At 39.6% G+C, this 72,089-nt stretch overlaps 1 protein-coding gene across 3 annotated transcripts; it reads left to right on the top strand.

Moving 5' to 3' along the window:
- Positions 1-19,434: 19,434 nt before the first annotated feature.
- On the top strand, positions 19,435-54,263 carry MYSM1 (Myb like, SWIRM and MPN domains 1). Of its 3 annotated transcripts, none has more exons than XM_019449109.2 (20): positions 19,435-19,532; positions 23,873-23,948; positions 25,684-25,754; positions 27,567-27,644; positions 27,737-27,760; positions 28,864-28,942; positions 32,094-32,192; positions 33,980-34,752; positions 38,799-38,929; positions 40,034-40,137; positions 41,571-41,648; positions 43,350-43,435; positions 46,411-46,465; positions 46,809-46,859; positions 47,552-47,626; positions 48,255-48,443; positions 49,385-49,517; positions 51,172-51,277; positions 51,456-51,513; positions 52,565-54,263. In XM_019449109.2, the coding sequence occupies exons 1-20, from the start codon at positions 19,450-19,452 to the stop codon at positions 52,730-52,732; spliced, it is 2,517 nt and encodes an 838-aa protein (XP_019304654.1). In that variant the 5' UTR covers positions 19,435-19,449; the 3' UTR covers positions 52,733-54,263. The 3 variants fall into 3 exon arrangements, with proteins under 3 accessions (XP_019304654.1, XP_019304656.1, XP_053750717.1); XM_019449111.2 differs by having other exon boundaries at positions 51,459-51,513; XM_053894742.1 differs by lacking the exon at positions 41,571-41,648.
- Positions 54,264-72,089: the final 17,826 nt, after the last annotated feature.

Below are 72,089 nucleotides of genomic sequence, written 5' to 3' on the forward strand. Positions count from 1 at the left end.
CGCCAGATTTCAGTCCTTAGGCAAGCCTCCTAATATCCCTAGGCTTTGGTTTCCTCACTATAAATTGTGAGTGATAATTTCCATTGCGAGACCTCAGTGGAGTGTATTAACATACCTAGCATATAGTAGATACCCAGTAAACAATGTCTACAATTATGTATCTCAAAGTTCTACCTTTCACGGAATATACTTTCTTCTTTGGTACCATGTACACAGAGTGTCCTCACCTACTTAGTGGGCAAAATAAAACCAAATTCACAGGATTTTTAGGGCTAACTTAGATAGGACACATAAAATTATAAGCTCATCACAATTCCCATTTGCATTATCCTAAAATGCAACATGCTTCCATTAGACTTCTAATCGCTCCCAAAGTGTTTATTATGTGTCTATATTGTTCATACAGCTACACATTCTTTGAGTTTCTCGTGTGTATCTTGAAAAAGGATGGTTGAGTGATATGTGTTGAGAATTTACCATGAGCCAGGCCCACAAAGGGTGTTTTTGATCCACTGTCTTGTTGGTTCTTCCCCTAGCCTCTGTAAGGAGGATGTTGGATCCCAACACAAGGTGGGCGTACTGATGCTATGAAGGTCAAAGTCCTCAGACCAGTGTGATGCCATGTTCTCTGCATCACTCTGTAGCTTAAGTGAGGCAAAAGCAGGCATTCAATAAATGTGGAAGAATTCTCCGGGTGATGAGGCACCTGTGCCAATGCTGAATGCTCACTAAGGCTCAGCATTTGAGAGCAAGCACTCTAGAGCCAAAATGCCTTGTTTCTTTCACTTTTCCAGCTGTCTGACTTTTGATAGGTTCTTAACCACTCCATGCCTCAGTTTAAATCAATTGCAAAGTAGAAATCATAATTGCATCTACCTCACATTATTGTTTGTTTTAAGAACAAAATATAATAGTGTATGTTGATTATTTCATACAGTGCCTGGCATACAGTAAGTGCTCAATAAATGTCTCCCTTAAATATTCAGTCTCAGAGCCTCTGAATGGCACCACTGGAGACACTCAGGAAGCTGCCCCTTGAGCTGTGGCAGGCCCTGGCCTCAGGAGCCTGCAGAAACGTGGATGCTGTTGCCAATGGGAAGTGAAGCCCATCTCCAGCTATAATGGCTTCACAGCTGACAAAGGGACACTGTTCATTTCCTTCAAAAGTTGTTTTGCTCTCTTTCCAAGGCTTTAGGGCAACTGCTGCTTCAATAGGAAGCTCTCTCAAGTAGTGAGTCAACAGACACTCATCCTAGGAGGTGATTCACACACCAGAGTGTGTGGTCCACAAATGGTGTGGGGGTGGTACCTCTTGGGGAGAGACTGACGTGCCCCTAAATGAGTTGTTTGTGATCGCAGGCTGCTCACCAAGCAGACATGGGAACAGATGCGCTAATTAAGTACTTGTCATGTCCCTCCGCACTCCTTCAGGAGGGGTGCAAATGGTCCTCGAAAAGATGCTGAACTTGGAGATAAGAAGTGTCATTGCCCCCCATCCCCCAGGCCTCTTCAAAATGAGGGCCAGTTAAGAGTCAGACAGAATGAGGAAGTGGAGGCTTGCATGGTTTCAAGACTTGCACTGTTTGTGTGGAGATAAAATGAGAGAATTCCTGAAAAGCTGGAGCTGAGGGCAATTTCAACGGGGTGACAGTCTTGTCCCTAAATTTTTACTCAATGATAAAAATTTTATCAAGATAAAAAAGTAATTAACCTATTATTTATCCATTTCTTCCAACGGACTGCGCATGTTCTAGAGGTACTATAAATCTTATTCTGTATCCATTACAGCCAAGAGGGTTGCATGGACAGTGCCAAAATGCTTGGATCTGAAGCAGAGCACTGGGAAATTCCTAAATCTCTCAGTGCCTCAGCTTCCTAACCTATAATATGGGTACTCTGAATAATACCTACCTGATAGGGTTGTGAACATTAATTGATCTAATACAGTGCTACTCAAAATGGGATCCACCCACCAGAGCTCATCCACAAACTTTCTTGTCCTCTGTCAGTTACGTACAAAAAGTAATAGTAACTGGGGTGCCTGGATGGCTCAGTCCGTTAAGCGTCTGACGCTTGTTTTCTGCTCAGGGCATGATTTCACGGTTCATGGGATCGATACCCACATCAGGCTCTGCACTTGGGATTCTCTGTCTCCCTCTCTCTCTGCCCCTCCCCTGTGTGTGCTCTCTTTCTCTCTCTCTCTCTCCCTCTCTCTTTCAAAATAAACATTTAAAAAAGTAAGAGTTGGGTCGCCTGGGTGGCTCAGTCAGTTAACCATCCAACTTTGGCTCGGGTCATGATCTCATGGTCTGTGGGTTCGAGTCCCACGTGGGGCTCTGTGCTGACAGCTCGGAGCCTGGAGCCTGCTTCAGATTCTGTGTCTCCCTCTCTCTCTCTGCCCCTCCCCCGCTCACGCTCTGTCTCTGTCTCTCTCTCTCCTCAAAAAGAAATAAACATTAAAAAAAAAAAAAAGTAAGAGTAACCTTTTGGGAACCTTTATCCCAACTGCCCATTACAGCAACCGTTTTATTATATTTTACAAAAGTATCAGTTTGAAGTAGATAAAACATTTTTTTAAAAAATACTGGCCCTTCATCACAGTTTGAGAACAACTAATGGTGTACATCTTAAAATGTAGATGTGTCGCAGTATCTACTTTTTAATTTTTTTATGTTTATTTATTTTTGAGAGAGAGAGACAGAGCATGAGCAGGGGAGGGACAGAGAGAGGGAGACAGGCATTTAAGGTACCCTCAGTTTTCTCTTCCATAAAGTGAGAGATTCAAAACAAATGTACGTATGATAGTGTAGTGTAGCAGAAGGAACAGAAATTTTGGAAATAGGCGTAACTGTGTTTGGTCTTTCACTCCGCTGCCTACTGCTTGAGAGTCACTTTCTGGGCCTCAGCTTCCTCACTAGCAAAACGGGGATAGTACCACTGAACTTTGTTGGGTCTTTGTGAGAATGAGCAGTGATACTTGCAGTGTGCCCTTGACATAGAGTATTTCAATAATTGTTAGCTTCCATCTCCCTGCCCTCCTGTTGCCAGGAAGGAACTTCTGAGAAGTAAAAATTAAAGATGGTCACAAATGTTTTGCTATTCTCCTCACTGAGAGGTTTGGAATCTAGATTCCCCTCCCCTTGAATCTGAGCTGGGCTTAGTTACTTGCTTGACCACAGCATGTAGCAGAAGTCATGTTCTAGGACCTACAAAGCTAGGTCATAGGAAACCTTGCAGTTTTCACCTGGGCTTCTTGGAAATCTTGCAGTGGAGGAAGCCATCTGCCATGTAAGTTTCTGATTTCTCTGTTCTCCATGCTTCGAGGAGCCCAAGCTAGAGAAGGCAGTGGAGGAGAGATGCCCAGCTAGTTCCCAGCTGGCCCATGTGCCAGACATGAATGAAGAAGTCTTCTGATGAGTCCAATGCCAGCCATTATCTCTGACAATAGCCACGTGAAAGACTCTAAGCAAGAACCACCCAGTTAAGGCCGTCAACAGGCAGAACTATAAGAAAAAATACTGTATTGCTGTTTTAGCCACTGCATTATGGGATGGTTTGCTAAGCAGCAGTAGATAGCCAAAAACATTCTGCTGGAGTACAACTCCTGGTCTTTCCGCCCATTCCTAACTTATGAGTGGTTGCTGGTTTGCCAATAATTTAAACTGCATTAGTCCACAATCTTGTACTGGCCAGGAGTAAAGTGTTTAAGGTTGCTCTTCTCACATGGCCTGCCCTTGTTTCCCATTCTGTGATCTATGAGCATTCTCTTCCGTCTCCTCTGTGATTTGAGTGCCCGTTCTGGGGTGGGTGGGGAGGAGGCTGCTTGCCTCACTGATCTTGCCTGTCTATGACTGGGTAGGTAAGTGAGTGGAAGCCAATTTGGCTTCATGCTGAGGTTACTTTCTCCACTCTCGATCTGGTATTTTGACCTCCTTCTCTTTGACTCAACTGTGTTAGAACCACTAGTGGGGAGCATTGGGACTGGCACTTCAGAGAGACCCCCAATGTCCCTTATAGCTCTGACATTCTGTAGGGCAAATAGTTAGGTATGGAGCAGCTTCCTACTTTCCCTGTACCCTTGCTGATATGGAACTCTTGCCTACATTGCTAATAATGTGTTTAACTTCCTCAAACTTCCAAACAAGCTAAAGCAATTATAATCACGGTTAGTAAGTTTCTGGTTTTCTCTTGACACTTTTGATGGTTTGCTTATATTAGTTCCCACAAAGATCATGACAAAAACTTTCTACCAAAGCCAAGCTGATAAACAGAGCCCTGGAGACTGCCATCACATCCTGTACATGACTCAAATATGACTTCTAATTTCCTCAGCCCCTGGGAAGATGACAGTGTGCATCCACTTTATTAAATTCTGTTGGGCCTTCAATATTTATTTATCTATTTTTAGTGATTGTCGTATTGCTTCCAATCATTCTTGTTGCTCAGGACACAGAAGGAGAATGGAAATTCTGTTAAGGTTGCAAATATGGTGGTTTTCTGCCTTCTCTCCACGACAATAGTAAGTCATATTCGTCCATCCATCCATCCAGTCATTCATTCAGCATGTCTTTATTGGGAGGCTTCTCTGAACCGAGTCAGGTGCTGAGCCCTGGACATATAACTGTAAGTGAGATCCTTGTAAGCCCTTTCCTCAAAGGGAGTACATCTAGTGATGGAGCACCTGAGCAGAGAGTGGCAATGCTGTGTAATGCGTGTTCCAACAAGGAAATACATATACACATACACATTCTTCTGAGGGAGGAAAGCAGAGGCACTGAGGACACCATCCTCTGATAGCCATCTTCTCTGAGTATTCAAGTTTAAGCACAAAATTTGAACATTTTTTGTGACTCAGCTCACGGGCAAATTTCACCGTTGCATTTTGCATCCTTCATGCACCTTAAGATTTACAAAATCTTAAGCAACACAATTGCTGGAGGTGGAAAATCAGTCTCTAATAAAATGCATTAACATCGTGATTGCAATATACATTAGCTTAGTTAAGCCGCACCACAGCCCTGTGAAGCAGCCTACTATATAGAAGCCTCTATAGGTTAAGTTACTTGCCTAAGATCACACAGCCAGGGAATGGCAGAAACAAGGTATGAAAACAGGTCTGTATGAGTCCAATTCCATCCTCTCTCTATCGTACTGCACAACAGGAAAATGTCTACAGAAAGAGCAACTCCATATTATTTTAAATAATAACATAATTTAAAAATAATAAAACCCTTATTGGGGAAACAACAATAAAAGACAAATAGGAAGAATGGTAATGGTCTAATAATGTTAAGATACAAAAAAAAAAATGCAAATGTTATGGGCTTAATGTTTGTGTCCCCCCCCCCAAAAAGTCTTAGATTGAAGTCCTAGTCCCCAATATGATGGATGGTATTTGAGGTGGAGCCTTTAGAGGGTTATTAGTTTTATATGAAGTCAGGAGGGTGGGACCTGTATGATGGGATTAGTGCCTTTATGAAAAGAGGAAGAGAGAGAGATGATCCATCTCTTTATCTCCAGGAATATGAACCAAGGAAAAGCCATATGAGGACACATGGATAAGGTGGCCTTCTGCAAGCCAGGAAGTGTCTCTCCCAGTCACCAAATCTGCCAGCACCTTGATCTTGGACTTCCCAGCTTCTAAAACTGTGAGGAATAAATGTCTGTTGTTCAGGCCACTCAATCTATGGTATTTTGTTATAACAGCCCAAGAAGACCATGACAGCAGAATACAAAATTCAGTACAAGCATAACAACGTAACACAAAGTGTACAAAACAGAGCAAAACAAAACAAAATAGAAAAAAAGCCTTAAAATGTTAACTCTGTTCTAAGTGATAAAAAATACTTTTTTCAAACTCTTCTATATTTTCTAAAATGTTTATAAAACAGCTCATATGAGCTCCAACTGCTCAAAGGCTAATGTTTATTGAGCATTTAACTCCATGCCAGGATCCATAATTTCAGTTGGTCCTCACAACAATCATATGGGGCAAGAACTACAGATTCCTCTATTTTACATGAGGAAAAAGTGAGGCCAAGAGAAGTTAAGTCATTTGTTAAAGATCACACATCTGGGAAATGACAGAGTAGGTATTCAAACTTCACTCTGTATGGCTCTACAACTAACCTGCTTATTCCAAAAACAATAAACTCTATGCTCTTCCTTGGCTTCATCCTAAATTTAGACTCCAAAACTGTTATGTTACTACAAAATTTTAACCTTCATTTGTATATTTATATTTTGACACTGGGAAGACAATAAGCCTGCAGAGGTGGCTCAAAAGTACAGACTACCCTGAGGGAGTAAATTCCTTAGTGTGAGGACATGAATTAATTCTTAAAGACCACTTAGTAATTTGTTTAATCTCAGGGGGCCTCCTTCATCCTTTCCAGCTTTTCCTTTCTGTTACCCTTCTCATTGGCTGACCTACTGAATCACAGGACCCTAAGGTTGGAAGGACCACAGAGACCATCTAGTCAGATTCCCCAGGTGATGCTGGAGGCCTTCTTTAACCTTCCCAGCAAGGGTCCTCTAACTATACCTTGAATACAGGTCTGTATGAGTCCATCTTGAATATATCTTGAAGACACCTCCAGGGCAATTGCCGCCCTTAACACCATGATCCTAGCATCACCCAGCTCTTAACTGGGACCATGTTCTGGCTTTCAGGGAATTTATAACAACCACATTATCTGCAGAGACAAATGAAGCAAATACAGTGCTGTCCTTGCTTTTCCCTCATGGAAAAGGAATTTTAATGTGCTGCAGTAAATTGCTTGTCCAGCATATTCAAGACATTAGTGCCTGACTATGGAAGAAATCGTTGTCTATACTCAGCCAAGAGGCATCTTGCATCAGGCCAGGCTGCCTCTGACCAAGGCTTCTTCTTCAGGCTGCTCCTGCTCCAGTCTTCCACATCTCAGTAAACGACACCTACATCCTAGCATCGCTCAAGCCAAAAACCTAGGAGTTATTCTTGTTGCCTCCTTCTTCCTCACCCCCACAGACAATCTGTCACCAAATCCTGTTGATTATACCTCTAAAATATAACTCAATTTCATCTACTTCTCTCATCAACTCATGTCCAAACAACTAACATTTCCCATCTGGACCCCTGGGCTCCCCCACTTTGGCAATACTCCCCCCCCCTCCAAAACACACACACACACACACACACACACACACACACACACACACACACACACCATAATCCATTAACTGTCCAATACCCAAAGTGATCTTTTAGAAAAATATGCTAGGTCATATCACTTTTCTCCTTAAAATCCAAAAATGGCTTTCCATTGCCCTCATAATACCATTAAAAACACTTCCTGATACTTCCAAAGCCCCTATAATGGCCTCAGCCACCTCTTGGCTTCATCTCAACAGACAGCTTTCAATTCCTGCCTGCCTCAGGGCTCTCACCTCCTACCATCCTGGAATGTTTCCCCTGCACTGCCCATCTCCTTCCCTGACCTTTGTTTGGCTGGTTCCTATTCATTCTTCAAATGTCAGCTTAAATGTCACTTCCTCAGAGAGGTCTTCCATGATTTCCCAATCTATATTAGCTCCCTGTGGAGGTCAGGGCTCTTGCCTTGCAAATAACAAAAACTTAACTCTAAATGATTTAATTAAATAAACAGTTTTTCTTGGATAAATTAACATTTGACCCATGGAGCTGAGAAGTCTAGAAATGATCTTGCTTCAGACACAGTAGATCCAACATTCAAATGATGTCATCAGAACTGTGTTTGACTCCATCTTTTCATTCAATCTTATATTTAAAGAATATTTATTGAGTATCTAGTAGATACCAGGCACAATTCTAGGTGTTAGGATGTATCAGTTAAGAAAATTACCTTCATGGAGCTGTTATGCTAACAAAAAAAGATGCACAAAGAATAGTAAAGATAGTAAACGAGGAGAGTATACTGCATATTAGAAAATGTAGAACAAGATAAAGTAGATTGGTAGTGCAGAGAGAGGGAACGGGGCTTGCAATTTTAAATAGGGTAGTCATAGTAGACTTCTATGATAAGGCGACATTCGAGCAAAGATTTGGAGGTGAGGAAGCAAGTCCTGTAAGTATCTGAGCTGGTAGGCTTTCCAGGCTGAGGGAATGGCCAGTGAAAATGCCCACACAAGAGTGTGTCTGCCATCCTCAGGACCACCACCAGCAAGGGAGCAAAAGTGACAAAAAAAGGAATAGGTGAGGGAAGAGAACAGGAGGTCATAGGTAGCAGGAGTCCCATCCGAGAGAGCCTCATGAGCCATTGGAAGGTTTTTGAGTAGAAGAGTTAAAAATCTGACTTCTGAATGAATCATTCTGTGTTGAGTGAAGATTTCAGGGGAAGGCAAGAGTAGAAGCAGGGGTACCAGTTAGGCCCCTATCACAGTCTTCCAAAGGAGAGTAATGGGGACTTTGGACCATAGTGAAAGCAGTGAAATGGTGAGAAGGGGCTGGACACTGGACACATTTGACAGATTGGATGTGGGGTGTGCCAGAAACCCAGGATAAAGGTTTCATTTTCCAGCCTCTCTGAAGGTAGGTGGAGTCACCAAATTCTAAGTTTTGGCTCATGGGACATAAGCAGAAGGAGGTGGGCAACTTCTCAAAGGGAAGAGGCATGCCCTCCACTTTGCCTCTTACCTCTGCCTTGCTGGCTGACTTTCAGCTGTAACACGGGTAGCTGTCTTGTATGTCGCCATCTTGGATCCCTCCAGGGGAGCCACAGAGTGACCCAGGGAGGAGCTGTCACAGCAGCCCTGATCTGCCAATGCCTGGCGATGAGAAAGGAAGACATCTCCATGTATATGAGCCCTTTTACTTTAAATCTCTGCACAAGAGGGAAAATGCCTATCATATGTAAGACAATGGCCATGTGAGCTTCATCTCACATGTGCCAACAGGACTTTATAGTGAATGTGAAAGTCTAGGGTCAACCCAAGGGAAATGTTTTGATGGCAGAAATTTTAGAAGTTTTAGAAGTTACTAAAAGGAAGCTTTACTTCCCATAATGAACTATTTCATTCACAAAATATTTTTTTAATTGAATTATAGTTGACATACAATGATATATATTAATTTTAGGTTCACAACATAGTGGTTTGACAATTCTATACATTCACAAAATACTTTTAACTACATTATTTCCTTTAATTCTTGAAGCAACACTGTGAGCAGAGTGTTATTCTCCACTCTATTGTGATCACCCGGTGGATAGGGACTGTATTTTAATCATCTTTATAACCACATCCCCTGTACCTTCAGTCCAGGGTCTAGCATCCAAATGTGTTTACTAGATACCTGATTAATAAGTGGGTTTGCAAATGCTTGGATGCGTGAAAAATATGGTTCCCCCATTTTCAAGATATTCAAAAAAATACCAAGATGGTAAGTGACTTGCTCCGGGTCACACAGTTTGTAAGAGATCAAGTCGGAAAGCTAGGCTCTCTGAGTTGACACTTTGCTTTGGATTTTACCCAAAGAAGAGAGCAGGCAGGAGAAACATGGGGAAAGGGGGAGCAAGAGCTGAGGGAAGATAAAGGAAGAGAGAAGACGGGGAATAAGCAGGGACCTTACCCGTTGACTGGGTCATATTGCCTGAAGGGAAGAAAACAAATGCAGTAGGGATTTCCTCACTTGGAGTCCCGGGGTAGAGCATGACGACATGGTAAAGGCACATCAAAAGCCAGCCTCTCTCGGGAGGGAAGCACGCCTCAGAGCCCGCTTGGCGCTCTCAGCTGTCTGAACTCCAGAGCTGCTCTGAGTCACTTTCCCGCTGGCAGATTCCCGACACAGATACTCTCTCTGGGTAATGGATCCTTCTGTAAGAAAGATCATTTAAGAAAACCAGACCAGTAAAGCACAAGCTGCTTGTGTTTGCCGGGAACAGAAACAAGTGTGTCTTTTCCTTTAAATCGTTCTCATGTGACTTTAAACCTTCCTGCTTGCACAACCTGAAAGGGAATTATGAGACCCAGATTTTTTTTTTTTTTTAATCATTCTGCAGCTTTAAAGTTTGGCTGCCTTATTCATTTAGTGGGGAGAATGTGGGCAGGGTTGCATGATATAAAGTAAGCAACAAGGCCATGATATTCATCTCAGGCCACAACTGACAGCACGGAGCCATGATGACCAGAAATCACAGAGCTCTCCTCCCTTGGCAGGTGGCAAAGGCCGGTAGCTGGTGGTCTTAGCCACACCTTGCAGGCAGGCTAGTGCCCATTTGAAGGAGGAGCTATTTTGAGCACAGACCTATAGCAGGCGTTAGTGTCAAAACCAACCCAGTGGGTATGGAGCGCAGCAATAACCTAGACGGACTGTAGCCCGAGGCAGCCATGTTTGTTAAGTACCTACCACACACCAGACCCTGGGCTGGGCTGTTCCATTTCCATTATCTTTAGGTCATTTTGTTTCATATCATTTCATCCTTCCAACAGCCCTCTGAGGTAGGGATGCTGACCCACCATTACAGATGGTGAAACTGGGTCTCAGGAACAAGTACCTTTCAAATGCACCCTGCTAATAAATGCAAAGCCAGAATTCCCTCCTGTTCACTTTGCACTCCACCGTTCGTTGTCAACCCCAGCAAGCATCACCTTTGCCATTCTGAGGATCCACCTAAACTCCTATGGGAGCAGACGAAGGAGAAATAAAGATGAAATCTCTGCAGCCTGGGAAGCATAGTGTGGGTGTGTGCCTGTCTGGACTCCCCTGGGAAGCAGTTCAGGGACTCTGTGCTGCCTTCCCAAGACCCCGCAGCCAGAATGGGAAGATGTAGACCACAGGGGAAAGGGAGGAAGGCAGCCCCTGCTCTGCGGCTAATGAGGTGTAACCACTGCACCCCAGGCACCGAGCCCTCCAAGGTCTCTGGAACCTCACGGCAGGTCCACTAAAGCTGCAAATCCGAGTGGCCATAGTATATTTTCAAAGGCTTAGCCAGCTCAGTAAGATGAATGCCCTAGAATCTTCACTAATTCCGTGAGGTCTGTTTCCAAGACATGGGGCTTAGAGTCCAAGAATCTTACTGAATATCATCTGGGCTGCTTAACAGAGGAAAATCACAGCAAGTTCAAGGTGTCGGTGACTGTGATGGAAATGGGCTCCAGTGAGCATGAAATTAAATCAAATAAAAGCGTGGAAAACCTTGAAAAACCCCTTCCTGTCTTAAATGAAAACCACAGAAAATGTATGTGAATAATTCCTTGATGTCCAGTTTTTTTCTATCCAAGTAAATCCTTTCAAAGGGTTGGAAGAGTTAGGGATAGCATGTGGCCGTGCAAATACACCCTCACATGTAAATAATTAACACAATATCTCTACTTTCAAAATTATTTTTACTACCACATTTACCTAAACCATTTTTTTTAAAAGAAGTCCTTGGTTTTCTTATGAATGTGATGGAATATAATCCATGGCATTGAAACAAACATACATAAAACACATTGTGGATAATCACACATGTTAAATCTTGAGTCAGTATGAACAAAAAGATGGTAATATGATATTTTTTTGATGCTGAATCGTAGTGGGTCTATTTCATGATACTTTGCAGGTTTCTGAGGTGGATGATGGAATTTCTTTTTAAAGATTTTATTTTTAAGTAATCTCTACCCCCAATACAGAGATTGAACTCACAACCCCAAGATCAAGAGTCACACGTTCCACTGACTGAGCCAGACAAGCGCCCTGGATGATGAAATTTTAATCCCATGAACTCTCCTATGCCAAGGAGGGTAAGGATACATAGAAATCTGTTCTGTTTCATCCAACAAACATTTGCTGAACACATATCAACCATACACGTATCAGGAACTGTATCAAGTATTAGAAAGAATCAAGGTTGAACAAGTCAAATCACTGTTCACCACCCTGGGATTCACAATCGGGGGTGGGGGTGGAATAAAATTGCAGGCATCAATTTTAAGTGATACATTTTCTCAAATCTCTGGAATCAGGATGCAATTACAATCCACAATATGTCAAAATATAATTGACACCACTTATTCTTTCTCAATGGCGCATAAAATAAGGGAATAGCTACTATCCATGATAATGAAGTTTAGATTCGATGAAATATGATAATTATTGCACAAGACAGAACATAGTGCTGAAACAAAGAGGTCCAAAATTTCCTTTCAAGCCGAAATGTACCATCCCGTCCCTGGAAGAGTAGCTGTGGTTGAAGAACTTATGTCCAAGTGGGTAATTAAGGGTAAATAAGATAGACGTACTTATAAATTGTTTTGTTCATAATAACAAAACAATAAAAATGCACTGCTATTTTATGTAACTTTAATTAATAATAATGGGTATTACATAATTCATTTCTATTTACTTCACTTCCTTGAAAATTTTCAGGATCCCCTCTCCTTTGGTCACAATAAAATGGCTGTAAATTTGTTTTATGTACCTGCTGATAATATGCACATTGAGAGCAGTGTTAGTTTCCAGAATTTGGTCTTTCACCCAAATATTCAATTTTGTCTTGAGTGCATGGCTCACAGTTATTACTCAGTCCATGGGCCACTGATTTCCTAGAGATGAATACTATTAATGCTTTTTTTTAATAGCATTTTATTTTATTTTTTAAGTAGGCTCCATGCCCAATGTGGGGCTCAAACTCACGACCCTGATCAAGAGTTGCACACTCTACTGGCTGAACCAGCCAGTCACCCCTAGAACCACGTGAATGCTTATGGGACAAACAACAAACACAACGTTGGGGTACCATTTTTTCAATATTTTCAGTCTAGTGTATCCGACAGGTATCTCTCAACGAACAAATCTTGCCACTGGCTTTCTTCTGCTCATGTCCTCTATACACCCCATGCTTTGGCCACAGCAGCTTGCTGCAACTCCCTCACCCTGTCTTCTTGTACCATCCGTGCCTCCTTGTCTTCTCTTCTGCATTTTGTTTTCTTTTGCCTGGAGTGCACTTTCATTCTCTCTACACTTGGAAAGCTCTTGCTCAACTTTCAAAGCCCAGGTCTAACAACAGTGTCTTATCTTGGGCTTCCTGAGGAAAAAAGCCCTGAGATCAGGGCTTCAGACACTCGTGTATTTGGGAAGTAGTCCCAAGGATTATGAAGAAGGACTGGAAAGAGCGTAATAGTAAAGGAGGGAAAGTCATGGCAAGGGTAAGTTATTGCTCTGTTCCACTCTGTGGCCAACTGGGGCTCCATCCCACAGGGATTTGCTCCCCATTGGTGATCTGTTGTCTCCTTGTCTCATGGGGTGTTAATACCCTTGCTTTCCTAGACTGTGCATGTGTGCACTTTCTGGTGCAGAGAGTGAGAGACGCACGGTGCTCTCAGGTTATATCTGTATGACACTGGTTGCCATGGCTAATATCTATCTTCAATCTCACTGGTTGCTACAATGACTTCTTGATTTGCTCGGAATGAAAAGTAACGTCCTTACAATGACACCTAAAGCTCTATAGCATGTGGTCCTGTTACCTGTCTGGCCTCCTCTCCTCCTACTCTCCCTTCGTTCATTTTCTCCACCCGGCTGGCCTCCACCAGGCACATTCCTGCCCAGAATCTTTGTGCTGGCCATTGCTTCCACCTGAACACTTTCTCCTGACATCAGTTTGGCACCTCCCTCAGCTTGGCAAGACTCTGCTCAAATGCTACCTTCCCAACAGCTCTACACTGAAACTCCTATTTAAAACCTGCGCCACTCCACCACTCTGAGCACTTGGGATCCATATCCTGCTCTACTTTTTTTTTCTTGTTCCATAGCACTCAATCATCTCTAACAAATATATAATTAATTTATTATGTCTATTGTGTATTTTCTTTCCCCCTCTGCTAATATATAAGTTCTATCAGGGTAGGAACTTAGGCTTTTTTATTTATTGGAGTATCCCAAGCATGCAGAATAGTGTCTGGCACATAGTAGGTGTTCAATAAACATTTACTGAATTGAACGAAATATCTTGAAGTTTTGACATAACAAGATGCTTCATAATATAGAGGACATGTCGTTCATCCAAACATTGATAGAGCACCTACTATGTGATAGGTGTGGATAGCATGGACATGATCCCTGTCCTCAAGGAGGTCCCAGGCTAGTGTGGACACAGGCAGGCCCACAGACAATTACTGGCCAGAGTTATGAGCACTCTGACACAAGCATACACTTGTGGCTATAGGGTCACAGAGGAGGGGGTTTATGTGGATAGTCAGGAAGATATAACAAAGGACACAACACTGAAGCTGGCTTTTCATATAGAAAGGGAGCTACCTAGGGGCGCCTGGGTGACTGAGTCAGATAAGTGTCCAACTTCGGCTCAGGTCATGATCTCATGGCTGGTAAGTTCAAGCTGCTGTGCTGACAGCTCAGAGCCTGGAGCCTGCTTCAGATTCTGTGTGTGTGTCTCTCTCTGCCCCTAACCCACTTGCGCTCTGTTTGTGTGTGTGTGTGTGTGTGTGTGTGTGTGTGTGTGTGTGTGAATAATAAATAAACCTTAAAGATTCTCTTATGATTTGTTTCCCTCTCTTAAAAAAAGAATGAAAGTGAGCTACCTAGACAATAAGGACATTGGACTGGATTTTATGTACACACACTCAATCATGTGTGAGCTATAGAACTGAGAGGTTTACACTTCATCTTAAACAGCCCTTCAGAATAAACACAGAATGAACTTTTTCTTTCAACTTGGTTATTTGCCTTCTTCCTAGCCTCAATTCCCTCCAAAAGTATAGGCAGTGCACAAAATAAATAGGCAGGCAATAGAACTTCATACATTTTCATATATCTCTTTCAGTAATGAGAAAGGACTTTGGGAATCTATTTAAGTTTATAATTTTTCCTATCTCTGTTGGGATGTGTACTTTTTGTCAGGATCATAATGCAACTGTTATATATGTGTGTGTGTGCATATATATATGTATATTTATTTATATAGTTCTCATTTAAAATATCCATTGATTACATGTTTATAAAGTAAGTTTTCTGTATTCAATTAAAAGAAAAATCTCTGACTTTATTCTTTGTAGTTGGTTTACTCATTCAACAAAAAATTGTTAAGTGATTATTATGTGCCAGGCATTGTGCTATGTGCGAGGGATGCAAAGAGGAACAGAAACATGGGGCACCTGGGTGGCTCAGCTGGTTGAGCATCTGATTCATGATTTCAGCTCAGGTCATGATTCCAGGGTCATGGGATTGAGCCCTGCATCAGGCTCCCTGCTGAGCTCGGAGCCTGCTCAGGATTCTCTCTCTTTCTCTCTCTGCCCTTCTCCCACTTGCATGTGCACATGCTCTGTCTTTAAAAAAGAAAAAAGAAACATGTTCCCTGCCCTTAAGAAGACTTTAGTCTAGTGCCATACTCAGACCTGTGAAAAATAAGAACACTGAAATGTTACATGTAGTGCAAAAGAAAGATTTAGGGCAACAGTCACAAGCTGCAGGTCAGATGCAGCCCACATAAGTGTTTGTTTGGCTCAATAGTGTTTTGGTTTTTTTTTTAATTTGAATTGTTTTTCACAAATTAATCTTGATTTCTGGCTTGTCTTAAAAGAAAAATCAGAAGATCTGGTAACTCTGTTGCCAAAATGGCAACAGTCGACTAAAGCTGAGTCAGAACCGGCTCTTTCAGAGGGAAAGAGAGAGGGGGGGGGTGAGAGAGCGGCAGAGCGCCCCAGAATGTGGACGGGCTGGGAGTGGGGGAAGGGTTGCCGATTCCAGGCAGAGGGAATATTTTGTTTATGGCCCGTCCTTAACTAAGCAGCCAACCATACACAACCCCATGCAAACTTCCACAATTCCAACCCCGTTTTGTCCACAACAATGTTCCTAAATGTCCATGAAATGAATAAGAATGTGATGAAAGAATTTTACCTCTGGAGGAGATTATTTCATAGGTCGTTTTATAAATGAAGAAGCAACAGTCTAGAGAGGTTGAGTAATTTGCCCGATGTAGGGCTGACATGAGCCTGTAGCTGTTAACAGATTGTACTAAGGGCCTGAGGAAACAGAGGGGACTTGAAACACAGAGCAGTATAGTGGGCATCTGTTGTTTTACTTACCCAGCCTCCATTCTTCCTCTCTCTGGAAACAGTACCCTTATTTTGCTTGGGGAGCCACCGCTCCTCCTTATTCCACGTGATGCTGGTGGAATTGAGTCCACCTGGCTTCTTGGATGGCACGTGACCCAAGCCTGGCCAGCTATACCCAACCTCCCGGAGCTGTTAAGAAAGAGGCATAATCCTTTCAGTGGGGGTTGCTGAGAAGAAAAAATGCAATTCTAAATGGTGCTATTAGAACCTAACCTAAGATAGCACGATGTCAGGAAAAAACGATAAGCTACCGTTCCTTGGGTAAATTGCTCAACTATTCTGAACCTCAGTTACTGCATCTGTAAGTGGAAATAATAATTCCTTACCTCAAAGAGCTATAAGGAAATAATGTATGTAAAATGGCTGGCACACAGTAGGAGCTCATTAATATTGGCATCTTTTCTTTCCCTTCCAAATAATGTCAGATGGATGTAACATTACTGTAATTAAAATGTAAGAAGTGCATTGGCAGACGTTCCTTACAGCATATTGAGAACAGCTTTTTCAGTAGCTACCTTATGTGATTTCAGGGAACTGGGGAGGGAAAATAAAATAAAATGCAGCTTGTTTTCCTGGAACAATTCAAGCCATATCCACTGCCTGCCAAGTGTAGCCCATAAGTAAGTCTACGTCTGCATTCATCTATTATCTCACCTCTGTATAGATAAAGTGGTTTTCCTATCTCATCACTGGCCATTTTATTTTTCAAATGGGAACTCTTTTGAATCCCTGGCAGTCATTTAGCTGACAGCTCGGATCATAACATAACAATAACATTAGTGAGCAGTTGTGTGACTGCTTTTAAAGCACTTTACAAATCTGAGCTAATTAGCATGAATGCTAACATGCTAGCTTTTTACGGATTAATATTGCAATTATACTTTGCTTTTTCAATAAAAATGCAGTGATCTTTTTTCACCAGAAATGGGGAGAAACGAAACCATAAACTGCCTCTCCAATGGATTCAAACACAATGTAGTTAAAATGTGAGACACTTTACTGACTGAACGTTCCTCTAACAACATTTGTGAGGATTTGCAGATATGGCACCTCTTACTAATTCTGTTTTAGTACCAACGAAGGAAATAGAGTGTATTAATGGGGGACAGAAAAAGAATTTGTTAACCCAAGATAAGTTTCCAACCTTCAAAATATACTTTCTACTCACTTCTAGACTTAAGCACCTCAAAGAGATCAGAAAAAGTATCTGGTTATAATTTACTCTTAAACCAAATGAGAAGATACCAGTTCACATAGTATTCCAAAAGACCCTATTCTTTTTGTTGTGAATTAGAATATAATAGAGTGAGGTATAGAGGGATAAAGACTTGGATTGAAATCTCACCTCTAGTACTCAGCTGTATAACTGTAACTCTATGAATTTTGTTTTCCTTGCCTCTAAAATGAGGTGGGGGCGGGGGGTAAGGGGTGATAATATTTACTTTGCAGATTTCCTGGGAAGCCCAAAAGTGATTCTATCCTACACAATATCTGGGATATGGGAGGTGATCATACTAGCCATGACCCATCCTCTCTGTTTGTAAGTCATCCTCTTCCCTTTCTACTCTAAAGTTATTCTGACATTCATTCGATTTCAGTTTATGGAAAGCAGAGCATCATAATGAACTAAAATGTTCTTCTCATGTTTGTGTTAGCTATTACAAATAACTAAATTTACAGGGATTGGAATAATTACAAAAGTTCATTTTGATGCGAAAAATCTAAACATAGGATAATTCAAAAACTTTCTTTTAATATACTAGGAAATTGTAGAGATATGGCAGTTAAATTTTGTTATTTTGTCCTCTGTTCTTTGTACCAACTTAGCAAAAAGTGATAGGAGGAGGTATGACAGTGGAGAGGATGCCTGGGTCAGTTAGAAGGCTGTCTTGAGCACACTTAAATTGTTTCATTCATTCATTCATTCATTCATTCATCACTTCAATATTTATTGAGCATCTATGACGTGTCAGACACCATGCTGAATGTTGGTGGTATAGGGACTAGTATGCAGACTAGCAGATATAGCCTTTGTCCTTAAAGAATTCATAGTTCAGAGCTAGAAGCAGACAAGTGAATAAACAGTTATAGTAATGTGAGTTGATAAATGCTAAGGTACATGAATACTTTAAAAAATTTTTTTTTAATTTATTTTGAGAGAGAGAGAGCATGAGCAGGGGGAGGGGCAGAGGGAGAGAGACAGAGTTCAAGCAGGTCGCACGCTCAGCGTGGAGCCTGATGCAGAGCTGTAACCCACCAACCATGGTGAGATCATGACCTGAGCCAAAATCAAGAGTCAGCACTTAACCCACTGGGCCACCCAGGTGCCCCTAAGGTAGATGAATACTTAAGGCCAATATCTAATTTCTTGAGAAGTCAAAATTTCTTTGAGAGAAATGGTGTTTATCTTTCACAGTTCCTAACATGATTTGTAGAGGGTGAGCACTCAGTAAAGGGTCAAAAGACCCAGATTCTGGTCCTAGCTCTGTCTTTGACTAGCTATATATCCTTTGATAGTCATTTCAATCTTTTTTTTTTTAATTTTTTAATGTTTATTCATTTTTGAGAGAGAGAGAGAGAGAGAGAGACAGAGCCTGAGTGGGGGAGGGGCAGAGAGAGAGAGGGAGACGCAGAATCCGAATCAGGCTCCAGGCTCTGAGCTGTCAGCACAGAGCCCAACGCAGGGCTCGAACTCAGGAACCGTGAGATCATGACCTGAGCTGAAGTCGGACACTTAACCGACTGAGCCACCCAGGCGCCCCAGTCATTTCAATTTTCTGAGCCTGTTCCTTCATCTGTAAAATGTGACTGATGACACCAGTCCTTACTGGGTTATTGTAAAGATCAATGGTTATGAATGTGAATTTTTAATTAATTATAAAGATCTCTGTAAAATCAGTTACATTCTTAAATATTTTTTGAATTTTAAAATAGAAACTGTTTAGTACTTCATATAATCGCTGAATGATCCTTTTCCTTAAAGAAAAAAGAAAAGGAAAGGAAAGGAAAAAAAGAAAACCAGCAGCAGGTAAGGGTCTTTCATTGTTGTCACCTTTCATTGTTCAAAGCAGGTCTGGTTTGAACTTTTCAGCACTCCAGATACTTACCATTATTCCCATTTTACCAATGAGACAAGTGAGGAGCCAAGAATTTGTCCGAGGGCACAATCTCTTCAAAGAAAGCCTAAACTGCTTCCAAAGGACTTTACACACTGGGTCCAACGAACCAAGGTGCACATTACTGTGGTCTTTTTTTTCTCTGGAGGCCCCGCCTCCACTGCACGGAAGGGGCTGGACGAGGCTTCAACTCCGCCCCGTGACGCCTGAGACCCCACCCCAATCCTTCCACCTCTCGCGGGATCTCTCGGGAGGACGGATGGGTTTAGGTCCCATCATGGCGGCTGAAGAGGCGGATGTGGATGTTGAAGGGGACGTGGTACCATCCACGGCACAGCCAGGGTGAGGCGTGGAGACCGAGTGTCGCTGGGATGGGGAGGAGCGCGGGTGCGAGGAGAGTAACCTGGAAAGGCTGCGGGTCCGTCAAGGAACAGGGAAGCGGAAGACCATCCGCTGGGCCAGGGTCTCCTGGTGGCCAGGGAGGCGCCGCGCCCATCCCGCCTGTAAGATACACCTGAGTTCCGCGGGCGGGGACCTGAGGCCAGTGTCGGACGGCTGTTTAACCTTTTACCGGGATGTTGCGAGGGCGCCGACTTTGCCTAGCACATTGCACTCTCTGCAACAATTAGATTCCTTCTTCCTTTAGCTCCACCGCAGAATCTCGCCAGAATCCGCCCACTTGCCCCCTCCGGACAATAACTAAGACAAGGGCGAACTCTGGGTGGGACCTGAGCTCTAGAATCCTTAATTCTGTCGCTTGTAAGCCGTGTGACCTTGGGCGTGTCGTTTCATCCCTACTGACCATAGGTTTCACTTGGGGTTAGTTGTGAAAAACTTCCTGAAAGGCAGCTTGACTTGAAGGGATAGGACTTTAGGACAGCTCTGGGTTCTCCTGCATCGGCCGGACTTGCCAGTTGCTAGCAGTGTGACTGACCTTGGGCCAGACATCTAACTTGCCTGAGCTTCAGACAGCTCATGTGTAAACTGACAGTCATGGTGTGTGCCTCATGTGGTTGTTCTGAACATCAGATGAAGTAATCATGGGATGTGCTGTAGCATACAGTACAAGCTATGTAAATGTTTTATTCTTCACTGTCTCCTTACCCCCGTGGAAGGTACTATGTGGACCTAGTGAGGGGTCATTAATACTTGCAGATTCTTGGAGAACAGGCCAATGTGGTTTTAAGCAACAATCTCCAGCTTGAGAGATCTAGCCTTTTGGCTGCTTGCTTTCCAAGTAAGAAATTGATACGTACTATTTTTAAAATGTGCTTCCCCAGTCACCTTTTAGAAGTGGAAGAGGCATAGACGGGTCGGGAATCAGGTCAGGAATAGGAAGACCTCAGTTCTAAACTCAGCCAGTTATGTTGCTTATAAATGCCAACAGCCTCATTAGAAGTCTGTTAGGTTGAGTGAACCGTGTGGATTTGCTAGTCTTAGACAATTTCTTGACTTAAAAAATGGCAATTTCATATGGTCCAAAGTAATATTAGGGCCTCTGTAAATTTTGGAGAACAGTACCAACCTTGCCAGTGAGGGATTAAGATAGTGCGTCTAAAATTCTACTGAACACTAAAGCAGTATAAACATGTGAGGAGTAATTAAATTCATATAGTCATTCTTTCCCATACTATTAGGCAAAACTGTACAGATGAGTAAGGAGCCTTTAATAACAATCATTGTTCGTATTTGTGTAGATCAAGTTAATTTTGACCAAGTGCTCTTGCATGGATGACTTAATTTACTTGTCCCAATAAGTCCATGTGATGAGCAAGGGATACTTATCTGCAGTCCAGAGAGAAGTGAGTTGGCCTCGGAAACTCAAAATATCTGAGAGCATTGGCTCTACCCCTTTACCATAGGTTGTTTATTTTTCTGATTGTGTTTAATTTTTCTGCCTTTTTCCTTTCTCTTGCTAATGTGCTTGAGCCTTGGGTCTGCTAGTGACATCTATGATCATCTTAGATTCATGCAAGCAGGATTACAAAAGTTACTGGTTCCTGATGGTCAGAGCCATTGCCTTACCCAACTCCAAGGAGCATCATTAACATTATATTCTGCTGAGTGGTGTTCCCTGATGTTGGAGCTCCAGGCGTATGGAATGTAGTGTGAATGGTGCCCCTTGAAGTATGTAGTTACAGCTAATGACAACGTCCGTGGAACCGTTGAGGATTAATTGAAAACACACTTCTAAGTACTTGCTAAACTCTACCAAAGTTAGAAGGTGGCATTGAAACTCTGGCTTCCCTTTTACTTCTACCTTTCGTTTTCATCTTCCTTTTCTTCTTCTTCTGCTTGTCCTTAAAGTGTTCCATGGGGTTTTGTCATCAGACAAAACTAACAAAAACTAACACTAGCCACGCAGCCCCTGGTTATGCCATCTCTCAAGATTTAAAATTGCTCTCTGGTAGATTGGAACGTGTAAAATATTGCCAATGTTCAACCATTTTTTACCATAAAAAAAAAAAATGACAGTTATTTCAAGTTACACCTTAAAACATGCTGATGTTTCCCAAATCCGTCACCAATTCACATCTCTCCTGAGCTTGAGATCCATTTATCTAGTTCTCTGAATCTGTTTTTGGATGTTTCATAAGCACCTCAATCTCAGCTTACAAACTTTTCCCAGCACACCTGCCATCTGCCTCTCCAAGTTCCCTAGTTCAATAAATGGCACCATCCACTCAGTAATTCAAGGCACAGACCTAGACTTTATCCCTTTTCCTTACCTCTCTTCTTTCACTCCTTCTGTCCTGTTGGTTGCTAAAGGTCTGTTGATTCTAAGTATCCTCTCAAGTTTATTCACTTCTTCCTGTTCATACTGCTTGTTCCCTAGGTCTAAATTACTGTCACCTTTCTTAATATTTAATCACTCACTCTCAACTTGTCTCTTTGTCCCCCTTCTATTCCTTACTGAAGTTAGATCAGTCTTTCTTACATCCAAATCTGATCATGCTGTTCCCTTCAGTCCCTAATTTGGTTTATGATAAAATTCTCATTCCGTAACTCTGTAGACCTGGGTGACCCATGTTCCACCTATCTTGTTCATTCATTCAACAAATGTTGATTGAGCACCTTTTATATGGCAAGGCCTACATATATAGCAGTTATCAAAGTAACTCCTTGCTCTCCTAGAACCAGCATTCTTATTGGGTGAGAGACAGTAAAACTTACATATGGGCCAGATGGGGATACATGGAAAAAGATAAGGGGAAGTGGATGACATGTCAGCTTTATCTTATGCACTTACCCAGGAAAAGTGGGTCTGAAACTACAGGACCTTAAGAGGTCAGCGTGGATATAGTGGAAGGACTGGATTTGAAAAGGGAGGAAGCCACAGGGTTGGCAACGAATTGAATGTCCATTGTGAGGAAATAAGGGCAGGCTCAGATTTCTGGCTTGGGCAACTAGGGGAATTAATATGTTTTGAGATAGGGAATAATGGAAGAGTAGCAGATTTGGGTGGAATTTCTCAACTAAGATTTAAACATGTTAATTTATGCCTACCTGTGGAGATTCAGGTAGGTGTCCAGATGTATACACCAGAGGTGTGGAAGTTGGTAATCCTTATGGAGGAACACTGTAAAAAGATACCTGCATTGAACCTGAAGTGATACTAGTCCCACCTCCTGCACCCTTGGCAGACTTCCTTACGCAAAGGTTTCCTTCTGCTGATACAAGTCTCAGAATCCTTTGGAATGCTACCAAATCACAGTTAACACCTGAGTTAAAACCTTTTTGCCATCAACAGCAGAGAGAAATTAATTGCTTTTAGTTCACTGTACGTAATCCATTAGTCCCACAATTTATAACTACTGTAGAACTAATTGAGGATTCAAAAGTATAAACCTGTAGATAGGTTTTTGCAGCCTAAGGTACAAAATTCTTACCTCTAGAGTAGGTCTGGGAAAAGTCAGTAATTTTCTAGGAAACTATAACTTCAAGGCATAAAAAAGCAAATATTAAATTTAATTATATCCTAGATTGGGCCTTCTAAAATTTAACTGTTTGGCTTTTTTGCATAAGAAGTGAACAATGTGACTTCAGAGAGTTTTTAATAGTTTGGTGAAAGGAGTGAGAATTAACAGTTTAGTCCCCGTGGATGTAGAAAAACCCCCAGATAACCCAAGTTAATTTTTTTTTTATTATATAAGTTGTTATTAAAACATCAAGTTTTCTGTTCTCTTTACTGTGAGTATTTTCTATTTTGGTTCTTTGATCCACTGTTTTGTTGTTTCATTTTGAGGATGGTGCTGCTGTTGATGGCCTTTATGCTTTAGATATAACTAAAAGAATTAATTGTAAGGTTGAATTCCTGTATTCATATGCATGCACATCAAAAGAACTCTGAAGTGTTAGTTCATAGCCATAGAGCATGTTGTGGTTGCTGCTGCGGGGTATTTGTTTTCTCTTGAAGTTGTTTACTCTTGGCAAACAGAAGTGAACAGACTAGCTGCTTAGCGGTTGAAATAGGGTGGCTTAACGCCACTGTATATAACACAGGTTAAAGAAATAGAGCAGGCATTTCTGCACTGGTAAGTCTGTTTGTTAAGGGAAGAAGGGAACAAAATATTTGCGTAACATCTATACCCTGCCAGTCACTGTGCTGTGTAAATTATTTTCATTAACTGGCATAATATCCCTTTTTTTTTTTTTTTTACCCATTTTCTTAATTATTACAGAAACAATGAAAATACAGCGTCTGTTTTACAAGATCACTATCTTGATTCATCATGGAGAGCTGAGAATGGTCTTATTGTAAGTATTTTATGAAAATATCAGGTGCATTAAGCTACTACTTATTGCCCGGGTACCTCTTTTCTTGCTTGGTGGTTCTCAGCAGTTGCAGAGGTAATATACTGAAACATTTTTCTTGCTTTAAAAATAGGGGCACCTGGGTGGCTCAGTCTGTTAAGTGTCCAACTTTGGCTCAGGTCATGATCTCACAGCTGAGGGGTTCAAGCCCCGCTCGGGCTCTGTGCTGACAGCTCAAAGCCAGGAGCCTGCTTTGGATTCTGTGTCTCCCTCTCTCTGCTCCTCCCCCACTTGCACTCTCTCTCTCTCTCAAAAAATAAATAAACATTAAAAAAGAGAAAAGAAACTTAGTCTTAACTTCTTTTGACTTTGAAAAACGGCCTGTTGAGAAACAACTTTGGAGCCAGCTAGATTTAGGTATATATCCTTGCCCTACCACTTACCAGATTTTTGAACCTCAGTTTCTTTTAAAATATGGGGATCGTTGCAGGGTTCATTTTTTTCATTTAGCAGTTATTTATTGAGTACTTACTGTGTGCTCAGTGTAGTGTGCTGGCTACACACTAGGCCAGGTTCAGGGGAAACGTAATTGAGACATAGTCTTGCTCACAAGAAGCTTGTATTCTAAAAGGGAGTCAGGTGATAAATAAGTAGGCTAATTAATTATAGACTGTGAAGAACATAAGATGATGGCTGAGAGTAATGGGGTGAGCCTATTTTAGATGAAGGTGTCTTTGAAGGAAACTGAGAAGGTGACAGTTAAGTTGACAAGTAACAAAGAGGAGTAGATACATGAAGAGTTGAGGAAAAACATTCTAGGCGGAAGGAATAGCAGTACAGAGGCTCTGTTTGAAAGCCAGTATCTAGAATGTAGTGGGAAAGCGGGGAATGGCAGGGTTGGAGAGGCAGACCAGAGCTCTGTCATGTTTGTATGCAGCAAGAGTAGCACCAGAGAGACCAGTTGGGAAACATTGGTGGCAACCTAAGCAAGAGTAGATGGTGGTATGGCCTGAGGTTGTGGCAGAGGTGTCAGATTTTAATTATGTTTTGGACATAGAACTGCTGGGTAGATCGGATATGGGATTGAGAAAAAAGGGAGGAATCCAGGATGATTCCTAGGTTGAATAAGTAGGTGACTAATAATGCTGGGTACAAAGCTGGGAACACGGGAGAAGCAGGTGAAGGTATATGTTAGTGAGTTTTGAGTATGTTAATTTTGAGAAGCCTGCTAGATATCCACGTGGACATTTTGAGTAGACAGTTGGATATAACAGTCTAGATGGAGCCTGGAGAAGAGACCTGAGCTGAAATTTTTTAAGTTTTGAGAGTTGAAAATGAGTACGATCCTTTAAGGAGAGATTGTGGCGTAAGGGAAAAAAGTGTGGTGAGTTTTGGAAATAGGTGAAATATCTAGCAACGTGCTTGCTACCTGATAACTTTTCGTACATGACAGCCATTATGACTTTATCATGGGCAAGGAGCCTGAGCCTTGGAATCCAGCAGTCTTGTGTACCAACTCTCTACTCGTTCACTTGAAACATTAGCGGGGCCATGGATGCATCAGTGAAGTAATAACACCTATCTCACAGTGTTATCGTGGGAATCAGAGATATGTCTGTGCTTAGTAAATGGTAGCTTTTATTATTTGTAATCCTTGTATCATGTATTTCATTTAACAAGACATAGAAGATAATTTCAAAAAGCGTAAATAAAAAGAAAAATATTTATTTTTTAATAGCCTTGGACTCTGGATAGCACCATCAGTGAAGAGAACAGAGCTGTCATTCAGAAGATGTTGTTGGAAGAAGAGTATCCTTTAATGATCATGAGGAAAGTAAAACTTTCAGGGTTAAAAACCTGTAAATGCAAGACTTACAAAAGAGACCACTGTTCTTACTAGATGGATCTTGTTTGGCCCCAGACTGCAGTTACATAATGTGTTATCTACCTATGCAAAAAGCCTCATTTTATTCCTTTGGTTCTGTTTTACTGCAGAGTTTGAGATCTGACTCAGTATGTTTGAGTTTCTTTTGTCAGCCAACTCTTTATACTATCTGAATGTTGAATAGAAATTATAGGATGTTTTACGTCAGCTGGAACCTTTAATCCATGTCCAAGATCATTGAGTCCAGGCCTTTATCTTCAGTTATAGAAGCTAAAACCCAGAGATGTGAACTTACCCAGGGACACAGAATTAGAATATGTAAAAGTTCTCACTTCTTACTCCACCAATTTACAGATGTTACATGGTAGGAATCTAAGTAAAAAGCAAAAAACAAAAAACTGCAGGTTGAAGATTTTTTTTCCCTCAGAAGTCGTAGATCTTTATCCACAGTTTAGCCACTAGCTTCTTGTCCGTGGTTAAATTTGATGATGGCAATTTAACTTCTTTGGGACTCTGCTTTCTTGTATGTAAAATGAAAGGATTGAACAAAATGATTTCTGGTTTTATGATTTTTAAAGATTATTAATAATAGTCTGATAAACGGGTTTATTTTTAACTCTCTCATCTGTATTTTATGGATATCTACCTCCTTGTTAAGCCAGAATTTCTCTGTTCCCTTTATTCAGTTATTGCTATGTTGATTTCAGAGTGTCTGTGTACCTTTAGTTATCCTAGGTTAACTCCTTTTAGGCTTTCTTATTCTCTTACTTTCCCCAACATCATAGCTACAGCCTAGATCATTGCTTTTCAATAGAAAAATAGTGCAAGGCACATATATCATTTTAAATTTTCTAGTAGCCACATTTAAATCAGGTAAAATTAATTTTATTAAGATATTTGATTTAACCCACTATATTTAAGATAACATTTCAGCATTTAATCAATAGAAAAACATTACTGAGATATTTTACAATCTTTGTTTATATGTGGCTATCGGCTAATGCATTGAACCTTGCAATTCTCAATGAATATTTAAGTGGTCATTGGCTCACTTCCAGGTACGGAAACAAATAATGAGAGTGAAAGCTGTGTGAACTTTCAGAGGACAGGGATGTTTGTTTTCTTGTATCTTGGTCCTCAGCTCCTAGTACCTAGCGTAGTTCCTGACATACAAGATACATAGTCCATATTTGTTAAGGGAAGAACATCTCAGACTAATCTAAGAGTATTACAATGGGCCAGTTTTAAGAAGTTTGAGAGGGAGGGTCCGTAGCAGATTTGACCTAAGTTAATTAAGGTAGAGAACAACCCTGAATTCTGTTCCCTTTAGAACTATGAAATCATACTCCCCAGTTAATCCTGGACAACCAATCAAATTCATCTATTACATTTCCCATATGTTTTAAGAAAAAATTATTTAAATGAAACATTTAAGGCTACATTCTTCTCTTAGCCACTTCTATCTAATAGGGAATATAGGAGAAGCTAATATTTTTGTAGCACACATTTTGTGCAGGTGCTATGTTTGATTTCACATGTAATATTTAATCCATATAACAGCCTTGTGAGGTATATTTTCAGAATAATTTTTGCAGACCTGGAAGGGTTTTAAGAAGAACTAGTTTAGCTAAGGTTCAAGTGTGATTTTCATGATAATGAGTGCCTACTTAATATAAGTCACCTAAAAATTACATGATTTTATTATTGTTTAAAAAGTTTCTTTAATAATTACACAGGTATTACTTATCTAAAAAGTCACTTCCAGAAAATTTCTGGCTTGATCAAAAGGAAAGTGATAAAAAATACATGAAGAGGTAAAATTAATTTTTAATACTCTTAACAGTATGAACTGTATTTTTAAAAATGTGTTCCTAAGCTCCCTTATTTTCTTTTTCATGTGGTGCAGTCTACAGAAAACAGCAAAAATCATGTATGTACTTATATGTCTTATATTCTAAAATTATAGGAGAATTAAATAAAAATTATAGTTGGCCTGTGGAAAAACTCTTAACCTTGGGTTGTACAAAAATATAAAATCAAAATTTCTTATACAGATGTTGGAATGCCACAAGATAGTTTTATGATATTATTTATATGTCAGAATTTCTATTATGGTCCTGCATAAGCAATTCCATTAGGTTATGGAAAAGATGTTTTCCTAGGGATATGTGGGTAAATGTTTTAAAGCTGCTAATGTGTTAGGAATTGGCTTGATTTCTATTGTCCTGTCAGTTAATTTTCACTCATTTCAAACAAAAATTTAATTTGAATTTGTGGCCTTCAAAAATTATCTAGAGAAATTAAGTATTAATATTTTATAAATATTCTTTCCCTATAATTGAAGGAAATTTGATGTTATTTATTGTTTATAACCTTTCACGTTTGTGGTCCCTCAAAGGGTAGACTTACAAAGGGTAGATTTACAATTGCCAAAGGTTTGAGCACTGAACAGACTTTGGCTTTTGTATTTCGCTGAATAAATAACAAAGAAAAATAATAAAGATTAATGGTTTGCTTGAATTAAATTAATGAGCTTCATCACTATTTTATTTTTAATTTCTTAAGGGACTGTGTTTCAGAAGTAATAAACGTAATGCCACAGTTTCTTCTTTTCTTGCTTGATATTTACATAGATTTACATGAAAGAATCAAAGAGATAATATTTCTGGAGCCAATTTAAACACTCATATACCTTTTGGGATTTGGAAATTTATTAACGTCTGCTGCTTTGTGTCCAGTGTAAGGAAGCCTGCTGGCTACCACATTGACTTCCTTTGATGTCTTTTAGTGTTATCTTCACTCAGACCCAAGGATTATGTCTTTTGAGGCTCCTATCATCCTGGGCTAGAGAAGTATACAAGACAGGGTAAATCTGCCCCCAGGTAGAGGCTGCAGCCTTCTTTTTCTTCTTCTTTTTAACTCTTAGACACAGTATTGAATTTAGCCTATGGCTATCTGTGTAACCTTTAGCTGCATAAATATGGAATGTTCCATTTCAGACTTTTTTTTTGCAATTCCTTTTTTTCCCTTCAGGGCACACTCTCCTACAAAACCAGCCAGTTACTCAGTAAAGTGGACGATAGAAGAAAAAGAGCTGTTTGAACAAGGGCTGGTAAATAGTGCAATTTTTAATTTATAGTAAAATAATTCTAGAAGCCAATATTAATAGAATTATAAGGTTAATTTGTAGAGACCAGAGATTTCTTTTTAATGATCACATCTTGAGTCTTTCTGTAGTGGCGATGTTGATAGTATAGCATGAGAGAATTCCTTTTAACTCGTGTCTAGATTACTAAAATATTAAAATAGATTTGGATCAATATTTTAGATAGTTTTCATCCTCCCCCCACTCTTTTTTGGTATTAGTAAAACCCAGGAAACTGAGCTCTGTCTGTATACATAACACCAACTACCTAGATTAAAAGGAAGAAAATACTTATCTGATGTTTTCTCTTGGGGGGAAAAAAACCCAGAAAAACAAAAAAACTTGTATATTTGGAACGGTCTGCATAATGAGCTGAGTTCTTTTTTATTCAGATATTTGGCATTGTGCACACAGTCCGAATATTTTTTTAGTGGATGTAGTGGAAGACCAGAAATACTTCTTTTGCATGAATGTTTCACTGAGATTTAAATGTCCACAGGTTACATAATAGAAAAAAAAAAAGTACGCCAGTTTCTAATTCTGAAAATTCTCCTACTAACATGAAGAAACCTTTAAGAAAATATTTGGAAATTTTTTTCTATTAAGTGTAGGTTGTATCTTTTTCTTTAAGGTACATGTTACCCCATATGATGCTAATTTTGAAATGATATATACTTATATATAGGATATTTATGTAATATTTATGTGGGACTTATGAATGCAAATTGAAATGTCATTGTTAACATTTCTGCAGATGAGGGAAATAAAATGTATTTATATTTTTACAGTTATCACCATGACATCTATATATTCTGTGATGTCTTTGTATAAATAAATAAACTATCTTGAAGGTTTTATCTCCTCCTGAGGTTTTTATCCTGTACTGTTGATGTTTTTTATATTGGTATTTCATTCTGTTGCATGATTATCATTTTTATAACTGAACTTTAATTGACTAGTCACTTATTTAAGATTGCTGATTGCTTTGGTGTTTTGCCCCTTACTGAAGACTGTGTGTGTGTGTGTGTGTGTGTGTGTGTGTGTGTGTATGCATGCACACATATACACACCCAATAATGGGTTGTAAATTTTTAGATTATTGTTGACACTGGTGGTAATGATAGTGGCTTCATCTGCATGGCTCAAAATTCAAAGGGTATCTAAAGTTACAGGGTGTTAAGTCCCCCTATCACTCCTGTCTCTGCCTTTAGTTCTCATTGCCAGAGGCAACCATTGTCATCTGTTCTTTGTGTATGCTTCCAGAGATATTTTGTCCCTATATAAGCAAATATATATTTATTTATATATATAGATAGATAGATAGATATCTACTTGTATACATAAACATATTTTAAACTTAGAATGTTTTCCCACAAAACTACATGGAACTATTGGTTGTATTCCCAGCCTTTTTAACCTGTTGATATAGTTTGTTTATACACTGAATTCTCTCAGGCTTTAGGGAAAGGAATTGTGTGGTACTGAATGATGAAGGAAGATTTTTCTTTCCCTTTTTTGGGCATAGAGCTCTCTTTCTTCTCTATTTTGAAATTGGTGAGTTTTTTCTTTGTTCCCCTTGTTAGTGTACCATCTCCAGTTTTCATAATGCCTAAGCTCCTACAGCCCCAATTGTCCAGATCTTTGCTGCCTCTAGAAGTGTTCCATGCTACGAAGTTATTCATTTGCCTTCATCCCACAATAAATATAACTAATTTTGCAGTAAGTTGCCCTCAGCTAGGTGTTAAGAGAAAAATTATTTAAGATAGTTGTTAATTATTTAATTTATACTTACTAAGAATTATCCTAGAAGTACGTTGAGTTTGGTTTTTTCTTAAGTTTATTTATTTATTTTAGGGAGGGCGGGGCAGAGAGAGGGAGAGAGAATCTTAAGCAGGCTTTGCACTGTCAGCACGGAGCCCGATGTGGGACTCGAACTCATGAACCTGAGATCATGACCTGAACTGAAATCAAGAGTCAGAATCGTAACTGACCAGGCCACCAGGCACCCCAAAGTACTTTCAGTTTTAAGAAATGTTCATGTGTCAGATTTTCTCATGAATATCAGAAATAAGTATATAATTAATTTATTATTTGGGTCAGGTCTTGAAGATGATTTGCCACTGTAAGTCATGACCTGTAAATGTCATAACGTGACCTATAAATCTGGCCCTGAGATCAGCTTACCTGAGTTGTAGAACTACTGTGAAGATTTATACGTCAAGTAATAGAGTTGACACGTAAAAATTCCTTTTAGCTTTAAAATTGTACTGCATTCCCAGGGGCATCTGGGTGGCTCAGTCGGTTAAGCATCTGACTTTTGGTTTCGGCTCAGGTCATGATCTCACACAGTTCATGAGTTCAAGCCCCACAGGCTATTAGCACAGAGCCTGCTTGGGATTCTCCCTCTCTCTCTGCCCCTACCCCCACTTGCACTGTCTCTGCCTCTCTCAAAATAAACTTAAAAGTTAGAACACCAAATCTAGTTTAAAAAAAATTTATTGCATTCCTTTCTGTACTTCAGAAACCTCCAGATCTCCCCCCTGGGTCTCATTTTTTTTCCCGTCACAGCTTCATTGTTCCCAGGCACACAGCCTTAAACAGTACAGGGCTACAGGAAGCTGTTGGTTGCAGGTCCTATCATTTGTGATTCAGTCTTGTAAGTCAGTTTACTGCCATGCCATGTAGAGTAAAAGTACTTTGGGATAGGTAATGGGTATTGTAACCCATAGATCTGGGTTTAAAAAAAAAAAAGATATTTTGAAATCAGTGTCAGAATATAATCAGTTGATTCTATAAATGGGAAATGTAACCTCCCTTTTTTGAGGCATTTGTTTTTTAGATTGGGAACCTCATAATGTGCAATATGAATACATAGTGTTAAGAATATATAAGTGGTGCATCTTCCTTTCGAAAGCTGTAAAAACTAATTTTAAATCATTTTGGTCAGTTTTCAGAAGTCTAGATTCTAATGAGTTTAAGAATCTTAGCTATATATGAGACTTCATTGTGTGCTTTAGAAAATAAAGATGGGTTGTTCTTTTAGGTTTTTCTTAATGTGACAGTTGCTTGGAATATTAAGTTAATCAAAATCAATTTCTTTTCCATTTTGATAATATAGGCTAAATTTGGCCGAAGGTGGACCAAAATTGCAAAGCTAATTGGAAGTCGCACTGTTTTACAAGTTAAGAGTTATGCCAGGCAGTACTTTAAAAATAAGGTAAGCAGGATATAAATATCCTAGTCAGTAATAATAATTGCAATAAAAATTAGTAAGCAAAAGTAACTTTTTAATTGAGGCATTAAAGTCAATGTCTGAAGAAGTTTTTGTAATAAAAGTATTTTTTATTCATAAAGTACGTAACACATGTTTATCTTCTAAAATCTGAAGCATATCTTTAGTTTTTTGAGTATTGCTATTGGAAGTCATTGTTTCCTGGAAAATACCTTTTCTTCTTAAAGATTGGCTGCATTGTAGCTTTTAAGAATGATTAGAGCTTAGGGGCCATAAATGTTAACATGATGCTAAAATCTGTTTAATAGCAGTGAAACTTTTATAATTTTTATGTAAAATTATCTGAGAACTTCAGTAAGTTGCAGTGTTATGGTCTAGTGCTTTATCCTTTCAAGTAATCTATGCTATATTTAACCGTGTAGTTTTGATGTTTAGAAAATTGTAATATGTTTTCTGCTTGAGTTCTGGGAACACAATTATACAGAATTTGAAAGGGTCTTAAGTGATACTTGGCTGTTTTCTTTTAATGCAAATAATAGGTTTTACCCTGTATACAAGATTTCTCTTAGTGTCATTTGAGCATAGGAAGTAGGTAATGGAATGGATTCATTATACATCAGTCATGTGCTCCGTCTTTAACCAAACAAAAACATTTACAGGGCAGCCCACCATGGCCAAGGTATTATGGAAGAGAATAAAGATTAACTTGGTTATTCGCACTTCCATGCTTCTCAGACTCAAACATGCACAACATCTTGCAGTGTTAATCTTTCTCAAAGATTTGGGGTGAAAGGATACACTGTGATGTTAAAAGAGACATTAATATGTTATGAAATATAAAATTTTATCTGAATTTTTAGGGTAAAAACAGGAGACTTCGAGTAAATAGCAAGATTGTTAAAAGCTATTCCAGGCTATATGTCCACATCTGTTTTTCTCTCCTCCTACCCTTTTGTTCTTTACACAGTAAGCCAGTTAACCTCAAGTACTGGATCCTGGGGTTCTATTGTGATACAGAATCACAATAAGCTCTTTTTTAGGAGCTGTCATCCTTGGGAATGTCAGTCATGTACAAGATTTTTCAAAAACCATTTATGTAAAGATTTTATTTTAAATCCTTTATATTCATTGACAGTTGTTTTCTTTTCCTTGACTAGATATTTATGTCTATAATAGCAGATATGGAAGATAATTTCATGCTTTAAATTATAAGCTGTATAATGCTGGAACTCTATTAAATGAACCTTTGAAAAATAGTTGTTTCTATTATCGCTGTATTTACCTTCAATTTACTAAATAAAGATATGTGACATAGATTCCTTTAAATAATGAGCTGTTTAGCTTTATAAAAAATGATCAGTGGAAGTATCTGACATTCTAAGAATTAAGCCATTAAAAATATTTTAATATCTTAAAGAATCCCTTTGTATGACAGTTTTTTTTTTGTTTTTTGTTTTTGTTCATTCTCTGGTTGATCTACACCAGATTCCTGTTTTAAACTTAAAATGGAAAAACAAGTGTAGTTATACATAGGTCATGATTATTTGATTAATAAAATCACCAGACCATAAATGAGTCAAATATATTTATGGAAATTTGAAATGATGATATTTTACATTTAAAGTGCAGTTGTGAATCAGTCCTTAGAAGGAAAGCACAATAAAGGTATGCCATTGACATGTACTCGGTTTAATAATTGTATTTATCATATATGTACCAGTGGCTAAATTTTTAAATGTTAATATGGGGGTTTTATCTTGATTTTTAATAAGGTAAAATTAGATGGTCCAGAGAAGGGAACACCACATCAGAAGAGCAGCAGTGGTCTTCAGATTAAAAATGAAGATGAAGGCACAAAGGCCTGGACGCCATCAGGTTTAAGGGGACATGCTGATCCCAACTTGAATGCTATAAAAATTGAAAAGTTATCTGATGATGAAGAAGTAGACATTACAGATGAGGCAGATGAGGTGACTTCTCAAGCTCCTCCCAAAATTCCTGGCAGTGATGTCTTATTAAACATTCCTAATAGTAAAAGTCATGAAACCAGTCAAGGAGAATTTATTGCTTCTTACAACCAGGAAGATTCCATATCTAAATCTTCCAAGGAATATTTTGAGAATACAAAGCAGGGTGAAATGGAAGTACTTTCAAGCTCAGGAATTACATTTTGGACTGAAAAACAGAGCACTAGTTACAAAAAATCAGTTGAATTAAATGATCAGAAATGTAATAAACTGGTGAAAAGCTGTGAAAAACATGATGGAAATGGAGTAATAGACGATGCCAGGCAGCTGCCTTCTCCAGAGCTGTGTGAAGTTCGGGAAGATCTGAGTGATGAAGAAATGCTTTTTCATTCTTCCTGCCAAATGGAGGGGGAGAGCCACGAGGAAGAAGAGCTTAAGCCACCAGAACAAGAAGTGGAAATAGATAGAAATACCATTCAAGAAGAAGAAAAACAAGCAATTCCTGAGTTTTTTGAGGGGCGCCAAGCTAAAACACCAGAACGCTATTTGAAAATTAGGAATTACATTTTGGATCAGTGGTAAGGAAGAATTCTATTTTAGATACCGTTTTAAAACTTCTGATACTCTAGGGTATTTTAATGAGGCCTATCGAGGTTTTAGTCATTTACATTGCGAGTGATGCAGAGAGCTTGAACATATGAATATATTTTAATAGGCAAGACTTCAAATTTCTCATAAGGAAGTTTTCTTTGAAAGCTTTGGTACATATTGTCATCTATAGCTATTTCATCCCATCTGTCTGTTCATTAAGGGTATTTGGTCCTGGAAAAAAGGGATAATTTGCTTTAAGAAGCAGTTTCTTAGGACAGTGTTAGGAAGATACAGAAAGAAAAAAACTTGAAAAGGAGAATGTCTTTCCTAGTTTATCATGTACTTGTAAGTACAAAGAGAAAATTTTGGTAACAAAAGGATAGTGTCATTAAATGTGGCTAGATTACAGAAACCTTTTCCTAAATTGCTATAAATTCTTTCAGCTTTGAACTTGTAACATAATGTGAAAGTAATCCCTTCATCTAGCTTCATTAGGATACAGGAATTTTCTGATAGATAAAGTTCATCTTTTGAATTGTCAATACCTTTTATTTGAATTATTTAGTGTTGGGTGGGGCGCAAACCAAAAAACTTCCCACCTTATTAGCCTAAGTGCTCTGCAAATTGAATTTTTCGTGATAGTTTAATTAAGACATTACCAGACATTCATAATTGTTGTTACTGCTTCTGGAGACACTGAATTGCATAGAGCCATCTTTACAGAGGACTTCTGCCATAACCTCAGAAGATTACCAAAGGAAAACAAATAATCATGTGTATTCTGTCTGTAACCTTCAGTACTCACACAATATTAATTTGACTAATTTTTAAAATAGCTTTGTCAGAAAAGAAAGATTTTTGTTCTTGACTCGTGGTTGTCTTGCTGATGGTTGAGATGGCTAAAAGTAAAATTTCTGGGCAAGGTGGTCTCAAAGGACAGAATAAATATAAGGAACAGCTGCTATTCGCATAGTACTTAATGGTTTACAGAAAGCTTTTCTATGTTGTTTGATTCCTCACAACAGTCCTGTAAAATAGGCAGGTGGTATTTTCTGTGTTTGGGAGATTCTAAGGTCAGGAGAGGTCTAGGGGCCTGCCTTTAATTATATAACCAGCCACTGACAGAAAGAGGACCTGTGAGCAGGTCCTAACTCTGTCAGTCATTTCCTCCATTATTTCACATTGCCTGATTGACACTATTGAAAAAGACTGGTCAGATTAGATCTAATTTTGTTTTGGGAAATAAGAGGATGAATGGCCAAAATGGAAGGACTTCAAAATAATAACTCAAAAAATTTTTTTACCTGTGTGAATCATCAGTGAGTGACTTAATGGTACTTTAATCAAATTTCATTTGTTTGAATTTTGAATTCTCAATAAGGCAGAATAACTTATGTAGATAGTATAAATTATATGGCAGTAGTTTCCTAATGACATTTGCCTTAGTCATAACACCAGTTAAATGTTGTTTGAGTATTGGATTTAACAGAACAGTGTGAAAGGAGAAAGAAGTGTTTTGAACAGGAACTCCAAACTATTCTCTTCGGAAATAGAAGAGGGGACTGGAGGTGGTGTTAAAAAAAAAAAAAAGTAGAAGAGTTAAAGTTTTAAAAGAAAAGACCTGATTTGTTTGTAGCTAAAGGATCTTTTCCATAAAAACACATGCAATTGACCCCCTGTTTATGGGAATGTTTTAAGATAGTTAACACTGTTATTGAATGCCTCCCGAATGCATTTAAATGTATTTAAGTCATCTCCAGTTCTGACAAACTTGTCCTCATTCTACAGATGAGAAAAATGAGTCTCAGAGAGGAAAAAGAACTTGTTCCAGGTCACATTAGGTGAAGGTGACTTCAGGGTCTGCAGTCTTGACTTGTAATTTTCACACTTCATCTCAGGTCCTTGACTCAGACTTTTTCAGTCTGCCCTGAATGCTTCCCCCATGCTGCCTTTCTAGATCTTGGTGAACCATGCATCGTTGTCCCCTCAGGTCTGCTCCAGGGAAATTAGAGGACTTCACTGACCACCCTATCTAAAATAGCTCACATCTGCCTCTCACTCTCTTAGTTTGTATTCTATTTATCTTCATAGAACTTACTACTACTGAAGATACGACGTTTTTATTTCTGTATTGTCTTCTCTTCCTTCCCTCTCCCTCCCCATGATAATACAGACTTCATATGGACAGATTTTTGTCTGTTGTGTTCATTGTTACACCTCTAGTGCTTAGGGCAGTGCTTGTTCTAAGCAAATATAAAAGGCACTCTTTGTTAAGGGGAAAAGTTGGCATGATGAATCACTAACAGGGATCTTTAGAGGCCTTACCGTTTGTTCAGCACCAAACTAGTGCTGAGCTTTGTTTAAAGTCTTTCGATTTGGGCAGGCTTTAATTAAATCAATACTGTTTTTAGATTGCTACAGATTTTTGGTAGCTTGTTACACCGTGCTCATTCCTGTTTTCTTGCCTTCATTTGTGCAATTTGTTTCCTTTGCTTTCACACTGAAGTGAAAACACTGCAATCTCATCTTTTCAATGGCATTTCTGATACCCTGCCGTATCACAAATTACTTCTTGCCCTCACTGAATGTCTGTAGAATGTATGATTTTAAATTTGGTTTCTGCTTAGGCAGGCCTTCCCTAAACACCCTCTCTGAAGTACTCTGTGCCTGTTTGTCTCTCTATCCCTTTATCCTTCTTACTGTTTCTTCCTAGCACTTACTGCTATATATATAATTAATTATATATTAATATAAGATTACAAGCAATATATTAATATGTAATATATATTAGCATATATATTCTCCCATTAAATTTTTTTTTAATTTTATTTTTGAGAGAGAGGAAGAGAGCAGAGGAGGGACAGAGAGAGAGAGGAAGACACAGAATCTGAAGCAGGCTCCAGGCTCTGAGCTGTCAGCAGAGCCCTACATGGGGCTTGACCTCATGACCCATGAGGTCACGAGCTGAGCCAAAGTCAGATACCTCACTGACTGAGCCACCCAGGCGCCCCTATATATCCTCCCATTAGCATGTAAGGTCGGGAGCTTTATATTCATGTCTGTATCCTTAGTGCCTAGACAGTGCCCGGTATGTAGGATGCAAAGTAAATATTTGTGGAATAAAATAAAGATTCAATAAGAAATCCTGTTACATGATATGTCTGAATACTTGGTCTATAATGTCTGTATGTAGATCTTGACTTTAACTTCCTCAAATAAGTACTTTAATTCCTTTGACTTTTTGCTTCCTTATCTCTAAAATAAGAATAATAAAATCTACTTTGTAGAACTGTTGTGAGGATTAAGGTTGTGTAACTGTTAGTACTGGCATAAGCACTCGGGAACTGTTTGCTGCTATTATTAAGTTCTCCACTACTCTTAAACTCTATCTGCCATGGTACAATAAGTACATTCAGTAAATATGAACTGTATTATGTAAACCTTGTATTTTTTTCATAGTCTTTGGGCATTTCTTGATTTCTTGGAAATCCTCTATAATATTAATATTTCTGTTTTCCACTGAGAGTGCTTACTCTTATTTATTGGCCTAATGATTAAAAACCGGTATAAAACTTTCAAGCATTTATAAGGTAGCTTATAATTAAAAGATACTGCCCAGCAAAGTGCAAGTGGATGAACCTTAGTAATATATTAAAAATTAGAAAAGTCTAATACCAAATACTTTAGATATGTTGTCAGAGTGCCCTTTTTATTCTTGAAGCTTGAATTTGGATCTGTTGACAAAACCTCTAACTTTAAAATCCTGGAATAACTGGAATCTATGGCATTTCATATGGGAAAAAAATAATAGTTAATAAAAATCACATTATACTTGTAAGTTATTGTATCATTTAAAGGTAATTTCAGGAAAAAGTACAGTTGGGTATTATGTATTAGCATTGTTTTTACTACACATTTACAGATGGAGAGGGGGTAAATTTTTAAGATATTTCAAATATTAAAAGTTTTCCCCAGAAATCTTTTTTCATGTTTTTATTTATCCAAAATAACTGTACTTCCATCTCTTAATTAGGGAGATATGCAAACCGAAATACTTAAATAAGACCTCAGTACGTCCTGGCCTGAAGAACTGTGGGGATGTTAATTGTATTGGACGGATTCATACATACCTCGAGTTGATAGGAGCAATCAATTTTGGATGTGGTAAAAATAAAAACCCAACAACATCTTTTACTCAACATTTTTTATCCTTAGAGCACCCGTTAACTTCCTTGATGGTTAGAATTCAAGCAGATTTAGTATAGATGCAGAGTTCAGAAAGATGCTATAATATGGAATAACTGTATTACTAAGTTTTTTTGTAAAACAGATTTCTGTTGATTAAGCTACATTTTCCTGTAACCTACAGTGAAAATTGGTGGTATGAAAAGGAAAAATATTCTCTAAGTGGGAGAAATAATTTAACAATGAAGCTCTTTGTCAAGTACAAGTAACGTCATTTTAAGAAAAGTCTGATAGTAGCCCATTCAATATGCAAAATCTGTATTAATGCTAGAAATACTGTCTAGCAGTGTTTAAGTAAAGGAAATAATTTATGAGCCTCTACACTTAAATGTAATAAAGGTGCCAAAATATTTTTCACGGAAGAAAGTTTCTTTCACCCTAGTTTTTCTCAAATATGCATGATTTTGAATGTATTTTTCACTTTTATTGAATTAACTTGACACAAACATTTTGAAGAAAGTTAATAACCATAGTTGTGATAAGGTAATTAGATAGGTAATTAGAACTTTGTAACCCATGGTTTCAGAAGAATATGTTCTGTCTTTGAGAAGACAGCTAACCAGAAAATCTCCTATCAGAGATTATTTATTTATCTTGTAGAGAGAATTTACAGTCTGCCCTGTGGTCTGTTTTTCATTTCGGTGTCTGTGTTTCCCCAGGCACTGTATCTTGGGACTGGCTGCTCAGGAAAACTAAGGGTTCGCAGCTTCCACAGCCACTAAAAAAAAATGAAATCACGTTTTCTGTGTTAGACCTCTGAATTCAGCAAAGTGAGCTTAGCAGTCGTTTAATTAGAAATTAAATTACCCATCTCCTGAATATCCCATTTTACTGAGATTTCCTTAAGAGTGTTATTAGTTTTACGTGAGACTGCCAAGTAATTGCAGAATTAAGATAGAAGCTTAGGTATAACAAAACTTAGAAATTGGCTTACAACTTCCAGTCAGTATAGGTGTGCCTTCCTATTGAACGAATGAGTTTCAGAAAATAATAGACTGTTTTATTTTTCCCGAATTCCAATAGAACAGGCTGTGTACAACAGGCCACAACCAGTTGACAAAGCACGAGCCAGGGACCGAAAAGATGCGGCGGAAGCATACCAGCTTGCACAGCGTCTGCAGTCTATGGTAAGTGTTCACCTGTCATCTAAGGTGTGCCCCCTTCTAGCCACCTGTTAAACACATGGACAGTGAGTGGAAGAACATGTTTTCTCTTGTATGTCACCTTAGCCATTTACTTTTCTGGTTTCTATTCAGTGTCATGTTAGTTTATAAGGCAAAAACCAAAAACACCTCGTAATTCGCTGGCAGACTTGACACGGAAGCGTCGTACTTTGCTCGCATGGCCTTAGAATTCTTGGTTCCGGTTTCTAAGTCTAGTGTGTCTTTTACAGCCATACAGCTAAGCTCCTTTTTCTTTCAGTTACTTTGTTTAGCTAAAAAGTCTTAGGTTAAGATTCAGCTTCTTGGAATAGCTGTCTAAACTATTGTAGCCTTTCTTTTTTAATTCTTGAAGTTAGGGAGTTTTACAGTATCTTACAATTTGTGAATCTTATTTTAAAGGTGAGTGATCTACAAGTCTCTTAAAAGGCAGAGTCATAGTGTGATCTCGTTGGTTTTACTAATAAAGTAGATTGGTAATAGGTGAGGTAAATGAAGAAACGTATAGATAATAGAGTGGACATTTTTCTTAGCGTATTTAGGCTGTTAACCATTTCTGCCTACCTAGATTTACTTTTATAAGAAAGGATGTATTTAGATACAGTTGCTGGAAAAGGTGCCACTCAAACACTGGCCTCTGAGCCAGTCTTTTTTGTTTGTTTGTTTGTTTTTTTGTTTTGAGAGGGAGAGAGTGCAAGCTGGGAAGAACTGAGGGAGGGAGAGAGAGAATCTTAAGGAGCCTCCACCACGCCCAGCACAGAGCCTGACATGGGGCTCAGTCTCACAACTATGAGATCATGACTTGAGCCGAAATCAAGAGTTGGACACTTAACTGACTGAGCCACCCAGGCGCCCTTGAGCAGTCTGTTTTAAAGGCTTCAGTATTGGGGTTTATAAAACTAGATATTAGTAATCTTGTCAACTAATTTCATAATGTTTTATTGTTTTTATTGCATCCACTAGGCAGTCTTTCCCTTTCTGAGGCTGAGATGTAATTTTGCTTCTAGTTTTAATATTCTACCTCTTGCTACGCGTTCTTGCAAGTTTTCTACCACAAGTGGTTGAAAGGGAAGTCATTTTCTTGGTGGTTCTTTTTAATCTTAAAAATATTTTTTGTCCTAGTATTTTAGTTTCTAAGTGGCGAAAAGAAATGAAAATTCAATAAGAAATCCAGGTAAAATTTAGAAAATCATTACTGATTTATTTCTGAGCAGAGTGTAAACTATTAAACATAAATTAATAAAATAAAATTTAGTCAGGCAATGCTGATCAGGGATTACAATATTTTAATGGAGAAATTAACTGATTTTTTTTAAATAATCATTTTGGCTTTGTGTATTGTGCTGTGATTTCCCCAGGTTAATCTTGTTACCTTTTGCTTCATTTTAATCTTACCACAGCGCACAAGGAGGCGTAGGGTCCGAGACCCATGGGGAAATTGGTGTGATGCAAAAGACTTAGAAGGACAAACCTTTGAGGTAACTTTGACCTTAGCAGATATGTCATCACTAAAAGTTGTTCCATCATCTATATATGTATGTCTTAATGTCACATATATTACACTTGTGTGTGCGTGTGTGTATCCGTCCCATGTTAATTTGTCTAGAAGTCACCAATAAACAAAAAAATAGAAGGCATTGGTGCAATTAACTAGGAGTTGGATTCGTTTTCCAAATTTTGTCTAATCTCTGTATTCTGGTCTCTAGCTCAAGAATATCTGCCAAGGTGCCAGGAAGTTGGTATGCCTAATTCATTTCAGTAAACATTTACTTATAGAATGCTGTTCTGATATACCAATTAAAATATTGTCCCAAGCATTAGACATAAATTGAATTACAAATACTAAAGTGTCATTTCTACCAATAAAAACTGTGGTTCTGAAAAGAAACATGGGTGACGAATGTGTGTGTGTGTATAAGTTCTGTATCTATAGAATTTATTTGTGAACACCCAGTGCAGTAGAATGGAAAAAATGTGTGAATGTGTACTTACTGGCTTTATTACCTTGAGCAGTTTCTTAACCTCACTGAAATTCAGGTTTTTGTCTATGGAGTGTGAATAATACCTCTGTCCAAGAATTGTTATGAGAATTAAGTGAAGTAAATGGAATAAAATGTATGAAGATTCTAGTACTAGGTTACTTAATAAGCCTTGCATATACCAATTACTCAGTAAATTATAGTTTTCCTCTTGAGTTTCAGTACAAAAACAAAACAAAAAGAAAACGTTCTCCTCTTTTTCTCTTCCCCATTCCCTGTCCCTAGCCTCACTTAATCTCTAATCTAGGCACAACATTAGTAACGCATGATTCCTGCCTAGAAAGAACTTCTATAGTTTCTAGTAGGAAAGATGAAACCTGTGTTAAGTTCCATAAGGTTGATCTTAAGAAATGTCAGGTCTTCCCCAAGGGGTGTGTGTGATGAGAGAAGGTTTCACAGAAGATGTGACTTGAGGGATTAGCAGGACAGTCTCAAAATGTAGAAAAGTAGGTGAGGGCATTCCAGGCTAAGGGAGCAGCATAAACAAAGGTAGAGATGTGGGAAAATACCAGACATATTCTGGAAAAGGTGCCTAGTTATTTGGGCTAAAGTGTAAGAATGATAGTAGAAATGGAATGAAAAGATTAATTTTGTACTTATGTAGGACTTACTATGTATGTGTCCAACCCTATTCTAGTGTTTTATAAACATTAATGCATCATTACGATAACATCATGACACTGTTATTATTACTATTTTTGTTCCCATTTTAAAGATAGGGAAACTAAAGCACAGAAAGCTTCAGTAATTTGGCCAGGGTCATCCAGTAAGTAGCAGAGCGAGGCATTCTGTCTCCAGAATCTGTACTCTTTATCATTATGCTGCGCTGTCTCCCTGTTGGGAAAGAAAACAACACAATAGGATTTGATGACTAGAAATGGGAAATAAGTAAAAGGAGGGACTCAGGTGATTCTGGGGTTTTTAAGTTTGGTGTGGCTGTAGATTTTGGAACAATTTTTTAATATATTATCTAGCATTGCAATTTGTTAGTAGAAAGAAGGAGGTACATCTCCATCAACATAGTCTATCTTGTTCTCACCTGCCTTTAATTATGGTGTTAAAGAGTATTCTTTATTACTATTGATTCTGCCTGTCAGTGGCTGATGGACTGGTTGATCAAGTGGTTGTTTTCTGTTTTAGCATCTCTCTGCTGAGGAATTGGCGAGAAGAAAAGAGGAAAAATGTAAATCTGTTAAATCCTCAAAAGTACCAAGACCAACAAAAAGGTATAGTGTTCTACACATGTAATTTTTTTAACTTATCACCAATGATTAGGAATGTATGGAAAAAATACCTGATTAGCAACATATTATTCATATTAAGTTTAAAAATACTACTAGATGGGGCGCCTGGGTGGCTCAGTCTGTTAAGTGTCTGACTTCAGCTCAGGTCATGATCTCACAGTCCATGAGTTCGAGCCCCACGTCGGGCTCTGTGCTGACAGCTCAGAGCCTGGAGCCTGTTTCAGATGCTGTGTCTCCCTCTCTCTGACCCTCCCCCGTTCATGCTCTGTCTCTCTCTGTCTCAAAAAAATAAATAAAAACATTAAAAAAAAATTTTTTTTTAAATACTACTAGAATTTTTGAGATTTTTTATTTCACTGATTACCAGTTTGGAAGAGCTTGAGCAAAAGTTTTGAATTTATAGGTTTAGTGGCTATAGGATCCAACATATGTTGTAAAGGGGCCTTGATTATAACAGGTGGTCATTCAACTCCTTAGACATTATAAATAGGTAACCTCATGAAATGACTAGTGCTTTCTTTGGTTGGTGCTGCTTGTTAGCAAGGTTTTTGGGGATTTTTCTGTGTGTGTGTGTGTGTGTGTGTGTGTGTGTGTGTGTGTGTGGTTGTTGTTTTTTTTTAATAATCTGTTATTTGTAACATAACACTTAAGAGTCACCAAATAAGTTAAATGTCTTGGTTTTCTGGACCCTCACTTTCTGTAGATGCAGAAATAGATTATGGTTTCACCAGTGTCCCTTTTAAAATAAGATATCTAGGAATGTCCCCAGGTCATTTTCAGTGAAAGAGCCCTGATGTTTAACCAAGTGTAAGTCCCTAGGTAAGTTATGTAAAGCCTTAAGCCTTCAGTGCTCATTCATAAAATAATAACTATAATAGCTAAGACTGTTGACTATGCTTTAAGCACTTTGTATATATTAACTCATTTAATCCCCATAACCACCCTGTGCAGTAGTTAATAATATCATTCATGAGGAAACAAACTTGCTCATGCTTGTTAGTGATGGAGCTGTGATTTAATCCAGGCAGTTAGACTTAGGAATCCATACTGCTAACATTACATTATATATCCCCTCTCTAAAAGAAAAATTAAAACCTACAGTTGTTGTGAGAGTAAAATAAGATAAACTATGTAAAAAAAATATCGTCATCCATAAGCTAGGACTCCTTATCTAGTATCCAGACATTTGCTTTTCTGAATCTCAGCATGAGACATATTTATTGTGATTTCCAAGTCATTGTTCCAGTTTGTCACAATCTGAATCCAGCTCCACTTTTCTTATACTAGCCTTCATGGATTTGAGTCAACATTTCAGTAAGCTTACCTCTTCTGCCATTGATCACTGCTTAAAATGTTTAACTGGAATAAGGGAAAGCCTCAGACATCATTGTTCCATCAGCCGTACATTGCCACAGTTGACTCATGATTTTTCATCTTGTGCAGAAGAAAAATCATAGTAGATGTCTTGCTTACATTCAGACAAAATATATTTGAATCTTTATGAGTCTGCTAGTTTCTAGCAGATCAGTTCTATCAAAAATGAAATTCAGATTTACTTATCATGACATATATTTTCATGAATCCATTATTACCCTTAGTAGTCCTCTCTTCACTTGCTAAAGGCTCAAAATCAGCTGTTGAATAATCTTTTCCAGAATTTTCTCAATATTCACATTTAATTCCTCTGCTCCCAAAGTCTGCTTTTTTTAAGAAAATAAAGCCCAAAATTGCCTATTTGTAGCCCTCCAATAATTTTTCCATTCTGAACAGTTCCTCCAAAAAGGTCAGCGGGTTTCACATCATGGTTCTTCATTGCTCTGGGATGCATATGCTGTCTTTGTGTTCTTTTTTTTCGTGTTGATGAAGCACTTTTTTACTTGAAGATCTTTCCTCTTCATTCATCTTATATTTCTGAAAAAATGCTTACTGTGTGTCAGGCACTGTGCTAGGCACTTGGAGTACAAAGTGTCTGAATTGCTGACACTAACAGTCTCTGGTAGAATAGGAGCTAAATAGTCCTGCTCTTTTCTGGTTGTGTTAACATGAACATATATTCCTTGTTTTTTTCTTTCTCTGACCATAGCCTAAAGAAACCTTATTCTTGATATCTTCCTCAGACTTCAGTTCTTTACTGCTTAAAGCCTTTCTAATATTGCTCTCAGATTAATACATGCTTTTTTATCTACCCTTGCTTACGTGCCCCTCTTTTTTTTTGTCTTTTTTTTTTTAACTTTCTCATTTTTTTTTTCATTTTTTTTTAATGTTTCTTTTTGAGAGAGAGAGACAGTGCAAATGAGGGAGGTGCAGAGAGAGAGGGAGACACAGAATCTGAACCAGGCTCCAGGCTCTGAACTGTCAGCACAGAGCCTGATACAGGGCCCAGACCACGAGCCATGAGATTATGACCTGAGCCAAAGTCAGACACTTAACCTACTGAGACAGTCACCTGCCCCTAACTTTTTTATTTTAAAATACAAGTTTATCATTGAACTTTTCATATACATTAATTTCTTTAGTAGAACCATTGCCATTCATTCAATAAATATTTGAGTCCCTACCCTGTGCTGATACCGTACTGACAAGTGTTTTTGAGAACTTTCTTCTTGAAACTTTTTTTACCATGTCATGTCAGGGAGTTGTTTACATTTTCTTCAAACTTTTTGAAACCTTTCAGTTTAGGACACATGTGTGGGTACAACGTTCTTCTCTTTGGGTGTTAAAAGAAACTAAGGCAACAACTACTTTTCTCCCAAAGGCCTTGTGATTTCCCATTTTTTTTATCAAGTCCAAAACTCAGCAGAGTTATATGGGATGTCCTAAGAAATTCCCCTCGCTTCGTATTTTTCTGAGAATCTAGATTTAGATTATTGATACACATTTTCAAATTTAAGTGAATGTTGTTTTCCTGATCTTGTCATTGAGATTATATTAGAAATGATTTTTTTTTTCTTTTTCAGCTCATTTGATCCCTTCCAACTGATACCTTGTCATTCTTTCAATGAAGAAAAGCAGGTACTATTTATGCCTCACTAAATGGCCATAAACCATGACCTTCTGTCAGACAGGAAGTATTTCTTTTCCTTTGTGTGCAAGGCGTATATGTATGTGAAAGATTGGACGAGGCAAGGTACACTATGGGTCAGATGAGTGATGCAGATGGGAAATGAAAGAGAATTTCTCCATGCTAGGATTTTGAATGATAATATTTGTAAAAATCTCTGGTTTGTGCTGAGCCTTGGTTGGTGATGAGAACTTGGTGTGATAGGTAAAGAAGAAAAGGGTGGACATTCCAGTGAGGAGGAATAAAATCTCTATTTTTATGCTCCCCCATTTTTTTTTTTTTTTTATATTTCAGGAGCCATTTCAGGTGAAAGTGGCTTCAGAAGCACTTTTAATAATGGATTTGGTAAGGATAATCTATTGTGTTTACTTACTCTGATTTCTATTCTTGTGTATTTTTATTGCAGGCTTAAGAGAGAGTATGGAAGACGTGTATTTTGGATCTTAACTATCCTCTTTTACAAGGAGTCTAAAAATAAGTCTTTTCTTTTGGAGAAAAGCCAAACAATTGCATGTTTCCATATTTTAGAGAAAATAAATTAATGTGAGTTTTTGCAGACTGTTTATCATCATTAACCCTGTTTTAATTTCCTGGCATCCTTTGTCTGCTGCCTTCTAGATAACTGCAGCAAAGCACAACTCCTACCACTTGGAGGTTCCTTGTTTGCACTAAGTTACTGAGACCTCCAGTAGCTGTGTTGGTTTTGGATGTTTTTCTAGAGGATGTTTTTTGTAGGACTACCAGGAGTGACTTTTACTTTTTATCTTTAGGGTCCTGAGTGAGGAAAGCAAATGGTGTCTTCATTTTGTAAATTAAATAATGACATCTTTGAGTGTTTGGTTCAAAGCTTCTTAGCTGGCAGCGCAGATAGATTGAAATCCCAAGTCTTTGTGTAGTGAGCCTAGTGTCTGATTCCTCTGCTATGCCCGGTTACCATACTTACAAATGATTCTCCTATGTATAAGTGAGCTTTATTCTGATTTTTTGTCAGATGGATTTGTATGTTTGGGCTAAGTCTATTTTGTATTTCTTTTTAGCATGCTCATGTTTCTATGGCAGAAGTGATTGGTCTATTAGGAGGAAGATACTCAGAAATTGATAAGATAGTTGAAGTAAGTTCTTGCTCTTAAATATTTTTTAAAATCATTTAGTCCTGCTGCCATACCAAATATTTTTATAGATTTCAGTGGATATAATTAAAATAGAATTACCTGTGATATACATGAGAATATGCCAGTGTGGGCTGGATATTCCCAGGAGTAAATTAACATCCCATATATTGAGTACCTGTTTCCTTTTACCATCAAGAAAGAGGGAGCACGGCCAGGCCTCGCCTCCTCGTTGCCTTCACCAGTAAAATGCTACAACTACTCTTAAGAGGCCAGGAACCATGCAGCAATCTTATAGTTGAAACTCGGCATGCATCACTTTGTTGAAATTATTATCATAAATAATAGGACTCATTGAAAGACTTTGTATGTGCAGGTATTATATGGGCTGGTCTGGAAAACTAACAATTATTATGGCCTTGTCTGAGTGGAAAAGTGGATTCTGAGTTCCTACATCGAATCACACTTTTGAAGTGTAATTCATTTGCAGGCTAAAGGCTGCCTGTGATACTGTTGGATAAAAGACGTGGCCTAAAAAAAGCCTCTGTATCTATGTATGAAAGAACTAAAACATTAAAGTGATAGAATTAACAGGATTCAGTGTAACCATGTAAGGATTAATCTTTTATAGGTCTGTGCAGCAGAACCATGTAACAGTCTGAGTACAGGACTGCAGTGTGAGATGGATCCTGTGTCACAAACACAGGCCTCAGAAACCTTGGCTGTGAGAGGCTATCGTGTAATTGGATGGTATCATTCTCATCCTGCCTTTGATCCAAATCCTTCTTTACGAGATATTGACACTCAAGCCAAATACCAGGTGTGCCTCTAGGTCTTGCATGTATGCACGTTTTCTCTCCTCTCGTTGCTTTCTATTCTATTATATAAATATACTTTTTTTTTTAATGTTTATTCATTTTTGAGAGGCAGAGCATGAGCAGGGGAGGGGCAGAGAGAGAGGGAGACACAGAATTCAAAGCAGGCTCCAGGCTCCGAGCTGTCAGCACAGAGCCCAACGCGGGGCTTGAACTCACAGACTGTGAGATCATGACCTGAGCTGAAGTCTGACGCTTAACCGACTGGGCCACCCAAGCACCCTCTATAAATATACTTCTAACATTTCTAGCAAAGTATTGAATTTCTAATATTATTTACATCTGGAGTTTTGAAATAACTTTGCATTTTTTCTGATTACAGGGGTAATATATGTTTATTTAAACATATGGAAGATCAGCTATTTTGTTTAGTACAGACAAGCCATCTAAGTGACAGTGATAATTACTCCCAGAGCCTCTAAAAATTGATGGGAACAACTAGTACAGGGACTGGGTACAAGTGAAATAACCAGAAGCAGTCTCTTTTGCATCTCTGGAAAAAACAAACTTTTGTTTTGTTCCAACATTTTATGTTTGATAGGTGTATGTTTTTGCTATAGGCAGCTATTATTACCATATTGATAAAGATTATAGCTGAAGGGTAGTGAAAATAATTTGTAGACATATTCATGGTAAATACAGATTTTCAGGCCAGGTCATATTTTTAAGGATCATTTCTGGTTGGGTTGGGTACATTTTGACCTGAAAAATTTAGAGTGTGGAATGATATATAGTGTATTTCATTTAGTTGCTGTTTGGATGTGAAGTTTTTAACACACTTTGGTGTTCCTTTTTCTCCATTTGTTATTTAAGATGTTGCTATGGGTAAATACTGATTTTTAAATTTATGTAGTCAAGACTAATTTTACTTTTCTTTGAATTGTAGAGTTACTTCTCCAGAGGCGGTGCCAAGTTCATTGGAATGATTGTTAGTCCTTATAATCAGAACAATCCTTTACCTTATTCCCAGATTACCTGCCTAGTTATAAGTGATGAAATTAGCTCAGATGGCTCTTACCGTAAGTTTTCAACAAAAACAACCTCATCCTATTTCTGCCCACATTTCTTTGAATCTTTCATAGCAACGAATTTACAACTATGTGAAACTATGTGATGGAAAGCTTTGCACCCTCAACTAGAGAATTGCTGTCTACATACCATGTAGTGCGGCCTCCCTCTTTCCTTTAGTGATATCCTTCTAGATTCAAGTCCCCACTGTGTTACCATGGCCTCTGGGCACAAGGGTTATATTGTGCAGAAAAGTTAGAGCCAGGCAGCGTGCATGTTAGTTACAGGCAGGCGTACCATGGAGGTACTGCAGGTTTGGTTCCAGACCACCACAATAAAGCAAATATCGCAATAAAACTAGTCAAATGCTTTATTCTTAAGTTTTTGGAGGGAAGAAATGAAATAGAGGAGAACTAAGAAATGGAAAAAAAAAAAAATCCACCTGGGGAAAAAAGACCATTTTAGAGCATATTGACAAAGTATGCTTATATTGTAAGGAAGGACAATCATAATGTTTTCCTTCGTTTTTTTTCATGCCTTTCGATTTGCTGGCATTTTATTTACCTGAAAAGTCTTAATATTGGCAAAAACACAGTTGAGAGGCAGTATAATGTAAAGTTAATAACATAAACTGGAGCCAGACTGCCTGGGTTCAGATCCTGGCTCTACTTAGTAATTATGTGTATGCTGATGAACAGGTTATTTAACCTCTCTGTGGCTCTGTGTCCTCATCCAAAAATAAATAAATAAAGGACAGTACTGGCAGCTAGTGCATTTAAGTGGCATTCCATGTAGTAAGCATTGTATAAGTTCTACAGTTAATTTTACGGTGTTGCCCTCTGCTAACAAATCAACTCAGCTTTTCTTTTAATACACTGCAAATATAATTACAGGGGGATCTTGAAGGCCATGTGAAAAATTTCTAAGTAGGCTCATCCTTTGGTCTTTTGCCTTTCTGGCTATGTACATGGCATCCATCCCTTGGGCTCCTGTCTCTGGAACTGAGCATGACCGTTTTGACAGGAGTGCAGTTGCTGCCCTTCCAGAGTTCATCCTATTCCCTGACTGGTTAGGTTAGCACCTGTAGGCAGGTCAAGTGAGTGTGGGCCCAGAAGCCAGGCAGACCTGCTGGGGCTTAAAATCCAGGCTCTTCCACTTCACCAGTCTAAGCAGGTTGTTCCACGTGTCTCGGCCTTCGTTTCCTTATCTTTAACGTAGGAATAATGCACCTGCCTTATAGCATTGCTGTAAGCTCAATGACCCGTGTGAAAATAAAAATCACTAGGATGGAATTGTCTTCGTTTGCCTACCTCGGTGTCTGTTTAAGCCGTAGTCCTGGCACCGTTTTTAACAGTGCCCCCTTTCACTCAAAAAGTCTCTTGATTTGGATATAAGTTATGTGATCATCCTGCTTCTCCGTTCCTTACATAGAATTGTCATGCAAATGGTACGTGTACTCTTCTTTATTGTTATTAATTGCTGAGCATTAATATGCTCGATGGGCCAGGTTCAGCCAGGCAGTAAATATTTAATGAATGCCCACTATGTTTAAAGTGCTGTTCAGCTGGTCTGCCAGGTTGTGGTTGTGAGGATTCTTAGTAATTAAAAGGAGATTGGGGATTGAAGCGATAGTTGATGACAGTCTGCTTCATTATGCTTTTCTAGGTTTACCTTACAAATTTGAAGTACAGCAGATGCTAGAAGAACCTCAGTGGGGATTAGTGTTTGAAAAGGCAAGATGGATAATAGAAAAATACCGACTGTCCCATAGGTATGTGCTGTGGTTTGAGGTGGCCGCACATCTGCAGCGCGTCTCATTAAATGATGTTTTAGAGAAAACCCAAGTTAAATATAAAATTATGATGTATGGCGTCAGTGACAGTTTATTAGAAAACAGATTCGTTTGTGGTATTTGTTTCATCAGTTTGTCTTCATATTTCTTCCAACAGCAGTGTCCCTATGGATAAAATCTTCCGCCGGGATTCTGACCTGACTTGTTTGCAGAAAGTAAGCTGCCTTGATTTTAATTGGTTCTATTGTTCACAGATTCTAAAGCTATTCATCTCGATGTGGTTTCCCATGATGCCTAATGCTTTGTGGATACATTTTCTGTGTATTTTTGTTATTGCCGTTTGCTATCTAAAATTAATTTCTAGGAGAAAATTAGTAACGTATTTTGTTGCCCACACTTGCATATAGAAGTAATACTAGTTTAGAATAAATTTGTCAGTGTTGGCTGATAAATTTCCTAGCAGATTATTATTATATACAATGGAGAACATTTTTCTCATTTTATTAAATTCAAAAGTCTCATGTTTCCATTTAGCCTTAATAATTGTTTGTTTTTAAGATTGGTAGTATAAATCTAATAAATAAGTTTAAGTGTCATTTTATTTAACTTTCTGGTCGGAAATAAAGAGTCCTGAATATTTTTATTTTACTTCTTGTTTTGCTTCTATGAGTATAAAGAGTTAAAGACCCATAGGCTGGTAACATCTGTCTTTTTTTTTTTTTTTTTTTTGGTAGCAATTTAAGAAGAGAAAACTGAAACATACTGAGTTTCTTTTTAATATTTTTACCCCCTTGTATTAAAACTTTCTTTTTGTTCTGTTGGAAGATTAATGTGCGTGTTTCTCAGGAAACAGCTCTATCTACCACCCTGATGTAGCGTCCTTGTATGTACATAGATTTTCGTTCTACAGGATTATTTTGCTTTGTAAATGTAACTACTAAAAAAAGAAGCAAAGTCACAAATTTGTCCAAAGTAAAAAAATCACAGTTAAAATCTCAAGTGTGTCTCCTCATATAAAGTCATAAAGGAATAAGCCCAAGCATTTCTCAACAGTGACTTCCTACACTCTAGGTACGTGATTATTGATCACAAAACTGTCTTCAGCCACATTTAAGGAGACTGTTTCTCTTTTGCTTATTAGAAAAAGATTTGGAAAGGGATACAATAACGATAGTAGTGCAAACCCTCTTCTTACCCTTTTTAAATATTTAAAACTGCAAACCCTCTTCTTACCCTTTTTAAATATAAAACTTTTCTCTCCAATAGCTCTTGGAATGTCTGAGGAAAACTCTGAGCAACGTGACTAATTGCTTCATTGCCGAAGAATTCTTGACTCAAATAGAAAATTTATTCCTTTCCAATTACAAAAGCAAGCCAGAGAATGGAGTGGCTGAAGAGAACTGTGCTGTGGGTCCAAAGGAATTGTTAATGTAATTATTTTAAAATAAGGCATTCTAATCTGGACACAATAGATCCTACTCTCAAAGTAATAACCTCAAAATTGTTCTAATTTAGCTAATAGTGGCACACCTTTAATATTTTGTCTCTAGTTCACAGAATCCAAGTCGGTCACATAAATCATGTGACAAAGAGATATGGACTTGTTTTCCTGCAGTGATTATCAGAGTGTTGTGTGAACCAGGGTCTGCTGCGGTGCTCCAGTCCGACCATGGCCAGTAAGCAGTGCAGTAGACTCTGAAGGGCTGTCTGCTGTACTGTTGTATTCAGGTCGATAAATGGCATGTACCTGTCATATTTATTTCTTCCCCAACTAGTCATTCCATTTTTGGTACTTCATGTCTGTGTCTCCTTAGGAGCACTTCCATTTTTTCCATGTGTTTTGGTGAGATTTGCTTATGGTTGCAAACGAGACATGGATGGATGGTCACTGAGGTAGTTAATAACATGGTTGACAACTAGTGGTCTAAAGAATCTAGCAACATGCTAGATAGGAGGCCAGGGCAGGCATAAGAGACCCAAAGGAGAGAATCAGCTTGCCAGTTTTCCCATTATAGGTATTTGTTTCCGTTTTATTTTATAGCAGTAATACTACAGGATATGGCATTTTCTCAGCTATCTGAAACATTTTGTATGGATTTCAGATACATGAAATAATTAGCTTCAACTGTATGTCCACTTCTATTAGTGTGTGTGATAAAACCTCATTTAATTGGAAGATGAGTAATCTTCACCCTCAAACTAGATTTTTTTCTACTACCTGTTCTCAGAAGAGGCAAATTATAATACTGCTTAAATATTAAATCAGAGATTTAATTTTAAAAACAAAAAAGCCTTCCAGGGTATATTACATATCTAACCCAGTTTCATATACTTTCTAAATGTAGAACATAAGTTAGTAAACTTTCTTTTTTTAATTTTTTTTATTTTTTTATTTTTTTTTACATTTATTTATTTTTGAAAGACAGAGACAGAGCACAAGTTGGGGAGGGGCAGAGAGAGGAGACACACAATCTAAAGCAGGCTCCAGGCCCTTGAGTTGTCAGCACAGAGCCTGATGCGGGGCTGGAACCCACAAACCGTGAGATCATGACCCGAGCTGAAGTTGGACGCTTGACCAACCAAGCCACCCAGGTGCCCCTTAAGTCAGCAAACTTTTTATGTAAAGGGGCATTTAGACAATAACTTAGGTTTGTAGGCCACATACTGTCTCTATCAGACGTTCTTCTTTATATTTTTTTACAATCCTTTAAAAATGTAAAACCATTCGTATTACCTCATGAGCCTCACAGAAAACGAGTTGCTGGCCATTATCGTCCAACCCCTGCTCTAAAGAATTAAAAACATTCATAATTTATTTTCAGATGCATGAATCTGAGAACCTGAAAGCCCTTATTTACATCATCTTCCATCATCTTTGTTCTTCCAACAAAACTTAAAGTTGTGATTTACATTTAAGTACATTTTCAAGTAAAATTAGCAATCATGCTGCCTGTTTACTCAAATAGATTTGAGTTTATTTCTATTAGCTATAGAAATGATTTACACCCATTCTCCAAACATCCTTATTAATTATAGTTTTATTACGTCTTATCTGGATGTGATTCTGTATTTTTATCTCTTTTGGTTGTAATCATTAGCTACAGAAGAATATGGCAGTATTTGAGAGAACAGCGAGCCAGTTTTAGATGGCCTGGGTCTTGGCTCAACCTTGTGACTTGGAGGTGGGGGGTGGAGAGATGGATACAGTTGACCTTCTCTGGGCCTAAATTCTTGTGTAACTGAGGTCTAAATGACCTTCCTAACAGCCCTGCAGGTCTAAATGTATTCCTCTATAGGTAGTTAGGATAAACAATGAAACAATGTATAAGGCAATTACTTTTGGGACTGAGGTTTATAAGAGCTATAGACCAAAAATCAGGAAACCTGAGTACTTATCCTAATTCTATTATCAGCTTTGCTCTGTGACAGTGATAAAATCACATAATCTGTCTGGACCTCAGGCCCTTCACCTATAATCCACGGGTCTGAGTTTTATGACTTAGTTTATCCTTCCAAGCACACAAAGTCTACGATTCTGTAAAACATAGTAATTGCTTCCTTTGTACTCTTCCTTTTGACATATTTTTCCCATTGTACATTGGGAACAGATCCTAGAAAGTGGTATTAATTAGCTCTTGATTGATATTTCTGTATAAATTGATGAATTCGGGTGATGGAAAATAATCGAAATTGTTAACAATTCTTTTCTCAAATCCGGTTCCTCTGCATGTCAAGTTAACCATATTTACCAACCTAAGCCATACTGTGAGGAAGTCAAAGATGGTAATCTTCAGAGTTTAGAGTTGGAGAACACAATTTTTTAAATAATATTTACTGAGTGTTTTTTTTCTGATGATAGAGTGTGTTTTATCATAAAATATTTTTTAAAAACAAAATGCATAAAACAAAAATACATAAATCCTGTTATCTAGAAAACCACAGGTAACATTTTAGTATATATTCTTCCCCCCCTTTTTTTTCTTGGACCATGTAATTTTGGAACATTAAAATCTGTAGTTTTTTCCTCTCCCTCCTCCTTCGTTCATTCTCCCTGTTTCCTTTTGCTCTTATCATATTCTTAAAACATTTTTCAACTGCAGGTGCCCACATTCACTGCTGACTTGGGCTACTGAGGGCAGTCAGAGCCAGGGCCTTGGAGAAGCACAGAGGAAGTCTGTTGAGGGGCAGTGTAATATAGGAAATTCAGGAGGCAGAGACCCAAAGGAAAACCTCCCTCTGGTAATGTTTACAGGAGTGGAGACCGGACCTGAAAACATCCAGATCTCTTCATCCTGATTTGATTCTTACAGTTGCCCAATGACAGTAAAATAATGAACTTTTTTTTTTCTTTTTCCTGCTTGGCTAGCGGAAATTGACAGTAGTACTTTGCCAGTATTAGACTTAGTTCTCTTTAAAATCTAATCTCAAAGTAGCTTTCAAAAAAGAAAAATCAGTGGAATAAGATCGACAAGATCAGAGTCTCCTTCCTCCTCCATTATTTTATCCTTGAACTATGTTCAAAGCCACATTAGGACTTAGACACTTTTGCCGCCTTTGGATGTCTTCTTCCATAAAAAATTAAAAATAAATTCATTATAATTGCATTTGTATAAAATGAATCTGATATTGTATATAAACATGTCCTCAATCTAAAGGATTGATTTTTTTCCTTCTAAATTGAAAAGAAATTAAAACATTTTATGGGCCTTAAAGGTATTGTGGGCTGGAGGCATGGTGCCTAATAGATAGTAAGGTGGTCCTGCCTGTATTCTGAAGAGTATCCTTGGGAAGACGGTAGTCATTGCCCTCTCCCTGGAAAGCCTGTCTCACCGACCCTGGGGCAGCTTCTTCACCCCAGCCAAGAACACTGCAGTTCCTGGGGCTTTAGATCTATAGATTTGCACTTCATTCTTCACTCACCTGACCAAAACTTAGGAATGTTGATTAGGAACAATCATCCTTTCAAAAAAAAAAGATAGGAGGCGGTGATTAGTTTTAGCTGTCACGTAGATATTTTTGTTCTGATCCTGAATCTATAGTTTTGAACCTCATGCCACGTATCCTACCACCTTTCATTTCTTCATTTCCCTCAAGCCCTTCTCTTCATCCCCACCCCCTCTACTTCTTACCTCTCAGCTCATAGGTACAAGGTGGTTCGTTTAGCATTTGTTGAAACCGGGCCTGAAGAGCAGAGCTAAACAGACCCGTTCGTGTTTTGTGGAAGCTCATGCTGCCCCCGCCTTCCCTCCACAACTTTGCTGCCCCACGGGAGTGGGGTGAGGTCTGCGATGTGCAGACTGGAAGCGGGTCAGAGCTTCGGCAGCAGTGTGGGCAGCAGGGAGACTGCAGGCTCAGCAAGCCCACCTGAGCAGGCCTCCTGCCGTGCAGTTTGCCTGCTTCCGTTGGTCTCTCCGGGTCCCGACAAGGGGAGCTGTTGGGCCTGCGGGAAGTGATGTGGGCAGGCCACCCCAGGATTGAGGCTTTGCCTGTGGACACAGAGACCTATGGACACCTGACCCCCTGACCTATGGCTGCCTATCCCCACGTCATCAACAGGCATTCCACCCCAGTTGTTGGGTTTTTCAGTAGAAATTAAGGAAGGGCAACTAAATTTTGTTTTGATTTTTTCTCTTTTAACCTACATTCTCCTCTACCAGTAGCCAGATACTTAAGTCCAGAGTCCTACATGATGGCATTTAGGAAAACTTAACTTTATCCAAGCACAGAGGAAAAAGCACATTTTTCTCATCATCTCTATCAGGATTAATACAAAATTTAATAAATTTGATCAATATCCCCAGTTTACCAGCAGTTAGTTTTCTTACAAATTAATATCCTACTTTGCAATATTTCCAGAAAATCACTGTGGAGAATAATATACTTTAATTCCTGACCTTTCCTTAAATGGTTTTATATGTGCTTTTCCCCCCAAACTCTATTTTCTCTGTTTTGTTTTGTTTTTTCCATTTACCCTGTAATTTGTGCTTTCTGGCCTTTGCTCAGTCTTTTAAGCGGCCTTAAATTCCTTCTGGAACAAGGCAGAGAATAAATATGTTAGCTCCCTAAATATGAGGAGAAAGTCAAAGTTCCCAGAGAAGCCATGATTATACCAGATGGTTGCTCTATACCAAACTAAATCTGAGAAGGTAAAATTAACCTAGGATATCTGGGTTGTTTGTATTTCCTTCCTTCGACTATATTTATGAATATATTCATAAGAACTTTAATTTCAGGGAAAAATGCCTTGTGTGCTGTCTTTGAGGTTTTCTAGAGTAGTCTTTGAGGATTTAAGAAGAACGTTAAATGTGATTTCATAGTTTGTACTCCTGTTTCATAGGTTATCACAGAACATTTGTTTAAGCTATGAACTATATAATAGTATTTAGATTCCAGCATGATTTAAATAGACTGATCAGAGATCTTTAAATTTGCGGATTTGATGTGCAAATTGTGTATTATGTATAAGTTTACTCTATTGATAAACCTGTTGCTGTTGTTTTCCCCAAATGTTATTAGTGTTTATGGATTTCTTTTATTACTTTGAATTTTGGAATGTTCTGTAATGAAAGATAATGACTTAAACTATTTTGTACATTTAAATATGCCATGCTGTCTAAATCTGTATTAAAGAATATTGTAAATATTAACGTTTATACAGTTAAGAAAGCTTTTCCTCGAAATGGTTGAACTCTTCTCCCTGTACTTAACAATGACATATTATAAAATATCTGATTTTAAGCTTTGAAATTTTAGCTTCTGGTAAAAATTAAAGGGAAACCTTCTGAAGATTCTATATAAATAAAATTTTGAAAAAAAAACCTGATGAATCATTTGGTATTTCTCAATTTTTAACATCATATACATTGAATTGCAAACTATACCCCATTAATTCAAACATTGATTTTCTATTATGTTGAACATTCTAGGGGACACAAAGATGAGTAAATTTTGATTTTTTTTTTTCCCCCATAAGAAGCCAATTTATTACCTAGTACATGGGAAACACATAAAACCAACATGAACAGCGAGGATACAAACTGGAATTGATTATAAATGCCTGTAAAAGACTTCAAGGGTAATAGGTGTTTAGGCAATAAGAAATAATACTCTAGAGTGTGAGTGGTGAGATTGATTTCTTGGAAGAAATCACCTTTAAACATCCTGGCAGGATTTGGTTAAATGATGTTTGGGGAAGGATGTTCCAGAGAGAAGTGACCTTAGCAAAGGTATGGAGACAAGAAGTGGGAAATATTTAGAGAATGGTGAGTCTTTGGCCAGAAGGTAGGGTAAGTGAAGATGTTAGGTAATTCACATGGAGACAACTAAGGACACAGAAGGTATAAAGTGAGAAAAATCTCATCTTGAAACCAGAATTCATTCATGAACGGTCTTTAACTTTCCAGTCTTTTTTTCTAGCATAAACAAACTCTATTGAAAGAGGACTTCCATTTTTAAGATTTTTTTTTAATGTTTACTTACATTCTCCTTGATGAAGTTCTCTCCATTTATTTACTTTCTCCTTGATGAAGTTCTCTCCAGCTTAACTGTTAACTCAGGCAAAAGACCCTGCAGGCAAAGCATCCCCTGATGGGGGTTGAAACTACCCCCTCAGATAAAAGGGACTGCCCTGACAGCAGCAAAACCCTACGTGACTTAACAGGAGGAAATGATGGACTTGACCTTTACTCCCCACCTGAATGTATCCACCCACCATTGTCCCACATTTTCCCAATATAAGCCTTAAGTATTTTCAGCACTTTGGAGACCATCTTTGTGACTTCAGTCCACTGGGTTCTGGTGTTGCCTCACTGAAATAAATTTTCTTGTTTTACCACCATTCGTCTCTCTGCCTTTGGATTTTGTCAGTGGCGAGGGGCCAAGCCTGGTCTGTTGGGGACCCCCAGAACCAGGTGCCCTTGCACCCCGCGCCCCAGTTGCAATTCTTGGCAAGCTAGCCAGAAGCTGTACTTTCAGTTTGTCCAGCCCCCACTCTAGAGACCCCTGACGGTTGCATTTGGGCCTGGCAGTGCACCTGGGCTCAGCCATTCCTTTACTGAGCCCGTGGCTATGATAGGTCAGGGTCAGCAACTCGTGGTTAGTTTGCCCCGGATGGATGGGGAGGACCAGGAAGTCCTGTGCAGCTGCTGACACCTTATGATGTTTTGAGGACTTGCCCTGAACTGCATCAGTCCACTGCCTTAACTGCATTTGGGGAAGCAGAGAAACTGACAAGTTGCAGAGTAAGCAGGTGCTAGAAATTTGGCTCCTGGTAAGTTCGCCCCCATAGGTGCGCGCCCTGGAAAACATCCTTCCTTGTTACCCTGCTGTTGGGTTCTTTTGAACCATTTGTTTCAGGTTTTCATAACCCATTTGTTCAGGTTTGTTTCATAACCCATTTGTTCAGATAGCTGGAGTTGTGGCAGGGGGTGTTGTAATTTGTGAAGGTATCGTGAGGTAAACGGGAATCCAGGGTATGCATTTGGGAAGATCTCTGTTGGAAATTGTGTGTGTTCAAGATAGGGAATGCTAACTATCCCCTCCCAACCCCCACCCCACCTCCCCCACCCCCAGGCAGAGTACTAGCTGACTGGTCTACTTTTAGTTATAAAACTAAGAAGATGCTTGTTTTTGTTTCGTTTTAAGTTTATTTGTTTTGATAGGGCACATGCACGACGGGAGAGGGGCAGAGAGGGGGAGAGAGAGAATCCCAAGCAGGTGCTACAATGTCAGTGAAGAGCCTGACGAAGGGCTCAAACTCAGGAACTGTGAGATCATGACCTGGGCTGAAATCGGGAGTCCAACACTCAACCAGCTGAGCCACCCAGGCACCCCTAAGAGGATGGCTTTTTATTCTAATTCTGCGTGGCCCATATATGTTAAGCTCAGAGGAAAGATGGCCACTGAATAGCTCTCTGGGATTCCTTCCTCTCATTTGGTTGCCTCCAAATACGGGGTTCCTTTTGGCTCTCTTAGTTTGTCTGGGAAGCCATTTGGTTCAGTGGGCGAAGCTGACTTTTGGGGAAGAACGAATGCAAATGTAGGCACTCTGGGCTTCATTCAGTCACAGCTGTGTTTTTCTGAATCTTGTGTCCTTTCTGAATTTTGACCTAGGAAGATGGGGGAATACGCCTTCTGCTCCCCCAAAACGGTGATTAGAATGTATGTTGAATAAATGGTGCAAAGGGCTGAAAAGCAACCAGAGAAAAAGCAGGAGGAGAGACAGGAGACAGAGATCAAGGAGTGTTAGTGCACACTTTGAATCCACCTCCTCCTGTGTCTGCACCACTGCCTGTGCCTCTCACGCAGCCAGCTCCTTTACCGTCCTCCGTGCCTCCCGTGCCATCGCTCCTGCTCTTCCTGCCCTCGCTATTGAGGAGCGAGAGCACCCCAAGCTGTCGCCACCTCCTTATGAGGTTCAAACTAGAGTGCCTCCCAAGTCATCGTGAAGGGGCCCAGGGCCTCAGACTGCCTATTTCAGATTTCCCCACAGGAGGCCCAGGTGAAATTGACAGTAGGGAAACAGGTTGATTGACTTTGGACACAGGTGTAACCTATCGGTATTAAAGCTAATTTAAGTCTGGTGGTTTAATTAAGATGGGCATGTCTTGTGGAGTTAGCAACATCAAATACAGTTCAGAGAATCAACTTCCACCTGAATTAGTTAAATTCATGTGTTATCTGTTGCAGTTGGACTTAAAAGGACAGTTAATGTTGTCTGTTTCATAAAGCTTTCATGGGTAATTGTTAAGAGCAAGTAGGTTGAATGACAAGGTTTATAGCTTTCGACATCTTTGGTAACCTAAATCTTTGAAGTTTTGCTAGGTTAAGTAATAAATTGGTTTGAACTCATTGGATATCTAAATCTTTGCCAAATAAGATCAAATACTGAAACATTAATTACTAAATATAGACTTATCTACTATTGGCTTCTTACTATAGAGAAGCCACAGATACTGGGGTCTGCTTTATGCTTTAATTGAAAGATTCTATTATGGAAAAGCACATGTTTCTAGAAATTATGAAATGTATTTGTAAGCTTCTGATCTAAAGAATTCTGGTGTAATGGACAGTTTACAGTTGGCTACTACTTAGTTTTCATTGGAAACTAAGGTTTCTAAGAGTGGGAATTTTGATAAATGTAATTAAGACTGCTAGAAAATGATAGAGCAACTTTGTATGCAAGAAAAGTAAGACACGTTCTTGATAAGAAAGGCGTGAGGAATGGGAATACATTTTTGTGGAAAAGAAAGTAATTTTGTCCTAAAATGAGACTGGTTTATTTGAAGAGAGAAAGCTTAGGAGAAAATATGAATGAAAAAGGAAATTGTAGAAGGTCTGTAAGGGGAATCTTTGGGAAAGAATTCTATACATGGTCAGGACTAAGATTGATATGAATGGATTTTTTAAAATATACTGAAGATTGGGATTTGCTTTTTCTCTTTGTTAAAAAGATTATTGGTCTACTCTTGATAAGAAATTGTAAACAAAATTTTTTTCTTTATCTGCCCAGAAAACCAAATTTTCTCTTTTTTTAAGTTTTTATGTTTTATTTAATTTTGAGAGAGAGAGAGAATGCGAGTGTATGCAAGAGTGGGGAAGGGGCAGAAAGAGAGGGAGAGAGAGAAGGAGAGAGAGAGGGAGGGAAAGAGAGAATCCCAAGCAGGGTCCACACTGTTAGTGCAAGCCCAATGTGGAGCTCAAACCCATGAACCGTGAGATCATGACCTGAGCCAAAATCAAGAGTCAGACGCTTAACCAACTAAGCCACCCAGGCGCCCCCCTCAAAAAAACAAAGTTTCTATGTTGCCTTTATCATGTTGTTGATTACTTTAAAAAGGTAAAACTTCTCCGTATTAAAAGAGCAAAGTTCTGCTAACAACTGTGTAATGTTCTGTATTTGTCTTTAGAATCTCTTATTGGGGTGCCTGGGTGCCTCAGTCCGTTGAGCGTCCAACTTCAGCTCAGGTCACGATCTCGCGGTCTGTGAGTTCGAGCCCCTCGTCGGGCTCTGGGCTGATGGCTCAGAGCCTGGAGCCTGCTTCCCATTCTGTGTCTCCCTCTCTCTCTGCCCCTCCCCTGTTCATGCTCTGTCTCTCTGTCTCAAAAATAAATAAATGTTAAACAAAAAAAAAGAATCTCTTATTGCCACTTTAGTTAAATATTGAGTTTTGTAATGATCTGTAATCCTATTTAAGCATGTGCTTAAAGCCTTCTGAGGTTTTTAACAAAGTTCCCAAGATTCAAATTGTAAATGGAGTCTTTTTGACAAATCAGGCTTCTTTATTTTGTATGTTAAGTTACATGGAAGCATTGTTAAATGATGATAAACCCAGCTGGGTTATATTGTATGGGCGAATGCTATAACTGTTCTACAAATTATATGAAATCCCTAAGGTTTCACTATGTCCAGATCTAAGGTCACTTGGCGCTCTAATTATTGACACGTTGTGTGTCACAAAAATAAGTGGATTTCCCTGTCAAGTGCGTTACAGTGAACTCTCATCACATCTTTAACCGGGCCCGTTTTTAAGTCTCTTGTCATTTCTAGTTCTTGTTCTGAGGCTCTTGCAAAACATGTTTCATCTTCAGGGAGATTCACGAAAAGGGCTTTTGACAAATACAGGCTGCTGATATCTTTAAGATGGTAAAACTCAGCTGAGTAAGAATTTCCAGAACTAACGGGAAAGCCGCATTCAAACAGAACAGGAATTAGTAACATGGGACTGAATAGATTGAGAAAGATGATTGTAGTTTTTGTGACTTGTGTTTGAAACATTGCTGGTTCTCCAGTTTTGCTCTCCCAGAGTCCAGTTTTGGGGAAAATTATTATTTTAAGATATCTATGATTTACATCAATATGATAAAATATCCCTTTGTAAACAAAATGAAATACTTAACTTTTCTCCCTACCTGAGTCCTCTAGAATTCAGAAACTCTTAGTGAGTATTCTTTCTTTCCTGGGCGTTATAATTCTTTCCATAAGTTCAATAAGAATCTTGTAACAGGATACCATTGGAAATATAACCACTGGTTATATTACCAAGGCTTTGACTGGAAAGGCATATTTGAGAGAGGCATGCACAGACAGCCATGACCAGACAGCTTTAAGGAACTAAGGTGGACTTTATGGAGCCAACAGAGCCTCTGGAAATGTCACCCTAATACCTTGCTTACAGAGTTCCCAGCAGCGTTACCAGGTGAATAAAAATGTCACTTCCCAGCAGGTGCAGGGACCGCAGGATATTTGGGGGACCTCAGCATATTTCGAGGAGAGGAATTCACGCAAATCTACAGGCATTGCAGGCAAATCTGATGGCAAGTATTTGGCGTGGCTTCTGGCCTTGAGAGCCTATTAAAAGTCCGATCATGGGGCGCCTGGGTGGCTTAGTCGGTTGGGCGGCCGACTTTGGCTCAGGTCATGATCTCACGGTCCGTGGGTTCGAGCACCGTGTCGGGCTCTGTGCTGACAGCTCGGAGCCTGGAGCCCGTTTCAGATTCTGTGTCCCCCTCTCTCTCTGACCCTCCCCTGCTCATGCTCTGTCTCTCTCTGTCTCAAAAATAAATAAACGTTAAAAAAAAAATTAAAAAAAAAAAAGTCCGATCAGAAATTCCTTATGAAAAGTTCCAGCAAAGCAGATTTTAAAAGAACATACATGGTCAATCACAATTCTTGCTGAGCTTAAGTAAATAATTAGGCCACATTTGTTAAAACTGGACTTGTTTTTACAAACAAATCAGTCATAATTTGGCTATCTTTGAGGGAAATGGGGGTGATTTTAGAGAGAAAAATTATGTTTCAATAACACACACCTTTGTGGAATTAGATTCTAGTTCTAATTGTCTTTGACTGTTGTTTGCCTAAGGTAGACAACTTGGGGTAATTTCTTCAGAGAAATTGCCACAAAAGCCCATGTGTAGTCTCCATGCCTGTTACTCTGTGGGCATAATAAAAGGCCTCCATGGGTTTAGGATTATTTCAACAGCTGGACAATGGGATGGACTCTCCCAACAACTGTGTAACTCACCTGTCACCTTGACAGATTCTATGTGCCTGGGATGGCAGATTCACTCCTTAAAAGCCAGAGCATATCCCCACTTTATGGGGTTACCTGCGGACTCGTGAAAATAGTGGACAGATGACTGGATTGGATGGTGTACTTGGGGAGGCACATATCTCCCGAGATGAGTCACCTCCCACTTGCCAGTGATTCATAACTGCGATATTGTTAAAAGCTACACACCAGGCAAGGAAGCCTTCTTGACGGTCTTCTCCCTTAGCCCTGTTTGTCCAGGGAGCCCCCTCTACTGATGTAGCATTACAAGTAGAGGCTTTAGCCACACATACAGCGGCTGCCCAGCACACACTCACCCTCCAAAATGAAGAAGCCACACAAATTTGAAAACAAGTCCTTCAAAACCAAATGGTCTTCGATGTCTTGACTGTAGCCCAAAGAGGGGCCTGTGCCCTCGTTAAAACAGAATGTTGCGTATATATTCAAAATTACTCCAAAAATGTAATAAAGCCATGAAAGATTTAAACAAACACATCACTGCTACAAACGTCCTAGCCCTAGATCCTTGTAGCAGTTGGCGACATTAGATTTTTTTTCCAGATGGAAATATACCCCGCTATATTTCTTACTCTTTTTCTTTTCGGTTGTTGTTTTGGTCTTTGCATTTGTCAAATGACAGCCTGCGCTATTCACAAAAGCTTGGAGATGCCCTAGTGTCTATTTCAGGAGAGACGCAAGAAATGAGGTTCTCCTACTTGTCAAAGTCTTCCGTTCCACAATCCCTACATCATCCCGGGCAGCGGGAAGTAGCTCACAGAAGGCATGGCTATCGTCCGTTTCCCTTCCGTAGAAATGAAACAGTGTTTTGACAGTGGGGATTCGAAAGAGGACTTCGACTCTCTCCATTTTGACCTCAGTCTGTGCTTTCTACTTGATGAAGTTCTTCTTGCAGCTTATCTCTTAACTCAGGCAAAAGACCCAGCAGGCAACCTACCACCTCAAATAATAGATACCGTCCTGACACCAGCAAGAGCCCTCATGACTTACCCGGAGACAGTGACTGGCTTGATCTTTACTGCCCACCTGTGTGCACCCACCCACCCACCATTGTCCCACATTTTCCTAATATAAACCTGGAAGTATTTTCAGCACTTTGGAGACGATCTCTGTGACTTCGGTCCACTGTCTTCCCGGTGTTGGACCCAGAGAAATAAATTCCTTTCTTGTTTTGCCATCACTCTCTCTCTGCCTTTGGATTTTGTCAGCAGGGAGTGGCCGAGCCTGGTCTGTTTGGGGTCCCCGGAACCAGATGATCTTGCACCCTTGGCCTCAGTTACACTATCAGTTTGAAAAACAACAAGGACCAACAGGATCGTATAATATAGCCTCAATTTCTATCCTTGCACTGAGGACTCCTTCCTCCACCAGCATATAAATACCTATTCATTCTTTGCAAGAGGTACCTAGCATTCTATGGTACAGATTTGCCACAGTTTATTCAATCAGGTTTTTAATTGATGAACTTTAGGTGGTTTCCAGTTTCCTACGAAAAATAATTTTTCTTGCACACTTAATATTTCTCTGACTAGATTCCTAGAAGCTTAGCTGCCAGATCAAGATCTATGTACCCTTTCAATGTTGTTACTATCTGAAGAAAAATCTTCAATTTCTATAAGCTAATTTTCCTCATAGTAATACAGCCACATTTATCATCTTGTTTACAGAACCAATTTAAACTCCAGGCTCCTAAATGATATAATTTAGGTGGCAAAGTACAATAAAACCCTAAGAGTTTTACTTCCACAAGACATTTATTTCACTGGAAGTTCATTCCTCTCTACAGCTGTTCTGGAGGCTTGCTAATTAAACATTTGCTGTAATTTTCGGATTGTGACCAGCATCATCACGCTCAGCGGATAGTTCCAGACCAGCGTCGTGCCACAATCCTATTTGTACCGTAATGGTTTTTCCTACTGTTGCTGATGTGTTTCTACATCACTGATTCTCAATTATCTTCCCATAGGATGCTAGCTTAAATAAAATATTGTCAGTGTTTGCAGAGAGATACAGCTGAGTAAAAACCCTGTTTTTGTCCATGTTTTTCTCACTATCAAAACGAGACTTATGATTAATAACTCTGATACCCGTTACTGGCTATAATTCCTTTCCCACCTTCCCCCGTTAACAAGGTCACTTCCAAATGCAGACGAATTGGAAAGTTTCAGAAGGCTCTTTAACTGCTTAGTTTATTTTATCCAGATCAGCAGTTGGTGAACTTTGTTTTGTTCCAAAACACCTGACAGGTATGACTCAGCAGGTAATGGTAGCGTCTATACCCATCCACAACCCGAACAACCAGAGATCGTCTACTTCGCACTCATTTTGTGTAACAAAGTTCGAAGGAAATCTTGATAAGACCTTTTTGAGAATAGAACCATTTTCCCAATCAGGAAACAAACATTGAGTAAACTAATTCTCTCTCCCTCTCCTAACCCCTCCTCCACCCGAGAGAGAGAGAGAGAGAGAGAGAGAGAGAGAGAGAGAACTTGCTTTGATGAAACCAGTTTGCTTTGATACAATGCTCCCAATTAGATTTCAGCATCATGCAGTTGGAGAGTAAGTTCAGATAATGAACGCTAGCTGCTATACCAAACCACCCCTAATTTTCAGTGTCTTAACATAGTAAAAGTTTATTTCTCACTCACACAAAGTCCATTGTAGGTGTTCTGATTGGGTGGCTCTCTGGGGCAGCCCATCTCCAACAGGTAATTCAGGCACCCAGGTACTTTCCCAGGTGGCTCTGTTTCTCATGACTCCACGTGGCTCAAGTGTCATCTATTTGAGGACAAGGGGAATGAGAAAGAATGGGGGAACGCACACTTGGTATTTAACTACCTTGGCTTGGAGGACACACATCTTTTTCACTCTTATTTCTTTATCAAAAACTAGTCATACGGTCCCACCTGGATGCAAAGAGGGACTGCTAGGGGCACGTGGGTGCCTCAGTCAGTTAAGCATCCAGATCTTGATTTCAGCTCAGGTCATGACCCCAGGGTTGTGGGATCGAGCCCCATGCCATCTGCTGAAGATTTCCTCTCTCTTTCTCTCTCCCTCTGCCCCTCTTTCTCACTCATGCTCCCTCTTTCTCTAAAATTAAAAAAAAAAAAATTTAATAAGGACTGCCAAATAGGCTTCTGCACAAAATCCTACCCTACGGAAGGAGAACATGAATCTTTATTAATGCCCAGCCATTTCTGCTACAGATAGATAGAGCTGATTTTACAAAATGTTACAAACGCATCTTAAGATGGGCCTTAAACTACTGTCTGAGGCCTCCAATTCGTAAAGAAAAGTTGACATCAAGTTTCTTTGAAGCCAGAGCCCTAATATTAAAACGGAAAATGTATCCCCCGCAAATCAAAGAATCTGCAAGCTGGAAAGGACCTGGAAATGTTCGGGTATAGAGTCTTATATTCTAATACGAGGCAACAGGTCCACAGAAATAAAGCACCTTGCCCAAAGTCTCCCAGCCAATTTTGTAGCAAGGCCACCCCTAGAAAACCCCAGTTTTGAGTTGGCATCCTTTTGAGTGATGCCAAATTATTTTCAATTTCATGGCATAAAGAACTACTGGGAAGATTTTATGTGCAATTCAAATGTCCAATATAATTTATGTTTTAATTTAAAATGTAATTTTGTCTTTTCGAACTGCAAGATCTAATAAATGCCTGGAACATGACTTTTATGGAAAAGTTGACTAAAGAATTGCCAGTAGAAGGGATATAATTAATGGTACTTTACTAGCTTTATCTAAGATTAGCTATATTAACTTTATCTAAGATTAACGAACCCCCAAACCCTTGCTGTTTGCTTTATAAATCCACAAAGCTACATTTGTTCTTCGATCATCTTAATGAAAATGTTAACTCTGAGACCACCAGATGGCGCTCTGTCACAGTGGATGAGCACGATGATCTCAGACCTGTAACGTTGCCGGCATCGCGGTCAGAAAACATCTCAGAGCTCTGAATTTGTAAACATTGTGAAACATTCAGTTGTCTAGTTCCTTGACAATATGTGATCTAGGGCTGAGTTTCCTTGTTTCACGGCCTCTCCGGGTTAGCCATTTTTTTCTGTGTGAAGGTATTTTCTAATAACGGCATCCCTCCATGTCTGGATAGATACAGTGCTAAATACTTTATGTTAGTATCACATTTAATCCCCACAACGACCCTGCAAGAAGTCTTATTATCCCCATTTTAACCTTAGCCTTAGAGTGTTGAAGTAACTTATCCAGGGTCATGCAGCCAGAAGTGACAGACGCAGCATTCAGACTGAGATCCACAGGATTCTAAAATCAGCTCACCAAGCTGTCCATGTTAGGAGGTTCAGATCTGGAAAGAACCTAAGGAGCCATGTAATACCACTTCCTCATTTTTGGCCGGGAGAACCGATACCCAGAGGTGAGAAGTGATGCGTCCACATCGCAGACCCAGTCAAGGCCAGATTGAGAGATCACAATCTTCCCATTGCCAGTGCTCCTGGACCACAGCTCACGGGAATCCTTGCCTTCTCCGGGCAACCAAGAAATCCTGTGCTCATAGATTCTGCACCACACTGTACCCCAACGTAACCCCGTAGATGAAGCTATGGGATTATTAATCTTGTTATCCAGACAGAAGAAATGGACCTTACAGAAATGTTGCTTCAAGATGGTTCTCTGCCTTCTCCATCATGGCCAAGCCTGGGAAAAGTGAATTCTAAAAGAACACCTTACATTCTCAAAAGTAGTCTCTCTGCTTCCAGTAGGTCTCCCTCCATCCTCTATACTGCAGCCAGACGGGTGTGTTTTGTTTTGTTTTATTTGTTTTATGAAGCACAAATCTTAGCATGTAAGTCCTCTGCTTAAAGTTCTCCAAAGGCTCGCCAAGCTTTCTGCACCAGGTCCAGCATGGATGCTTAGAAGACCCTTATGATGTGCTCCTGTCCCTTTCTAGACTCTCTTATCTTGGCTTCTTTTCTCCCCTTCGGACACACACACACACACACACACACATGCACTTTTTGCCCTAATCACACTGAACTATTTGGTGAATCCCAACATGTGTAGCCCCGCCCAGCAGGCCTATACACATCTCCCCTTTCCCATGGAACAAGGTTCCAACCTTGTCTTACTTCTGTGTGACCTTCTAACTTCAAACATCGCTTCCACATAGAAGCCTGCCTTGATTTTTCACTCCAGACTGGGTGAGATCCCTCCAGCTGAGCCCTCTGTCACGGCCCCAGTCACAGTGGCTTTTCCTGGTCTCTCTCCTTTTCTGCTGCCTTCACTGGACTGTGAGCTTCTGAATAGCTTGGATCCTGCCTTTTTAAACGGTATATCCCCAGTGCCTAATATAATACCTAGCACAGATTAAGAAGGCATTTAATGCCGGTTTGATGAATGAAGAAACAATTGAACGTAAGAAAGACAACAAAAAGAACAGACAACAGTTCCTTTGTGGGGGTGGGGGGGAATCAGTTCTATTACACTCAGAGGCCAGATTTTCTTGTTTCCTACCAAAAGGAGGAGAGAACTGAAGCCGGACTCTCTGTTCTGAAAAACAAGCCCCGGAGTCAGGACCAGAGAGGAGAGTTTCTGAGAAGCAGCAGATCTTCCTTAGCCTAAGTGCAGCGAGATCTTCTGAATATGAATCAGCTGGTGAGCGAGGGCAGCCTGCTCCAGAAGGGGTGTGCTCCTGCAGTTTTCTCAAAAACACAAAAGCAGGCGAGAGGGTAACACTATAACATAACTGCGCGTTCCAATCAAAAGTGCGACGCGAGCTGGATCATCGTAAGGCTTTTGCGGTTTTACCGCTCTGCGTCCTGAATGTTTTTATCCGTGCGCGCTGGGGGAGGGCGGTGCTCAAACATTTGCACCCATCCCCTTGTGTCCTTTCCTGTGCTACCTCCAGGCAGAGAAAACAACTCGAAATTAAAAGGCAGGCAATGAGGTAGCATGCATTTTAAGATGACAAAGCTGCCTTGGTCATCGGAGGTCAGGCAGTGAAATGGGCTCTGCATTCTTTGAGCACGTGGGCGAATGGGGAGCACAAATGTGGCACCCTCAAAGCGGGCCGAGCAGACCAGGAGAGGCAGCCCCAGCTCACTTTCGAGTCCCTTCTCCACCTTGAGAGATACCCTCGAACACCACCTTTTCACCCAGGGAGTCGACACAGCCCGGCTTCTCTGCCCAGGGGCAAGCGGAGGGCATACGAGTGCTGTGGGCGGACCCGGCTCTCTGGACCCACAGGGAGTTCTCCTCCCTTCCTTAGGAAAGAGAACAGCAGCAACAAAAACCAGAATAACAAAACAACCAAACGAAACCAGGCCTTTGCAGAACTGGAGGGCTTTCTCCTGACTGCCCGGGAAGAAGAGGACCGTACCCCACCGCATGGTTTGGGCTGCAACGGCTCTTCCCCCTGGCCGACAGACACAGAGCCCCGCTGTGCACCTTGCAAGGCTCCGTGCAGCCGGCAGGGTATTTTGGTTTCACAGTAGCAACCCCGCATTCCTATGTAAGACGGAGACGCAAGATGTAAGATGTAACCCTGCATTTCTACGTAAGATGTAAGATGTAAACTTTTCCCTGTAAGATGGAGAGCAGGATTTGGACGGTCAGTCAGAGAAGGGAGGAGAGGTACTCCTGGCAAAACGTGCCAGGGGAGCAGTAGTGCAGGGACAGGAAAAGACAGTGCCCGCACCGGATGAGAGGAAGATTTCTGTGAGGCTGGTGTGCACTGTGTGTGGCTGGTAACGACGGGCCACCACGTGAAATGCATAAATGGGGTCCCAGGTAAGCGCCCACCGTGCAAGAGCTTAGTAGCCACACACATTTCACATGAGGGAGGATGGAGACCACCCTGGCGGTCATGCCTCTGCAAGGCAGCGGGGCAAAAGCACCTGAGGCAATGCGTAAGAGGAGCCTGATGCCCAGACAGTGTGCAGGTAAAAGTACCCCCATACAGCCGAATGCACGCAGGGCCTAACAAAACCATGGGCCGGAATACCCCCCAAGCGTGAGTTGAGAACTCCTCGTTCTCAGCTTACCGGGAGCACAGAGGGAAGCAGAACAGGGAGTGAGGGTGGGGATATAGGAGACGGCAGTCCCTGGGGGTCCAACCCCCAATGTCAGAGGGCCGTACTACCCCTGTGCAACCCCGTAAACCTTGACCTGGGTAGGAAACAGACAGGGGCAACTCGGTGGGAGGCCCGTGGAGGTAAAGACCAACACTAGACAGAGAAATCAGGACATGGCCTGTGCCCCGGCTCACTCAGGCCTTCAGGGAACCTGAGGAAATGTTGCCACAGATGGTAATTTCTCCCCCCAGGGGAAGAAACAGGACAGCGACTTGGTGTCCACCTTCTGGGGGACACAGCACAGTGGGTTTTCGGTATTCGTAGATCCTACTTATGGTCTGTAAAATAAATAGAAACCTGGGGATCCTAACACTGAGTTGCCCATTCATTCTTATAACATGGCAAAGTGCTTTTCACGTTACAACGTGCCTTCACATCCCCGGTGCTATTTAATTCTCGAGGCGACCCTGCCAGAAAAGTACGGTTTATCCTCTTTGTAGATGAGGACACGTTTCCCATCCAGCTTCTCTCCTCTCCTCCATCCTGTGTTTCCCACAACCATAGAGCATCTCTGATGACCCACAAGCACTCTAGACACCATGCGTCCTAAAAGGGGCTCTGCAAGCTCCCATCCCTGCTGACCCAAACCAGGCTTCGTT

The sequence above is a fragment of the Panthera pardus genome, unplaced genomic scaffold, assembly GCF_024362965.1.
Source record: "Panthera pardus isolate Hobbes unplaced genomic scaffold, ASM2436296v1 HiC_scaffold_11, whole genome shotgun sequence".
NCBI classification, from domain to species: domain Eukaryota; kingdom Metazoa; phylum Chordata; class Mammalia; order Carnivora; family Felidae; genus Panthera; species Panthera pardus.

Bases quoted from the DNA above. Each gene is read 5' to 3' on its own strand.
- MYSM1 (XM_019449109.2), top strand. From the start codon at position 19,450: ATGGGTTTAGGTCCCATCATGGCGGCTGAAGAGGCGGATGTGGATGTT. The intron at 19,533-23,872 runs GTGAGGCGTGGA...TAATTATTACAG, and splicing joins CCATCCACGGCACAGCCAGG to AAACAATGAAAATACAGCGT. The intron at 28,943-32,093 runs GTAAATAGTGCA...TTGATAATATAG, and splicing joins AGCTGTTTGAACAAGGGCTG to GCTAAATTTGGCCGAAGGTG.